Below are 72089 nucleotides of genomic sequence, written 5' to 3'. Positions count from 1 at the left end.
TTCTTCTCTTTCTACTCTTCATTGTTCTTCTCCTCCTTTACTTTTCTTCTCCCCTTTATCACTTTTATTCTACCCCTTTGATAACAATGCCAAAGGTACAAAGTGTAACATTCATCTTTTTTTGCTATTGTGTTTCTTCATCTTTGATGCTCTCCCTTAGTAGTAGCCCTTTTCTTATCAATCCACAATGAAATATTTTCAATTAGTCCATTGGATTGATGTTTCAACAACATCTTAGTTGACCTTTTGTAGGGGTATAACCCCTATCTTACCTCTAAGATACTCAAAGGTTACTTTAGGCAATGGCTTAGTGAAGATGTCAACCAACTTCTCCTTGCTTGACACATGATCCATCCTGACTTTCTTTTCCTACACTCTTTCTCTCAAATAATGATACTTCAGGTCAATATGTTTTTTTCTAGCATGCAATATAGGATTCTTCGAAATATTGATTGCACTTATATTATCACAATATATGACCACCGACTCTATCATATTCTCCTTGAATCCTTCTAATACATCTCTTATCCATATTGCTTGAGTATAGTTCATAGGTGCAACCACATACTCTTCTTCTATTGTAGACTGAGAAATGAAACTTTATCTCTTACTGGTCCAGGATACCATTCTTTCTCCTAGAAAGAATGCACCACCATTTGTTCTCTTCTGGTCATCTATATTACCTACCTAATCAGTATCTGTGAACACCTTCATAGATAATTTTCCTTTGTATGGATACCATAATCCATAATCAATAGTTCCTCTAAGATACCTAAAAATTCTCTTCACTTCCACCATATGAGTCTTTATAAGATTTTTATAAAATCTAGCCACTATACCAACTACATGAGAAATGTCCAGTCTACTATGAACAACATAGTGTATTTTACCAATCATTGATCTATGCTCAGTTTCATCCACTAGATCTGAATCATCTTCCTTGGATAATCTATAACCAATAACCATAGGGGTTCCAACCGGTTTGGAGTCTTCCATTCCAAAGGTTTTCAATATATCCTTCACATATTTGGACTGGCTGATAAAGATTCCTCCTTTCATTAGTTGGACCTACAAACCAATAAAAAAATTGATTTCACCTATCAAAGACATTTAAAATTCATTTTTCATTTCTTCTGCAAAAGTGAAACTCATATCATCATCTCCTCCAAATATGATATCATCTACAAACACTTCTACAATAAAAAATTTATCTCCTTCTGTCTTCGAGTAAATGTTGTTGTCCTCACTGGTTCTTTGAAATCCAATCTTTATCAGGTATGAATGGAGTCTCTCATACCATGCCCTTGGAGCTTGCTTTAACCCATATAAAGATTTACGAAGTTTGCACACCACGTCGTTGTCTTCAGTCAATGCAAACCCATTTGGTTGTTCAATGTACTAGAATTTCATTCAAAAATGCAGACTTTACATCCACTTGGTATACCTTAAATCCTTTGAACACAACAAATTCAAGTAGCATTATTACTCCTTCAAGTCTAGCGGCTGGTGCAAAGGTTTCTCCATAATCTTCACCTTCTTCTTGTGCACATCCTTTGCAAACTAGTCTAGCCTTGTTCCTAACCACTTAACCATCTTCATTCAATTTGTTCCTAAACACCCACTTAGTACCAATCACATTTTTATCAGCTGGTCTGGGAATAAGTGACCAAGTGTTGTTCTTCTCTATTTGATCAAGCTCCTCCTCCATAGCCTTTATCAAATCATCATCCTTGAGAGCTTCCTTCATTGTCTTAGGTTCGATTGTGGAAATCAGGCAAGCAATTTCTCCAATCTTTCTTCTTCTTTATACTCCAGCATTCTTGTCTCCAATTATCTAATCTGTAGAGTGATTCAACTTTAAGTATCTAGGTGTAACCGGTTCCAGTATAGAAGCCTCTTCTACTTCTTCTTCTTCATCTTCATCTTCCACCGGTTGAGCAATATCCTCCACACTGTTCTACTCACCATCATTTTGAACTTCGGGTTCAATGATCAATATCTTATGTTCATCTACTCCATTAGACTTGCTGGTATCATCAGATTTCTTAGTAGACTCGTCAACTTTCACATTAATACTTTCCACAATCTTCTTGGTTCTTTTGTTAAATAACTTGAATGCTTTGCTCTTAGCTAAGTAACCATGGAAAGTTCCTTCGTCACTTTTAGGATCAAACTTACCGGTATACTCATCTCTCTTTATGTAACACCTACTACCAAATACTTTGAAATGCCTAACATTAGGAGTATGACCATACCATAATTCATAGGGAGTTTAGTCATTAGCTTTCTTGACCAATACCCAGTTCATTGTGTATACTGCAGTGTTGAGTACTTCTCTCCAAAATATTTTAGGTGCATCCCCTTGTATCAAATTTGTTCTTGTTTCTTCAACTATGGTTTGGTTCCTCCTTTCTGCAATCCCATTCTGTTGTGGTGTCCTTGGTACAGATAGTTGTCTCTTGATTCCATTCTCATCATAGTATTTCACAAATTTAGTTGATGTGAATTCCCCATCCCGATTAGATCTCGGGCACTTAAGGTTCTTACCAGTGTCTTTCTCCACTAAGGCTTTGAATGCCTTAAACTTGCTAAAAGCATCAGACTTATCCTTCAAAAATGTAACCCACATCATTCTTGAATGATCATCAGTAAATATCATGAAATATTTATCACCTTCAAAACTCCTAGCCCTCATAGGACTGCATAAATTAGTGTGCACCAAATCTAAAATATTTTCTAGAGAAAATGATCTTCTTTTGAAAGACGAAGTAGTCATCTTACCCAACTGACACTCCTTACAAATCACATTGTCTAGTTTGACTAGTTGTGGCATACCTCTAATCATACTTGAATTGCTGACCTTGACCAAAATTATCAAAATTTACATGACAAAATCTTCCATGTCATAGTCAACTGTCCTCAACTTTTGCAACCAAACAACTGTTAACATTAGTGTTAAGATGAAATAAGTTACCTTTTGTCTATTTACCGGTAGCAAACAGTTCTCCTTTGCTTCCTTAAAACCTACACACTCCATTCTTGAACTCAAGATGATAACCTCTATAATTTAGCGGATCAACACTTAACAAGTTATGCTTCAATCCTTCAACCCAATACACATCATCAACATCACTTTTTCCATTTGAAGAAATTTAAACTTTACCTTTTACCAAGCATGGTGTATTGTTGCCAAATCTCACTACTCCACCATCAAATTCTTCAAGTGAGATGAACTTTTTCTTGTCACCGATCATGTGGTGTGAGCAACCATTATCAATGACCCACTCATCACTATTGTCAATATGGGACACTAAAGATTTCTTGTCAAAGAGATCTTCCTTAACCACTACAAAAACAATTTCCTCATTATCTTCATCCTCTGATTCCTCATCGATAACACCTTCATCTACTGCAACATAACATTGTTTCTTACCTTTTCCCTTAAACTTTCTAAATTTTTCTTTCTGATCACTGTTAGGACAATTACCAACAATATGTCCTATTTTGTGACATGAGAAGCACTTAAGAGGAATCTTTCCTTTGTACTTACCAATCCCTCTAGGAAGTTTCTTTGCCAATAAATCCTCAAATTCTATCAAGTTATGTTCATCATCCACTTCTCTATTACCACTGCCATGATGAATTGACCTATATTCATGGTTATGATAGATATACTTTCCTTTTCTTACCAGTGCATCAAATACTGATGCTTTGAAAGCAGATTCTTTTTCAGGTACAGTATTGTCAAAGCTATTCAATTCAAAAGAAGTAAGCTTGCCTATAAATGAATCAATGGTAACTTTATCTTTGTTTACTGACCTCAATTCTTGGATAGCAGATACTCTAATAGCATAAGTAGGCATTAAGGTTCTAAGAATTTAACTAACCACTGTGTCTTTTGCAATGGTTCCACCAGTACTTTTGATTCCTCCAACTACTTCTTTTATACTTTGTTTGTACTGGGTGATGTTCTCACCTTCCATCATCCTTATGTCATCAAACTTGCCTCATAGGCTTTCTTCTTTACCTTTTTGCACATGCTCATCTCCACCATAAATCAACTTCAACTTTTCCCAAAATTCATAAGCGGTTTCTAAACCATGAACACCAATATACTCAGAATCAGAAAGAGTACTTACAATGGCTTCCAATGCTTGAAAATTCTCCTACTGCTCCTTGAGTTGATATGCAGTCAGAGTACCGGTAGAAGGTGTTTACTTATTAACCACATGCTCCCAAAACTATCGTCGCATACATTTGATGTAGATCTTCATTTTGTCCCTCCACATTCTATAGTTATCCTTTGTGAACTTAGGATCCTCCTTCTTCATCATCTTGGATCTTTACCTAAAGAGTTTAAGCTTATTCACAAACAGGACCTAGTGCTATGATACCAATTGTTATTATGAGGATCTAGTTATTACTGAGAGGGGGGCTGAATCAGTAATAAAACAAATTTGTAACACTTCACAAAACTGTATCGGTAACTACTCAAACAATCCTTTAAGATGATTTAACAAACCATTCACTTAAGTGTTCATCAATATGCAAACATAGTAAAGATATCAAATGGACAAATCAACAATGCATCCACCATATGAACACATATATTTTTCAAGTGGAACGCCAATTGGGAAACACCATGGTGGTAATTAGCACCCATCAAATATTTGCACTCTTTTGGAATGCACCCAGTTAAAGGCCTAGCCCGGTTAAGAGCTTTACAATATGCTCGGTTAAGAGCAGACCCTGTTAGGAGTCATTCGATAAAGGAATTTTACCTCAGCCCTGTTAGGAGCTCTACCCTATTAAGAGTAACCTTGTTAGAGGATTTCAAACTCAAGTTAATGAGCCACCCGATGAAGGGATTTATAATATCAGACCTATTAGGGTCTACCCGGTTAAGGGATTTCAAACTGTTGTAACTATTAGGGAACAACAGGGTAAATGATCTGATTACAACACTTCCTTGCTTGCTAGTACAGGTCCTTTTCAACAAAACTCTGCTACACCCATGCAGAAACTTCAAACTTGTTCAACAATACCTTCTTCTCAAACCACCAACACAAAAACCATCTCAAACTAGCACTAAATACACTTTTCAGTTAGGTTGGCTACAAAACCCTAATTACATAAAAATATAATGAATTTATATTTAGCGAGGAAAAACACTCCACCAAAATATGTTATAGATCATTACAACAAATTTCTAGATAATTTCCGCTGATGAATGATCAGTGCACATCACCGCTCATCGATTTGATAAGCAATCAAACCCTTGTTTCATTCTTTTAAGCACTTTGTAGTTTCCCAAGAAATTTGATCCTTGTTCACCCTCAAATACCATCTTATCATTACACATGGATTATGGCATGTCATCACTAAGTTATGATCATGATAAGATCCATCGCCAAACCTTAAATCATTATCGGTCAAAGATCTGTTACTGGTATCCATTCTTCTTCACAGAGTTCATAATAGTCAAATATAAATGCGCTTTCTGGTTCACCAAACTTGATGAGATTTAAATTACAGACTCATGCCAATGTTATGAACATATATTATAGACCAAAACACCGAAGTCTTCTCCAATCATCCATACTAGTCTCATGATCACCACTTTGTTCATGTTTACCGGTTGACATCAACTTAGCAATTTTGTTGTCTAACTAATTCCACTACCGGTTAGGCTATACCGGCTAATCTAGATGACCTAGATGACTAAACAAACATGGTTTCCATCAATTACAACACAAATAAATTCATCAAACAACTTACTACAATCATCATCATCAAGCCAACAATCTCCATCATTTTTACCGCTCATCTTCTCATCATCATCTCCATTAGTTATGCCAACAATCCATCATCATATCCATATGCCAACAATATCCCCATCATTATCTTCATTAGTTATGCCAACACTCACACCAAAAGATCAAGAGGAAATTCTAAATTATGTTGAAGAAAGTGAAAGAAGATAAAAGTATAAGATAAGAAAGGAAACTCTTGAACATGAGGTGGGAAAAAATCTTGATGAGCTTGCCAAAGAATAGCAAACAAGAGGAGCCCTCAAAACCACCTCCATCACAACATGAAGAGCCCAAGGAACAACAAAAAAAGAAGCACCATGAAGGAGATAAAAGAGTAGGAACAAGAACTAGTAACAAAAACCTATGCAATGACTTCTCAAGTCACTCCTTAGGGTGGATAGCGAGACCCAAGTATGCCATAGTGATTGAGCTTCAATTTTGAAAGGAAAAGGAAGATTTTGTTACCAAAGGTGACTCTTTGGGATTTTGTAGCTAACAATCCCAAGAAAAGAAAAAGGGTAAAAATCATACACCACCTAACAAGGAGTGAATCAAGAGAACACATGGCCAACATAGCCACCTTGGTACACAGAAAAGAAGGTGAAGAGTAGACTCCGACCAATTATCAAGTTTCACAAGTGAACTTGGATAGACAAAATAAATGGGAGAGATAGCTACTTTGGATGCTACTACTGCTACAATAAAAAAAAGGATCAAGAAGGAACACAAGTGTAAATAGGAGATGAAGGCTCAACTAGAGCAGTATAGATATCAACTCATGGAACTATCACATCAACTTGAATCCTGACCTATAGATACACAAACCTCCTCTTCAGAAATCCCTCAATGGTTAGTTAATTATTTATATGATATGAAGAAGGAAACAACTATGGATACTTGGGCTGAGAATCAATTGAGGAAGCTGAAACTCTTCTTACAAGAAAAAAAGGAAATATGTGAGGAAAGGATGGGAGTAGTATGTAGCAGAGAAGTTCTCTTCAAAAGTCAAGTTTGATACCACAATGATGGAAATGTATATGTATCTTAGTTTTCAATCTTACCAGGCAACCCAAGTGGTAGACAACCTAGCAGACAAGATGGATGAGTTAACAAAAAATATTAGTCTCCAAGTTTTGGATTGGGTTGTCCTGAATCCACTTTAGGGCTCAATAGAATGTTTCATGAGTTTCAAGAAGAACAATGAGTAAATAAACAATGAGCAATGTGTACACTCCATTTGCTTCAAGTTAAGAAGAGCAGTCATGGTGAAACTAGTAGTACCATCAAACAAATTCTAGTTTTAAACATCACACTTAAGTAGTATACCCAACATGCAGGGCCCCATGGAATCCTAGAGGGAGAAGCTTGCGCCAAAAGGAGGAGTAAAATTGTTGACTCCCAATTAATGAAGACTTGTTTACAAGTAGTTGACATAGGCTAGGGCACAGTACCTTGCATGTAAACTGCAACTCCTCCCATTTTATAGTTGAGTCTTAGGCAAAATTCATTCCAATTTTGTAGGATTATAAGTCTATAAATGTGATTTTTTGAGTCGTTTGTTTGGGTCTCAAAATTTGATGATTTGAGGCTAGTAAGTATCAGTCATTACTAATGGTCATTTCCTAAATCAATACAAGTAATTCATCGATCACATATTTTATGAGTTTTGTCTTTGTAAATTGGTATTATTCTTATGATTTGGTACCTCATGACCACCTAGTTGCACGAGATAATCCAAACTCTGCTCAAACTATGAACCTAACAAATATTAGCCTAATGACCAACTAGTGTAGGCTTCATGACATCGTATCACACTCTGAAGTGAACCATGCATAAATGGAAAAGATTATACGGATTGCTCAAGTAGATGCACAACCTATACAATTGGTGGTTGGGCCTCAAGTTTTGCGCTACAAATACATACAAGTGGTGGACATCGTTGAGGTGTATGAGATGTTATTAAGAATGGATTGGTCTAAGACATTGGGAGGTTACTTCTCTACCCGTTTCACCTACTTTTGGCTCTCGTGGAAGGCTGTGAGCAATCAATTCAAAATTGATATTGAGCCTAGGCTTAAAAAGATGTTCACTGATTATGGCACATCCAATGAAGTGGACTACATTGACATTAATCTGAGGTTTTATGAAGTTAATGTGATTCTAACTCTCACAACAATACCCACCATGGGATCATCTTAGCCGGATGAGTCGGATCAACTCGCTAGGATGAAAAGGTTTATTGTTAGGTTACGACAAGCGATGCAATTCTTAGGATATGACCTTCAGTTCAAATACTTATTGTTGCCACAGTGGTGCATGATTAATCATTACGAACATTCAGAGGTGTCTTGCATTACTTGTAGGAATGAAATAACCAAACTAATGGGACCAGAGCTTGAGGATGATACTGACTATGATACTAACCCCCAGGAATACAAAGCTATAGTTGACTCTGAAGGAGAAATTCCCCATTCATGGAGAAAGGATACTAAGAATGATAAAGGTCTAACTACAACACAAACTTTATTTCCACTAGAGGAAACTTTCATCTCCTCTCTACCGAAAGGATCATCAATGATTCAAGATCAAGAAATTGGCAGACCTGAAACTTTTGTACCCACGACACCCAAAATGAAGAAAGAAAATCTAAAAGATGATATGTGGATTTTAGATTTTGATGGATCAAGATCAAAGTAGGGGAGTAGAGTAGGAGTGGAACTGACCAACCCTAAAGGGAAGGCATTTTTGGCCTCCTACTGACTTCAATTTTCTTGCACTAATAACATTACAGAGTATGATGCACTAATTGATGAATAATGATGAAAAATAAATACCCTAAATGGTACTGAGAGGGGGGGTGAATCAGTACAGACAAAAAATTTCCAACAACTTATCAAGCTAAAACAACACTTAACTGGTTGTCTTCATCACTGAACTTAACCATGGCAATATCGATTAAACACAGTAAGACTTCAGACAGCATAGATCGGTAAGTCTAAGCACTTCAAATACATTTAATACTTGATAACTAATTCACCCATAAACATATGCATGTGGTGTGTCAACAACACCATAACCATTAGCTCTGCATGCATAATCACTTAAACAAAGAATACTTAATCATCACATAAAAAATGCACAACTCATGACACATAGATTTTTCACGTGGAAACCCAAATGGGAAAAACCACGGTGGGGATGAATACCCACAAGATTTCTTTGAACTCTTTTGAAGCTCTCTCTGTTAGGAGCCTAGTCCAGTTAAAGACTTTACAATAAGGTTCTGCTAGGAACCGATCTTGTTAAAGATCACCTGATTAAGGGATGGCTATATACCCTGTTAAAGGTTGAAACCCTGTTAAAGGTTACCTTGCTAGAGGATTTAAAGAGCTCAATGAACTTGAGTCACCTGGTTAGAGGATTACAGTAAGCCTATTAAAGCTACCCGACAAAGGGATTTTCCTTCTATTGAAATGGCTAGAAGACAACAGGTAGAGCTTTGATTTGATAACATCACTATATGCTAAGGCATATCCTTTTGTTGGCGTTTTGTGAACCAGTATAAGGACATAATGATATTGTATGTTGTCATTGATGTCAATATGTGATATAAAGTGAACCGGCATATGTGATATGTAACAAGAGAGAACCGACATATGTGGGAACCAGTATGCCAAAGTGAAGTGGTGTATTTGCTCAAGGTGAACCGGCATGCAGTTATGGGAACCGGCACATGGAAGCATTGTATGGCTACCAGTTAGTAGGTAGTTTCCACTTCAGGATTTCTGGTTGGATTACCTCAAGCCTATGTGACTCAATCGGTGATCTTAGTGTGATGAGTTAGCAGTATAACGGAGAACAGGTCGTGTTGCCATGTAAGCTCTGTGCGCGTGAAGGATCTTGCATGAAGAAGGCTATTCCTATCTACCTTGGGAATGTGCAAAGGTTATCATCCACCATGAAATTGGTGGATAATGGATGATGGAGAATATCTTGAGTTTGATTCAATATTGTTGCATTTAATGCAGTATGATTCAACGGTTAGGATTGAATCGCTTGAATTTCTTAACCTAACAGGTTTAGGGTTTAGGGTTTTTGCTACCGACCTGTCTGTTTCCTATAAGGTTGATGTTATGTTTTTGTCTAAGGTTGTTGGAAAAAGTTGTGTATGTGTATCCAAGGGAAGTGATACGTGATTCTTTCCAGACCAAAGGAGAGAAGAGATACCTACAAAGTGAATGTGCAGAAGGTGAAAAGGAGCCAAAATGGATCTGCATTAGCATTGAGTGTTGTTACCAGATCATTATAATTCCTATTGATCTTTAACCACTTCAACAGTTGTGAAATCCCTTAATAGGGTAGCCTTAACTGGCTTGATACAAATCCCCTAACAGGGTAGCTTTAACCGGCTTGATTCAAATCCCTTAACAGGGTAACTCAAAGTTAATGAGTTCTGGGAAGCTATAGAGCTCTGGAGATCCTTTAGCTATTGATTTCTTGAAATCCTCTAACAAGGTAACCCTAACCGGGTTTAACCCTTAACTGGGTATTGTAGCCATCCCTTAACCGGGTGATCCCTAACAGGATTGGTTCCTAGCAGAACCTATTGTAATGTCTTTAACCGGACAAGGCTCCTAACAAAGCAGACTTCTAAAAAGTTCAAAAAGAAGCTTGTGGGTATTCATCCCCACTATGGTTTTTCCCAGTTGGGTTTCCATGTGAAAAATATGTGTGTCATGTGTGATGTCTTTATCTTGTGATGCTTTGTTATTACCTGTTGAGCATATGATGGTTCTATGTTTTATGCATGTCTATAAAACATATTGAACTAACTATTGTGAAGATCTGATGATAGATTACCTATTCATGCATGAGGGTGTAATGGTACTATGATATTGAGCTAAGAGGAAAGCCTAGTGAGTGACCGGTTTATGATCATTTTTGTTATTCTGGGTCTTACCAGTTGCACTCTGTTTCAACTAGTATCACTGTTTGGTATCCATTTGAAGTACTTGCTGACAAACCGGTTTTGGACTGTATTTGTGTTTGTACTGATTCACCCCCCTCTCAGTACCAGTTTGGTACTATTCGTTCATCATTGAGTTATCAATTGGTATCAGGGCCCTAGGTCCTCTATGTTGTAAGCTTAACCGCTTGAGGTAAAGATCCCAGTCAAATGATGAAGAGGGAAGGTCCAAAGTTTAACAAGGAAAATTTTGGTATATGGAAAGATAGGATGAAGATATTCATCAGAAGCATGGGTGCTCAACACTGGAGTTATGTTGAGAATATCTATGTTGTCCCTACTGATACTCTCACCGATGACCAAAAGAGAGAAATACAAAAAAATGGGCAAGTCATGGAAGCCCTCATTAGAAGTCTATTTGACATTGATTTTATTGATGTTCAGGACAAGGTAAATCCCAAAGAGTTATGGGATGCTCTTGAAAATATCTATGGTGGTGATGAACATGTAAAACACGCTAAGGAAGAAAGCTTGAGAGGAAAGTTTGAAGATATGTGGATGGTTGAAGGTGAGACCATTCAGCAGTATGGAATAAGAATCAAAAGAGTTGTTGGAGAAATCAAGAGTGCAGGTGGTAAAATAGAAGAGTCCATTGTGGTAAGCAAAGTCCTAAGATCCATGTTGCCAGTCTATGCAATAAGGGTTGCTACCATTTAGGAGTTGAGATCAATAGACAAGTCTAAAGTATTCTTGGACTCCATCATAGCCAAGCTGATAGCCTATGAGCTAAATAGTTTTGATGGCAGTGTTCAAAAGACTGAATCAACATTTAAAGCCACTGCTATACCATCCAGAAAATTAAAAGAAGCTAGCACTAGTGGTAAACCTAGTCAGAGCAGAGAAATGAATGATAAGGAGATTCTGATGGCATTTGAATCTCTCCTTGCCAGGAAGCTTCCTAAAGGACCTGGTAAATACAAAGGTAAGCTACCTTTGAAATGCTTTTCTTGTAACCAGATAGGACATATTGCTATAAACTATCCTAATGGTGATAAAAAGGACAAACCAGAAAGGTTTAGGAAATTCAAAGGACAAAACCAGAGAAACTGTTTTGTGGAAGTTGATGAAGGTGTCACAGATGAGGAATCAAAAGATGAAGATAATGAAGGCATTGTGTTTGTTGCTATAAAGGAAGATGTGGCAGACACGAAGGCTCTTGTCTCCCGGTTTGATAATTCCAATGAGTGGATCATTGACAGTGGTTGTTCTCACCATATGACAGGTGATTGGAGCAAGTTTCTATCCTTGGAGGAGTATGATGGTGGTGTGGTTCGCTTTGGCAATGATGCACCATGCATGCTCAAAGGCAGAGGGTCCATCTCTCTGAATGGAAACAACAGTGCTGACAATGTGTACTGGGTTGATGGTCTCAGACACAACCTTTTAAGTGTTGCCTAGCTAAATGACAGTGGCCTCACTCTAGAATTCAAGAATAGAGTTTGCAGAATCAAAGGAAAAGATGGTAAATTGGTGCCACCGGCATACAGACCAAAGGTAACCTATTTCATCTAAATGTAAATATAAGTACATGTCTTATGGCTAAGCTTGATTATAGCTGGATATGGCATAGGAGACTCTACCATGTAAACTTTGATAACATTGTGAAGGCTAGTAAGATCAAAGCAGTTAGAGGGTTGTCAGTGCTAAGCAAACCAGATAATACCTTGTGCAGAGAGTGTCAATTGGGGAAAATGTCTTCCTCAACCTTTAAAGGTAAATCTTTCACTGCTGACAACTTGTTTGATCTTGTGCATACTGATTTGTGTGGTCCTATGAAAACCAGAAGTGTGCAGGGTGATAGGTACTTCATGATTCTCACTGATGATTGCTCAAGAATGATATGGGTCACATTCTTGAAAGACAAGTCTGAAGCCTTTGTGAAATTCAAGGCTTTCAGAGCATTAGTGGAGAAGGAAAGCGGTAACAGAATCAAGTGTCTCAGAACCGATCAAGGAGGGGAATTCACTTCCGGTGAATTCAACAAGTACTGTGAAGAATTTGGCATCAAAAGGCAACTGTCTATCCCCCGAACTCCATAGTAGAATGGCCTAGCAAAGAGGAATAACCAGACTGTGGTTGAAGCAGCTAGAACCATGTTGATTCAAGGAAAGGTAGCTCACACCTTTTGGAGAGAAACGGTGAGCACTGCAGTCTACACTATGAACCGGGTACTCATCAAGAAAGGTAAGGACAAAACTCCTTATGAGTATTGGACTGGTAAGACACCTGTGGTCAATTACTTTAGGCTATTATGTAGCAAATGTTACATCAAGAGGAGTGAACATCAGGGAAAATTTGAAGCTAAATGTGATGAGGGAATATTCCTAGGATATTCCACCAAGAGTAAAGCTTTCAAGTGTTACAACAATAAGACTCAGAGAATTATGGAAAGTATCAATGTAAGAGTTGATGAATCCTCTAAGAAAACTGAGGAAACCAGTAGTGAGCAAGTTGTAAATGAACCGATTGCAACCTTCTGGGAACTGGTTGTCAGTCAACCAAGTACTAGTAATAGTATTCCTGAACTGGTAAATGCTGATACTGATGAAGATGAGGATGAAGAGGAAAAGAAAGAAGAACCAGTCAAGACCATTCCTCGATATGTCAAGTTGAATCATGATCCTAAGTAGATCATAGGAGATAAGGATGCAGGAATCCTTACAAGGAGAAAGATCAGAGAAAACTCATGTATGATCTCTAAATTTGAGCCTAAATCATTCAAAGAGGCTCATAAAGATGAAGACTGGATCAAGGCAATGGAAGAGGAACTTGATCAGATAGAGAAAAATGGTACATGGTCCTTGGCACCTAGACCGGTGCATAAAAATGTCATTGGCATCAAATGGGTGTTCAGAAACAAGCTAAATGAGGATGGCATAGTGATTAGGAATAAAGCCAGATTGGTGTGCAAAGGATGTGCTCAAGAAGAAGGAGAAGACTATGGAGAAACCTTTTCTCTTGTAGCCAGATTGTAAGGAGTTCGTACGCTTCTTGCATATGCAGCTTTTAAAAGGTTCAAAGTATATCAAATGGATGTAAAATCTGCATTCCTAAATGGTGTACTTGAAGAGGAGGTATATATAGAGCAACTAGATGGGTTTTCCCTATCTGAAGATAGTGATATGGTGTGCAGGCTACATAAAGCCTTATATGGTCTAAAGAAAGCACCTAGGGCATGTATGAGCACCTACATTCCCATCTTGTGAAGATTGGATTTGAGAGAACAAGTGAAGATAGCAATATCTACTTAAAGTCTGAAGGAGATCAGATCCTGATTTGTGAGGTTTTTGTTGATGAAATTATCTTTGGTGGAGATGACAAGATGAGTCATGAGTTTGCTGATGAGATGAAGAAAGAGTTTGAGATGTCACTCATAGGGGAGATTAAGCTCTTCATTGGACTGCAGATCCAGTAGATGAAAGATGGAATCTTTATCACTCAGTCCAAATATGTCAAAGAGGTGTTGAAGACTTTTGGCATGGAAGATAACAAATCGGTTGGTACATAGATGGTGACCGGTTGCAAATTGACAAAAGAGGATGATTCTGCATTGGTTGATGAGAAGGAATACTGATCAATGATTGGTAAGTTACATTATGTAGTGCATAGCAGACCGGATAATGCACATGCAGTTGGCATTACTGCAAGGTTCTAGAAAAGTCCAATGGGATCCCACTTGATTACAGTCAAGCTGATTCTTAGGTATCTGAAGGGAACAGTTGATTATGGATTGTGGTACCCATACAACAATGATTTCAATCTGAAAGTGTTCATAGATGCTGATTGGGAAGGTAATGTGGATGATCAAAAAAGCACAACCAGTGGTGCATTCTTTCTTGGTGGTAGATTGGTCTCATGGATGAGTAAAAAGAAGAGTTGTATCTCTCAGTCTACAACGAAAGCGGAGTATGTTGCAGCTTTCATGAACTGCACTCAGACAATCTGGATGAAGCATGTTTTAAATGGCTTCAAAATCCCTGTATCTGAACCAGTAAGTATATTCTATGATAACACAAGTGCTATCAATATCTCAAAGAATTTGGTTTTACATTCTAGAACCAAGCATTTTGAGCTTAAGTATCATTTCTTGAGGGAAAAGGTTTAGAATAAAGAGATTGCACTGGAACATGTTTCCAGTAAGGAGCAGTTAGCTGACATATTCACCAAGCCTCTCCCAAAGACTACATTTGTGCATTTAAGAGGTGAATTGGGGGTATTGCCCCTTCAGGAGGTGAACTAAAAGTATTTGTTACACATCAGTCAGGTATTGCATAGTCATTTTTTTTGTTGTTGATTGGTGTGTTGAAGGATGCTACTCCTCAGGGGGAGCAACTTAATGGAACAAGGATGCTTGTGCCTCCACTTTGGCATTGTTGTCAAAGGGGGGAGAAGGAGTGAAGCAGAAAAGATATCTGCAAAGTGGAAAAGATATCTGTAGAAAATGAGGGAGAAGATGTGAAGCGAAGAGATATCTTTTTATATTGCCATCAATGCCAAAGGGGGAGATTGTTGGCATTATGTGAACCGGTATAAGGACATAATGATATTGTATGTTGTCATTGATGTCAATATGTGATATGAAGTGAACCGACATATGTGATATGTAACTGGAGAGAACTGACATATGTGGGAACCGATATATATGCCAAAGTGAAGCAGTGTATTTGCTCAAGGTAAAGCGGCATACAATTATGGGAACTGGCACATGGAAGCATTGTATGGCTACCGGTAGGTAGGTAGTTTCCACTTCAAGATTTCCAATTGGAGCACCTCAAGCCTGTGTGACTCAATCGGTGATCTTAGTGTGATGAGTTAGCAGTATAATGGAGAACAGGTCATGTTGCCACGTAAGCTCTGTGCGCATGAAGGATCTTTCATGAAGAAGATTATTCCTATCTACCTCGGGAATGTACAAAGTTTGTCAAAACGGTGATAACACGTGATGGGTTATCAACCACCATGAAATTGGTGGATAATGGACGACGGAGAATGTCTTGAGTTCGATTCAAGATTGTTGCATTTAATGTAGTATGATTCAATGGTCAAGATTGAACTGCTTGAATTGCTTAACCTAACAGGTTTAGGGTTTAGGGTTTTTGCTACCGACCTATCTGTTTCCTATAAGGTCGATGTTATGTTTCTGTCTAAGGTTGTTGGCAAAATTTGTGTGTGTGTATCCAAGGGAAGTGATACGTGATTCTTTCCAGACCAAAGGAGAGAAGAGATACCTGCAAAGTGAATGTGTAGAAGGTGAAAAGGAGCCAAAACGGATCTGCATTAGCATTGAGTGTTGTTACCAGATCATTGTAATTCCTATTGATCTTTAACCACTTCAACAGTTTTGAAATCACTTAACAAGGTAGCCTTAACTGGCTTGATACAAATCCCCTAACAGGGTAGCTTTAACCAACTTGATTCAAATCCCTTAACAGGGTAACTCGAAATTAATGAGTTCTAGGAAGCTATAGAGCTCTGGAGATCCTTTAGCTATTGAGTTCTTGAAATCCTCTAACAAGGTAACCCTAACCGGGTTTAACCCTTAACCGGGTATTGTAGCCATCCCTTAACCGAGTGATCCCTAACAGGATCAGTTCCTAGCAGAACCTATTTTAATGTCTTTAACCGGACAAGGCTCCTAATAGAGTGGACTTCTAAAGAGTTCAAAAAGAATCTTGTGGGTATTCATCCCCACCATGGTTTTTCCCAGTTGGGTTTCCACGTGAAAAATATGTGTGTCATGTGTGATGCTTTTATCTTGTGATGCTTTGTTATTACCTGTTGAGCATATGATGGTTCTATGTTTTATGGCTGTCTATTAAACATATTGAACTAACTATTGTGAAGATCTGATGATAGATTACCTGTTCATGCATGAGGGTGTAATGGTACTATGATATTGAGCTAAGAGGAAAGCCTAGTGAGTGACTGGTTTATGATCATTTTTGTTATTCTGGGTCTTACCGGTTGCACTCTGTTTCAACTAGTATCACTGTTTGGTAGTCATTTGGAGTACTTGCTAACAAACCAGTTTTGGATTGTATTTGTGTTTGTACTAATTCATCCCCCTCTCTCAGTACCAGTTTGGTACTATTCATTCATCATTGAGTTATCACCTTTTCAGTTCTACTCTGCAATCACACTCTATGGTTTTCTCTTACTGGTCTGGCAAGTATCTCATCACTCAGATACAGACACAACATTTGCCAGCAACTTACAATAACAAACATCATTGACCTTATAGATAACAATTAGGTCGGCAGCATAAACCCTAAACCCTAAGAATTTTAGGTTTACAATACAAGCGGCCCAATCCTAACCTTCCAAACACTTTGCATAGAGAAATACAATTTCAAATAGATCACAAGACAATATGAATCATCCATTCTTCACCGCACATAGAAATCAGTAACTCAACATGCTTTCTTCTCATACCACTAAGAAGAATGTTCATTCCTGAGGTAGACATTTAATGCAGTCGATCTTCACATGCAAGATCCTCAAGGAAATCCTTCACATGCACAAAGTTGACATGGCATCACGATCTCATCTTCATCTCTTAGCTAACTCATCACATAATGTCATTAGTTGTATCGCACAAGTGAGATTTCCAAACCGAAAACCCTAGAGCTAAGACTACCAATTGGTAGTCACACTCAGTGAAACCCCGACACTGGTTCACTGCATCTCTTCATACCGATTCACCAACTTCTTCCAATCTACATACCAGTTCACTTGCACTTATTGACATCAATGATAACATACATTATCATTATATCAACATGCTAGTTCATCATATGCCAACAATCTCCCCCTTTGGCATTGACGGGCAATACTCTGTGTAGCATTGCAACTGTAAACATCATAGACCAGTGTATTCTACACATCAGATGTCTTCTCCCCATACATCATATATCTTCTCCCCCTTTGACAACAATGCCAAAGTGGAGGCACAAGCTTCCATTCTCCACTATACAGCTCCCCCTATGGAGTAGCATCCTTCAACACATCAATCCTGAAAGATTTGACACTGTAGTACCTGACTAATGTAGAGAACACAACTTTAGTTGACTTCATGAAGGGGCAGAACCCCTAATTCACCTCTCAAATAGGTAAAGGTAGTCTTCGGTAAGGGCTTAGTGAATATATATGCTAGCTGCTTCTTACTGGAAATATGTTATAGTACAACCTTCTTATTCTAAACTTTCTCTCTCAAGAAATGATACCTAAGCTCAATGTGCTTAGTTCTAGCATGCAATACCAGATTCTTGGAAATATTGATTGCACTAGTATTGTCACAAAATACTCTTGCCAGTTTAGATATAGGTACTTTGAAACCTTCCAATACATGTTTCATCTAGATTGCTTGAGTACATTTCATAAATGTTGCCACATATTCTGCTTCAGTTGTAGATTTAGAAGTACAACTCTTCTTCTTGCTTGTCTAGGAGACTAGTCTTCCACCAAGAAAGAATGCTCCACCGATTGTGCTCTTTCGCTCATCTATATTACCTGCCCAATCAGCATCAGTATATACTTTGAGATTAAAGTCATCGTTATATGGATACCACAATCCATAGTCAACTATTCCTTTTAGATATTTAAGAATCCTCTTGACAGCTACCAAGTGGGATTCTCTTGGACTTTTCTGAAAACAAGCTACTATGCCCACTGCATGAGCAATATCTGGTCTGTTGTCCACCACATATTGCAACTTACCAATCATTGACTGGTACTCCTTCTCATTCACCAACATTGAATCATCTTCCTTAGTCAGTTTACAGCCAATCACCATCAGTGTACAAACCGGTTTTCTCTCCTCCATGCTAAAGATCTTCAATACCTCTTTGACATACTTGGATTGGGTAATAAAGATACCCTCTTTCATTTTCTGAATATGTAAACCAATGAAGAAATTTATCTCTCCAATCAGAGACATCTCAAACTCTTTCTTCATTTCATCTGCAAAAGCATGACTCATTTTATCATCTCCTCTGAAGATTATGTCATCTAGAAATACTTCACAGATCAGAATTTGATCACCTTAAGATTTTAGGTAGATGTTGCTATCCTCACTTATTCTCTGAAATCCTATCTTCACAAGATAAGAGTGTAATTATTCATGCCATGCCCTAGGTGTTTGTTTCAATCCATACAGGGCTTTGTGTAATCTACACACCATGTTACTATCTTCTGATAAGGCAAACCCATCCGGTCGCTCAATATAGACTTCCTCTTCTAGGATTCCATTCAAGAATGCAGACTTCACATCCATATGATAAACCTTAAATACCTTGAATGTTGCAAATGCAAGTAGCATTTAGACACCTTCCAGTCTAAACACTGGAGCAAAGGTTTCTCCATAGTCTTCTCCCTCTTCTTGAGCATATCCTTTTCATACAAGTCTTGCCTTGCTCCTCACAACTATGTCTTCTTCATTTAGCTTATTCTTGAAGACCCATTTGGTACCTATGACATTCTTGTGTTCTAGTCTGGGTACCAAGGACCATGTTTCATTCTTTTCTATTTGGTCTGGCTCCTCTTCCATTTCCTTAATCCAGTCTTCATCTGTAAGTGCTTCTCTGGAAGTCTTGGGCTCCAATTCAAAAATCGTGCAAGAGTTTTCTTTCACCTTTCTTCTTGTGAGTATCCCTGCATCTTTATCTCCTATAATTTTCTTCGAATCATGATGTAGTTTCAAATACCTAGGAATGACTCTAGCTGGTTCTGCTAGTTTTTCCTCTTCTTCTCCACTTACCTCTTCTTCTTCACCTACTACAACTTCTACTGATACAAGAACACTGAGATTTTTATATGTTTCTTTCTTAACCGATTCCCAAAAAGCTATACCTGGTTCATCTTCCACTTCCTCACTGCAAGTTTCCTCAGGTTCCTCAAGGGATTCATCAACCCTGACATTGATACTGTCAACAATTTTTTGTGTTCTATTGTTGTAGCACTTGAGAGCTTTTCTCTTAGTGGAATATCCCATAAATATTCCTTCATCACATTTAGCATCAAAATTGCTCAGATCCTCACCTCTCTTGATGTAACTTTTACTACCAAACACTTTAAAATAACTCACAGTGGGATTTTTCCCGGTCCAATACTCATAAGGGGTTTTAACTCTACCTTTCTTGATGAGTACCTAGTTCATAGTATAAACTATAGTGCTCACCATTTCTCTCCAAAAAGTGTGAGCAACCTTTCCTTGGATTAGCATTGTTCTAGCCACTTCAACTACAGTCCTGTTATTCCTTTCTATTATGCCATTCTGTTGTGGTGTCCTTGGGGCAGACAACTGCCTCTTTATACTGCTATCTTCATAGTACTTTTTGAATTCATCAGAAGTGATTTCACCTCCTTGATTAGTTCTTAGGAATTTTTTCTTTTGACCACTTTCCTTCTCTACTAATTCTCTTAAGGCTTTAAACTTTCCAAACACCTCAGACTTGTCTTTCAAGAATGTGACCCACATCATTCTTGAGCAGTCATCACTAAGAATCATGAAATACCTATCTCCCTGAATACTTCTAGTTTTCATAGGACCACACAAATCAGTATGCACAAGATCAAGTAAGTTTTCTGCTAAAAAAGACTTACCTTTGAAAGTTGAGGAAGACATCTTCCCAAGTTGACATTCTCTGCACAGAGAATTCTTCGGTTTGTTTAGCAAAGACAATCCTCTTACTGCCTTGATCTTACTAGCATTTACAATATTATCAAAGTTAATATGACAAAGTCTCCTATACCATATCCAACTATCATCAAACTTCGCCATCAGACACTGACTTATCTTGGCATTCAACTAAAACAAGTTACCTCTAGTCTACTTACCGGTGGCAATAAGTTCACCAATTTTTCCAATTATACTGCAGACTCCACCTTTAAACTCCAGAACGAGTCCTTTATCATTTAGTTGAGCAACACTCAATAGGTTATTCTTAAGACCTTCTACCCAGTATACATCATTTGCACTACTCCCATTCAGTGAGATGGATCCTTTTCCTTTTACCAAGCATGGTGCATCATTGCCGAATCTGACAACACCTCCATCATATTCTTCTAGAGATAATTTTTTTTTCCGATCACCAGTCATGTGGTGAGAACAACCGCTATCAATTATCCATTCATTAGATTCGTCAATGTAAGAGACAAGCTTTCTTGTCAGACACTTCTTCCTTTACAGCTACAAAAGCTATGTCCTCATTCTCTTCATCCTCAGATTCTTCATTAGTAACACCTTCATCCACTACAACAAGACAATTTCTTCTATTTCCTCCTTTATACTTTCTAAACCTCTCCAGTTTATCCTTATTCTCATTGTTAGGACAATTAATAGCTATATGTCCTATCTTATTGTGGGAAAAACATTTTATAGGAAGCTTACCTCTGTATTTTCCAGTACCTTTTGAAAGTCTCTTGGCAAGAAGAGCTTCAAACTCCATCAGAATCTCTTCATCATCCATAGCTTTGCTTTACATGGATTCATAACTCGTACTTGCTTCTTTTCCTTTTTTGGTCAGTGCAACAGATGCTCTAAAATCTGACTCAGTCTTCTGAACACTGCCATCATAGCTATTCAACTCATATGCAGTTAACTTTGCAATGATAGAGTCTAAGGATACCTTGGTTTTGTCAATAGACCTTAGTTTCTGAATAGCAGCAACTCTGATTGCATAGACCAGTAACAATGATCTCAAGACTTTACTGACAATGGTGGCATTATCAATTGTTTCGCCAGTGCTCTTGATATCTCCAACAATCATCTTGATTCTTATACTATATTGTTGAATGGTCTCACCTTCAACCATCCTCATGGTTTCAAATTTTCCTCTAAGGTTCTCTTCCTTAGCTTGCTTTACATGCTAATCACTGCCATAAATAGTTTCCAATGTGTCTCATACATCTCTAGGAGTGTCCTTATCTTGTACATCAATGAACTCAATATCAGACAAACTGCTAATAAGGGCTTCCATGACTTGCCCATTTTCTTCAATCTCTCTTTTATGATCATCGATTAAAGTACCAGTGGGAATTATATAGACATTCTTAACATAGCTCCAGTGTTGAGCACCCAAACTCTTGATATAGATTTTCATTTCGTTCTTCCATATTTTGAAGTTATCTCTATTGAAATTAGGACCTTCCCTCTTCATCATTAAGGTAGGATCTTTTACCTCCCTCAAGCGGTTAAGCTTATATCACTGAGGACCTAGAGTAGCTCTGATACCAATTGATGAATAATGATGAATAACAAATCAAGATAAAACAACACTTAACTAGTTGTCTTCATCACTGAACTTAACCATGGCAATGCCGGTTAAACACAGTAAGACTTCAGATAGTATAGACCGATAAGTTTGAACACTTCAAATACATTTAATACTTGATAACTACTTCACCCATAAACATATGCATGTGGTGTGTCAACAACACCATAACCATTAGCTTTGCATGCATAATCACTTAAACAAAGAATACTTAATCATCACATGAAAAATACACAACTCATGACACACATATTTTTCACGTGGAAACACAAATGGGAAAAACCACGATGGGGATGAATACCCACAAGCTTGTAATTTGAACTCTTTTAAAGCTTGCTTTGTTAGGAACCTAGTCCGGTTAAAGACTTTACAATAAGGTTCTTCTAGGAACCAATCTTGTTAAAGATCACCCGGTTAAGGGATGGCTATATACCTTGTTAAAGGTTGAAACCCTGTTAAAGTTTACCTTGCTAGAGGATTTAAAGAACTCAATGAACTTGAGTCACCTGGTTAGAGGATTTACAGTAAGCTTGTTAAAGCTACCCGGCAAAGGGATTTTCCTTCTGTTGAAATGGTTAGAAGACAACAAGTAAAGCTTTGATCTGATAACAACACTATATGTTACGACAGATCCTTTTCAGTTCCTCTACTCTGCAATCACACTCTGAAGTTTTCTCTTACTAGTCTAGCAAGTATCTCATCACTCGGATACACACACAACATTTGCCAACAACTTATAGACAACAATTAGGTCAATAGTATAAACCCTAAACCCTAAGCATTTTAGGTTTACAATACAAGTGGTCCAACCCTGACTGTCCAAACACTTTGCATAGAGCAATACAATTTCAAATAGATCACAAGACAATCTGCATTATCCATTATTCACTACACATAGAAATCATTAACTCATCATGCTTTCTTCTCATACCGCTAAGAATAATGTTCATTCCTGAGCTAGACATTTAATGCAGTTGATCTTCACATACAAGATCCTCAAGGAAATCCTTCACGTGCACAAAGTTGGCATGGCATCACGATCTCATCTTCATCTCTTAGCTAACTCATCACAAAATGTCATTGGTTATATCACACAAGCAAGATTGCCAAACAAGAAACCTTAGAGCTGAGACTACCAATCTATAGTCACACTTAGTGAAACTCCGATACTAGCTTACTACATCTCTTCATACCGGTTCACCAACTTCTATCAATCTGCATATCGGTTCACTTGCACTTATTGACATCAATGACACCATACATTATCATCATATAAACATGCCGGTTCATCATATGCAAACACTAATAACATTACATAGTATGAGACCCTAATTAGAGGACTCCTCCTAACCCTTAAAAAGGGAGTCAAGTATTTAAAATTGTAAGGTGATTATGATCTAGTCATCAAACAGATAAGGATTCAGTATGCTTATCATGATAAGAGGTTAGCAACATACAAGAATTGAGTCTTGGGTCTAATAGAGGATTTTCATTCCTTTAATATTCAACTAGTACCCTAGATTAGAAACTCCACACCAAATGCACAGGTAGTGGTGGAAAGTACTCTTGAGCCAGTTAGTGAATCCCCATTGAAGAGATTCCTCATTGAGCTAGTTCCCACTCTAGTGGTACTTGATAACATCACACATTTTCAGGTCGTTGAGGATGACAGACATATTCTGGCTTTCCTTGCTAATTCAAGAGCTTTAGAGGATCAAATAATTGATGAAGATGACAAGGAAGATCTCTATGAAAAGTAAGGGCATGATGATATTTTGAATCCCCCTACAAATGTCATACCAAAGAGTATGGTAGGTTTGGAGTGACTTTTTGATTTTGACCCTAGGGTGAAAGAGAAAATAACCACAGATTTTCACAACATAAATAAGGCATTTGAAAAAGAAAATTACCCATTGTCGTCTTTGGATGAGGTATTACAAATGGTGAATGGGTCGCAGATGATGTCATTTCTTGATGGATATTCCAAGTATAATTAGGTGTTAGTTAATTATGAGGACAAAATAAAGACAACATTTAGCATAAAGTGGGGCACCTTTGCATATCAAAAGATGTCGTTCGGTTTAATAAATGTCAGGGTCACCTTTCAAAGAGCGATGGATATATCTTTTAAGGAGCTGATTAGAAAATGCATCATAATCTACATGGATCACCTCACTATATTTTCTAAGAAGCATGAAGACCATCTAAACCATTTGCCCAAGGTTTTCAAAAGGTGCCAAAAATTTGGGATTTCCCTCAATCCCAAGAAATGTATATGTGGTGTTTCGGAAGGAAAACGGTTGGGGCATGTAATATCTGAGAGGATGATATCCATTGATCCTAACAAATTAGAATCATTGTTGAAATCATAAATTCCCAACAACAAGAAAGAGATCTGGTCTTTCTTCAAGAGGATTAATTTTTTCAGGAAGTTTATCACTGGGTTTATCGAAATTGTCAAACCTTTCAATGAAATAATGAAGAAATATGCTAAATTTGAGTTGAGCTCAAAAGCTAAGGAGGCATTTAATCAAATAAAATGGTCTATTGTGGAAGCACCAATCCCTACTTGTCCTGATTACACCTTGCCATTTTACATTTACTCATTTTTTTCTTTACACTCATGTGCATCTTTTCTCACACAAACAAAAGATGGAGATGAAAAGTTGATAGCCTTCATGAGTAAATTGGGAGAACTCATGGCCAACATAGCCACCTCGGTGCTCACAAAAGAAGGTGAAGAGAAGAATCCAACCAGTTATCAATTTTCATAGGTGAACTTGGGTAGATAAAATAAATTAGGAGAGATAGCTACCTTGGATGTTGTTAATGCTATAATAAAAATAAGGATCAAGAAGGAACACAAGTCTAAACAAGAGATCAAGGCTCAACTAGACCAGTATAGACAACTGCTCATTGAACTATCATGTTAAATTGACTTGTCACCTATAGATACACAACCCTCCTCTTCAGCACTCCATCCATGAGAATTTAAGTCTTTATATGCTATGAAGAAGGTAACAACTATGGATACTTAGGTTGAGAATCAATTGGGGGAGGTAAAACACTTCTTACAAGAAAATATGGAAATATATGAGGATAATTTCCTCCTTGTGAAGGGTATGATCTCCCTTTCAACCCAATGTGAAGCCTAATCTCATAAATTTGGAAACAAAATCAGGGTGCTAAAAAAATTAAGGATCTAGGAGAAGATTGGTGTGGGAGCACCTAGCTTTTAACTAGTTTATTGATGCATTTTCAAATTTTGGAATTATTGTCTTTATTTTGGATCAATGTTTGAATAATGGATTGTTTAGAGTTTCACATGTGTGTTTGGTAGTCATTTCAAGGGTGATTTCCACCAAGGTTTATTGGTTTTCTCAAATTTGGCCAATGAGCCCTTGTAAGCCTAAAATGGCATTATTTGCATTATGATGGAAAACATCTTGTAAAGCCTCATTAGGAATTTGGTCATGTCATTTTGATGTTAGGGAATCATCCTAGGAGGTTTAGTATGAGTAGAAATGCATAAAAGGCAAAAATTCAAATTTGAGCAAAAGTTGGCATTGTTGCTTGACAAGTTTCTACAACTTTTTGAGCAACTTTGCATTTTTGAGAAAATCGGTGGTTAGGAAACCGATTAAGATTTGGTTATGAAAAAAATGGCATATAAAATTATCTTTGAATGATTGTACATGGGTTGGAAATTCCAAGAGCAAGTTTGAATCAAATTTGAAGACAATATCCAAATTTTTGTCATATATTTTGTTATTTTTGTAGCAGCAGTCCGTACCAAATGGATTGATCTTGTTACATTTATTTCATGGTAGTTTAGTGGATGATATTGTGTTTCTCAAGAAGTGTTTATATCTTTCCTTAGTCTAGGTTTTGTGTGTGTTTGCAAATTGTTTCTTACTGCACTACTCTCAGTTTGAGCAAGGGTTCAAGAAGCCCAATCATGGTTCCAACTTGAAATCACTTGATTTTTCTCAATGACCCTTAGGATTAAAGTCATGGAACCCTTGTATAGTTTATATACTCTTTGGAATGTCCTAGAGGTTATTTGGAGGCAACTTGTTATCATATCCTAGGCGAGCTCTCCCATAGCCCGACTAGGAATATGACTGTCAATTTTGTCTTTGCTTGTAGGGATGAGAAGTTGTGAATGTGACAAGTGTTTGGAATGGAAGAGTGATGTATATTAGAGTCTCAAAGAAGAGGTGGAGGTGTGACAGGGTGGAGAGAGCAACAAACCCCATTGGAGAAGACTGTTAACTCCTAAACCTTCAAAAGTGCCATTTTTGGGATCCGTACCAATACAGACAGACCAGACAACCTACCCTAGTGGATCAAAAAGTTTGTCCAAAATGTTACTCAGATCACAAAATTTTTTGGAAGGTTCTTTGAGTGTTTTCTGAGTAATTACCCAAAAACTAGCAAGGTGGGGCTAATTGGGGCTCTAGGGCTACTAGGCTTAGAAAATAGGAAGAAGATGGAGCAATGGGAAAATGGTGAAAAGACAATTAGAGAACCACTTGAATGGAGTCATAAAACCCAGTAGAAACTCCCTAAAACCCCTACAAATATATGTTGGAGGTTGGATGATCTAATGGTTGGAATTACTCTAGTGAATCCTATCTATGTTTGAAAGCAACTACAGAAAACAAATTGATAGGGAGCACTCCAAGGGAGTTTGATTGTTTTCCTTGTTAGATGGACAAGTGAAGAGTGTTGGAAGCCCACTAAAACATCCTTTACCTACCTACTTAGCAAGGTGTGACTCTCTTGAGAACCTCTCCCCATCAAAGTGGTATTAGAGAAAGCTAAGATTTGGGAAGGAACCAATTCATGTCAGAGACTGCGTTAGTAGGAGAAAATAGCCTCAGGATGGTGACCAATACAAAGTTATCCAAGAAGGTAGAAGATCAAGAGGAAGAGAATAGAATCCTTAGAGTAAGACAACAACAGCTGGAGAGCAAACTAGATGTAGTTGAAGACAATACTGAGAAGGGGACAATCAAAATCAATGAAGGGAAGGGTGATGGACATGTAAAGAACTGTGAGGGGGGGGTGAATCAATGACACCAAAAATAGTACTACTTTAAATACTGACCGATAGATAAACTTAACTAGTTTGTTAAACAATATGCATGCAATAAAAAATGATATAACATCCTCCACAATAAGTAAAATATCCACCATAACACAAGTGTTTGTACGTGGAAAACCCAAATAGGTAAAAACCATTATGAGATGGGACTCACAAGTTAACTATCTTTAGTAATAGATATCTGACCAGTTAGGGTCTACAAATGCTCTGCTAGGAGTGAATCTTGTTAAAGATCCCAAAGCTTAGTTAAAAGCTATACCCTGTAAAAGGTAGTACCCTATAAGGAGTAACCTCGGTGGAGGATTTCTAAATCCAAACTAATGGATCACCCGATTAGAGGATTTGAACAATGAAGCTTGTTAGAGCTTACCCGGTTAGGGGATTTGACTGTTGTAGTGATTAGAAAACAATAGGTGATGTGATCTAGTGATAGCACAACTTGCTTGTATACATCCTCTTTTGCACACTTAACTCCTCTTTACCAACATACTCTGTGACTTAACACTTTTTCCTTTACACATAGCATATCACTTTCATTCATATAAAAATAATTCATTGTGATGTCAATATATAGACATTTTAGTTTTCATGTCGGCCTCTAGAAATTATAACACAATTACCTAGGTGCAGTGTATCTAGTCAAGTGATCATAACTCATCACAAAAATACCACCAAATCTTGTCTGTAAGGATAACTCATCATGACTTGTGATAACTCATCACATAATCAGTGAATACCGGTTGGAACAAGCAATACCGATTGGAGTTAAACATATAAACCGTTATCCTTGATGGTCTTGCGCTAATCTCCGTTGAATCTTCATGTTGTTACCAAGTTAGGTTGATCTATTGGTTGCCTCCATGTATATATACCGGTTGTCACCAAGTACCAGTTAGAAATAAACCTCCAGTATACCGGTTGTACTATAAACAACTTTGAAGTTACACCGGTAGACAATATGAACATATGTGTTTCATCAATGAAACCATATGATGAATTCATTACAATCATCACCAAGCCAACAATCTCCCCCTTTGGCATTGATGACAACACTTATAAAATTTTAAAATAAAATTGTACACATATACACATACTCCCCCTTACTACATACATCATAAAATAATTTCAAAAACACACATACATATTTCTACTCCCCCTTTGACAACAATGCCAAATTGAAAAGCAAAATATATATATATAGAAAATTTTGTATCAAAATGTTTTACATATACAAAAACTTTGAAAAACTAAATCAAGATTCATACATTCGCAAGTCTCATGAAAATAACATTAAAGTTCCTCTTCAACTGTGATAAAGCATGTTTCCAAGTTTCCAACACGTTCTCAGTGTACTCAAGTGTAGACATAATCTATGTATGGAACTCTTCCATGGAATCAAGTGTATAGGTTTCTAGAGTAGCTAAAATAGCTTTTGCATTCTTGTAGGCTCTCTGCAGTATGTCCACTTGGAATGTGAGTAGACTCTTCAATTCCTTCAGTGACCAGAGTCTTTTTTCTTTCTCAAGATCATAGGTACCCAACCTGTTGTGCAAATCATCCACATATTTTCTAAAAGAAAAAATAGAGTCTTGAAGTGGTACATATGCATTGCATATCTTTTCTAGCTCTTGCTTTGTTTCAGTTCACCTTTTATTGATATTAGAATAAAAGAATGATACATTAGAAGTAGAAGCAAGATATTTGCCTCCTATTTCAATAGCTTTACTTAACAAATCTTTATTCAAAGATAGAGCAAGTTTCCCTGTATCAATTGTTTTCATAAGTTGCTCTCCATGCCTCTTCCTGTAACTCTTCTCAGTATAAGTTTGTGTTTCTTCTTCAAGTGACTTAATTTGGTCAGATGCATCAATAACCAATTTACCAAGTTTGCCAATAGGGGTTGTCAGATGTCCTGTAGAAGTTTCTAGTAGTAGACTTGATAAAATATCTACCACATTCTGAATTGTTTCAGCTTCCATTATTTTCTCTTTAAGTCTCTTCTTGTGTGCTCTAGATTGCATGATAGTTGCAATCTTCATCATTTTAGATGCACTCATATTATCAACAATTATAGGCCTTGATATGCCTAATGAGTCATTATCATCTTCATCAGTCAGCTGAATGACTAATGTTTTTCCCAGTTCAGAAGATGTTACCTTAACAATTTCTTTCTCTTGTCCTTTCTCCATTTCCTATTTAGAAATTTGTGTGTCAACATTTTCATTAGATTCCTTCTGAATGTTCTATGAAACTGATGGGGATTGGGGTTTCTCAAGTTGTTCCTTTGTAGGTGGAATATCCACTCTTGGTTGAGTTGTCAGTTTCTCAACTGAAGTAACCTGTAAGTCAGTGATTTCAGGTGGCTGCATATCTGGTACAATGATGTCTCTAGATAGATCAATTGTATCCTAAATATCATCAACAAATTAGATGATAATGGCATCCTTCTTCTTGACAGGATAGACCACATCAACTTGCATAATTTCTTCTTCATCCATTTCAGGTCAATCAACAGTATCTTGCTCATCCTTAGAAGAATGTATAAGATCTTCCGAGTGTTTGATATTACGAGCAATTTGATGAGTCTTAGTCTCAATAGGTTGCACTTTTCCATTGATCAGCTTCAATCTTCTTGACTTGTAATAAAAATGAACTTTATACTTATCAACAAATTCATTCAACTCATCCTTTGACAATTCAGGAAAATATTGTACAAATACATCAAGGAATTAGAGATATCTTTTTCAAGATCATGTGGTAATCTATTGTAATGACACAAATGATTGATTACCTATTGAATAATTTGCTCCTTTTCATCTTGAGTGAAAGAATCAAAATGTTCTTTGACATTGTCAAATCTATTTCTCCCTAATATCTTCACTATCCTCTCAAAGGTAGTCTCAGGCTTGTAAGTTGAAATATAAAAAGGCACAGTTGCCTTCGACACTTCCTTCACTTGCTTTTCTACTCTACTGGTTGCTTTCATCTTCTTGGGTTCTCCCTCAGTGTCAGTACCTTCATATTCTACTTGGAGAATTAGTTTCCGACCTCTTTTCTTAGATGCATTCTCCTTCTTTGCATAAAATTTAGGTGTCGGTTCCTTTTTGGTTTGGACACTTCATGTCACTCTTGTATTTTTCATCACCGGAGGTGCTTGCTCAGCCTTAATTTTCTTATCTTTACCACTCGTGGTAGGAACAATATTGGTTTCGGCTTGTGCAGTCTAATCTTCAACAATATTCAATTTTACCTTCTTTTTATCCTTGGAGATGCCAACAAGTTATTAGCATAACCAATCAGTAAGTCATAGTTGACCTCATAACTCATATCTTCGATTTCTTCTTCTCTAGGCTCAATTGCCTCCATTAAACATAAATCAGTGGTAACTGTGAAAACAATATCCTTAGCAAAATGTTTTACCACATCCTCAAGCAATCTTAATCTCATGCTCATTTTCTTCTGAAACTGATTGAAGTATTTGTTCATTGCAGCAAAAAAGGTGTTCTTCATAGCCTTGATACTGTTCTTAATCTGGGCAGATACCTATAGATCCTTAGACCATTCAAGATCACCTATTCCTGGTAGGAAATTATGGAAATAAAAGAATAGACCAATCAATAACTGTCCAAATTTAAACTTTAGACTGTTGTCCTTCTTGATAGACTAGAGATTTAACATTAATTGGATCCTTATGGCCTCACATAGGTCATAATTAGCATTTCCAGTTATCATCTTGTAAGCAGTATGCACTACTGCTAATGGAGCACTATTTAATCTTCTAGAGTAGAATACCCGATAGCCTATAACCATAGCTACCGACTTTACCGTTGAGTCCCTGATGTTATTGAAAGAAAAAGAACGCTTGTCAGATGTTGATTCGATTAGAGTGTATACTGTCTCTTTTGAAATACGCCTCAGCACACGTACTTCACCAGTTGAGTAAAAACCAGTTACAAATTGAATAGCTTCCTTGGTTATAGTATGAGTCCTTTCTAAATACACGTTTTCTTCATGAACTCGACTCAAAATAATTCGGATATGTTCTTCAAAATATTCAAGAAAGTTAGTTGCATTATGAAAACCTTTTTCATAAACCTTAATATATTATGTTTGAATCTTTTCGTTCTCATTGCAAGTGGATTTTAACTGAGAATATATCGACAATGATCCTAAATCCTCAATCTTGCAATCAATGTAGTTGGACAAATCTCCTTTCACTACAAAACCACTAGGAACTTGTGATAAAGCATTATAAGACATAATTTATTCCGCTTCAACAACTTCCATAGGTTTAGATGTAATCATTAATCTCTCTACTGGTTTAGAAGACGATGCCATTCCAAATAAACTAGATTTGAAGCAGGATTTTTCAAAGAGATACCTTATTTCATGCACGCTGCCTCTTTAACCAGTTGAATGCTCAAGTGCACACCAGCTCAGTCTTCTCCAACCTTTAAATCTACTTGATTACTCAAATCACAATGTAGCTTCAACAAATATCAACCAACAATCCTTTCTCAACTCTGCAAGCGCTCAAAAATTCTTTCTCGAATGGGTTAGGGTAAAAATAACAAAGTGAAAACTCACTTTTATCCTTTTATCTACTACATTAAGTGCTCACCCATTAGGGTTACAAACCCTAATTATGTCACTTAATGATACATAGATGTAAAACTAGTTGATAACTGATTGACAAAAAATTATCAAAATCTCATGCATTTAAATTCTCTTATCACTCATTTATCTCAAGGGGTCCAGAGGTGGTTTTAACATTAAGTTATTCTTAACCATCTTGAAAAGGCTTAATTCACCGGTGCAGGATTCTCCATATTTGGTAAAGGAACAGTTTCTTCTCCAGGTGATTCATCACTCCTCTTCTTCCATATTTGATTCATTTCTTCTCTAGTTTCTTCAACATTAACTTTCTTCTTTCCTTTCTGATCTTTAGAAGGGTTGACCAGTTTACTCTTTCCGGATCTAGAGAATTTTGCCAAGTGTCCTGATTTGTGACAGTGATAGTAGGCCATACCAGATGATTTCCAACGTCCTACATTACCTCTCCTAGTTCTTCTTCTGCAATTCATAGTGACATGACCAAAGTTGTTACAGATGGTGCAAATTACATTTGTTACCTTTTCCATCTCAAATGGACTAAACCGGTTGTCGTAGGGTTTTTTCTAGTTCATGTTGACTCGGTTGTCAAAATTTCTCATCCAGTTGCCATTTGGTCTTGAATGCATATGTGGTACAAGATTATTCGCTTTATATCTGCATTCAACTGATCTATGTCCATACATTTTACATGTGAAGCAATGACCTTCAAATTTCTTGGACACATACCTAGCATTAGTATTGTAGCTTGCATTTCTATTACGTTTGTCTTACAAACATTTGCAATGTGACCAATTTTATGGAAAACAAAACAAACAGGTTTAAAGACCTTCTTACCGGTAGGATTTTTGACCTTAGGAGCAGATTTATTCTTAAGAGTATTGCTCTTGGTACCAGAGGATTCACCTTTTTCAGATGTGTTGAAACCAAGTCCAGAGGTATCACCATTCATCCTTTGTGATTGAATTTGTTCTTCCAACAAGATAGAACTTATGTTGAACTTTTCCAATTTCCCGTTTGCTTCAGTGAGCTCTCTGGTGAGATCTTCATTATGTTTTGACAAGTTCTCTCTCAGAGATGATGTTAATTCAAGATCTAGCGATAGGTTCTCTTTTTCTTCTCTTTCTACATTCAAATGCTCATGCAAGGTAGCATTCTCTTGCTTGATCTTGGCAATCTCATGATCTCTTTCATTTGTGAGATCTTCAATAGTTCTCTTGGTTTCCAGTTCCTGACTCATGCAGATAGTAAGACCTTCTAGCTCTCTCCTCAGATTTAGCTTTTCACTATTTAGTTTTTCAACTTCCTTAGCTAAAGCATCAATATTGGCCTCATTTGAAGAACTATTATCAGATATTTCTAATAGTTGTTTAGTTAGCTCTCTTCTTTTGACTTGAGAAGCTTTCAGTTTGACCCTTAGGGTTTCAAGCTCATTCCTACTAGCCTCAAGCTCTCTATCCATCTCAAAGTAGCTCATATCCCCCATGATAGCTTTAGGGTTTTCTTCCAAGTGATTAGGCTTTAAGGAGGTTAGGATCTGATACCAATTGATGGACTTGTAAAGAACTAAGAGGGGAGGGTGAATCAGTGACACAAAAAATAGTACTACTTTAAACACTGACCTGTAGATAAACTTAACTAGTTTGTTAAACAATATGCATGCAATCAAAAATGATATAACAGCCTCCACAATAAGTAAAACATCCACCATAACACAAGTTTTTATACGTGGAAAACCAAATAGGTAAAAACCACAGTGAGATGAAACTCACAAGTTAACTATCTACAATAATAGATAATTGACCGGTTAGGGTCTACAAATGCTCTTTTAGGAGTGAATCCTATTAAAGATCTCAAAGCTTAGTTAAAAGATATACCCTGTAAAAAGTAGTACCCTATAAGGAGTAACCTCGGTGGAGGATTTCTAAATCCAAACTAATGGATCACCCGGTTAGAGGATTTGAACAATGAAGCTTGTTAGAGCTTACCCGGTTAGGGGATTTGACTGTTGTAGTCATTAGAAAATAACATGTGATGTGATTTCTTGATAGAAAAACTTGCTTGTATAGATCCTATTCTATGCACTTAACTCCTCTTTACCAACATACTTTGCAACTTAACACTTCTACCTTTACACATAGCATATCACTTCTGCTCATACAAAAATAATTTACTGTGATGTCAATATATAGACATTTTAGTTTTCATGTAGGCCTCTAGAAGTCATAACACAATTACCTAGGTGTAGTGTATCTGGTCAAGTGATCATAACTCATCACAAAAATACCGCCAAATCTTATCGGTAAGGATAACTCATCATGACTTGTGATAAATCATCACATAATCAGTGAATACCGGTTGGAACAATCAATACTAGTTGGACTTAAACATATAAACCACTTGTTGGACTTAAACATGTAAACCATTATCCTGGATGCTCCTGTGATAATCTTCACTAAATCTTCATGTTGTTGTCGAGTTATGTCGATCCACCGGTTTTCTCCATGTATATATACCAGTTGTCACCAAGTACCGGTTAGAAATAAACCTCTAGTATATCAGTTGTACTATAAACAACTTTGAAGTTACACCGGTAGACAATATGAACATGTGTGTGTATGTGTTTCATCAATGACAACATATGATGAATTCATTACAATCACCATCAAGACAACAAAGGGTAAAGAAGTAGTAGAATAGGATGGCACAGCTGAACCAGATCCTATACTACCTGAAGAACCTTTCCTTAGAGCCATCAAAGCCTTAGGAGGGAAGTCCCTAGAAGGACTGCCACTTTTTTGTGGAAAAATGGAACCAGAAGTAGTCATGGAATGGATTGAAGGATTGGAGAAACACTTTGAATGTGATGGGATTAGTTAATCACAAAAGGTGAAGGTAGCCAAATCTAGATTGAGAGGATTAGCCTTGACTTGGTCGAAGTTCATCCAAGTGGAGCTATAGAGGAAGGGGATCTAGCAACTCTAGTAGAGGAAGGTCTAGTGGATCAAGAAGAGGGTCCTATTTCGCCACAATGAGGTGCTACAATTGCCATCAACTTGGACACTTGGCCTATAGATGTCCTGAGAAGTATTCTTTATCCGAAGGAGGTGAGAGGAGAGTAAGTTATATTCAAGAAGATGCAACAAATATGAAGGCATTAGAAGTGAGTTTAGATTTTGAGGTTGGAGAGACTATCGTGGTGAGAAGAGTCTTGATCAAAGAACCGGTTAAGGAGGAACCTAGCCAAAGAAGATCCTTGTTTAGGATAGAATGCAAGATTATGGGTAAAGTATGTAGAGTGGTGGTGGATTCAAATTCCACTAATAACATAGTGTCAGAAGAAGCAGTAAGTAAGCTCAACCTACAAATAATCCCACATAGTGATCCTTATAGGGTTACTTGGCTCAACAAGGGGCAGCATGTTCTAGCGAATGAACAAACTTGGGTGGAGTTCACTATAGGAGGCTATAAGGACAAAATATTGTGTGACATCTTGCCAATGGATGCATGCCACCTACTCCTAGGTAGGCCTTGGCAATTTGACAGGAAAGCAATACACCATGGGGAAAAGAATTCTTATACTTTTCAAAAAGATGGGATTACCTATAAAATTCAGTCCATAGGAGACCAAGAAGAGGGAAAATCTAAAGGTTCCAATGTGTTTCTAGTTGGAGAGAAGGAGTTCCTTAACACTCTCAAGGAAGCAGAAGGAGTGGGGTTTGCACTTGTAGTAAAACCAAAAGAAGAAATCAAGGATAATAAAGTATGTATCCCCAATGAAGTGTAGAAGATTCTGAATCAGTTTAATGACATTATCAGTGATGGAGCACCTGCAACCTTGCCTCCTCAACATGCCATGAGTCACCAAATTAATTTCATAACTGGAGCCTCATTACCTAATAAGGAAGTTTATAAAATGGCACTAGAGAAGAATAAAGAGGTTGTTGGCAAATGCACACTCCAATGAGAAATTGTAGGTGATTGAAGGTTTTGTCATTGATGGCAACCTTGCAATCATATGATACCGGCAAGACAAATATACTGGCACCGGCAACGACAGACTCTACACCGACACACCAAACACCGACAATGAAAGGAAGGATATCGGCACCCAGGCCGACAGGAATTTTGTTTATAATGTATTTTAATTAATTGTAAAATCATTGTAAGCCGACATGGCGAGTTGTAAAATGACTCATATATGTATGAGATCATTGTAGAACATTTAAAAAACAAGGTGATAGGCCTAATTATGCAGACCTAATATGTGAATTATAGGTTAAGGGTTTATGTATGTAGCAGAGCTTAAACAGGTACTGGATTTGGCATAATAGATGCTGACCTGAAGCAGTACAAGACATTGGATTAATATAATCCATTTTGTAAGTCAGTGTGACTTCTTTTGTAATTGAGGAGTGAGCTCTAGGCACTTGGCCTTCCTACATGTGCAGGCCCCTATTATATAAGTAATATTACCTTATTGGCCAGTAAGTGAATATTGTGGGTCACAAATCCCACCAAGGTTTTTCCCACACCGGGTTTCCTCATTAAAATACCATGTTATGGTGTGCTTCTCATGTGGTTGTTGTTATTCATGTTTACTACATTATTTCTAGTTTACTGGTACATAGTTTTAATATGCTTTTCATGTTTTAAGTTAAGTAAATTTATTCACCGGTTAGATATTGATTCAACCCCCCCTCTCAGTATCTTTGGGAATCCTAACAATTGGTATCAGAGCCTAGTCCTCTATTTTCAGAAGCCTAACAGCTTGAGGAAGATCTTGTCACCGGTAGAGATGGAAAACTTGAGAAAGCAATTAGAAACAGCTCTTTCTGACTATGATGGAGAAAAGGTGAAGAATATCAAACTTGAAGATGATCTAAAGGCTGCTTAGGATATCATTCTGTTAGAAAATGCACACTCCAATGAGACATTGTAGGTGATTGAAGGTTTTGTCATTGATGGCAACCTTACAATCCTATGACACCGGCAAGGCAATCCGCCAGCACTAGCAAGATCAGATTCTACACCGCCACACAGACCACTGGCACCGACAGTGAAAGGAATCATATCGACACAGAAGCCGACGAGAATTTTGTTGATAATATATTTTGTTTATTATTGTGAAATCATTGTAAGACGACTTGGAAAGTTGTAAAATGACTCTGATATAAGAGAGTTCAATGTAGAACATTGCAATAATAATTATGTAAGCATGGAAGAATGTATTTAGGCAAAATAAGGCAGACCTATTATGCGAATTATAGGCTAAGGGTTTATGTAAGAAGCAGAGCTATAAACCGGTACTGGATCTGGCATAGTAGATGTTATTTTGAAGCAGTACATCACATTGGATTTGTATAATCTATTTTGTAAGTCAGTGAGACTTCCCATTTTGTAATTGAGCACTGAGCTCTAGGCACTTGGCCTTCCTGCATGTGCAGGCCCCTCTTGTAGCAGTAATATTCTTGTATTGGCCAGTAAGTGAATATTGTGGGTTACAAATCCCACTGAGGTTTTTCCCACACCGGGTTTCCTCATTAAACTACTATGTTATTGTGTGTTTTTCATGTGGTTGCTTTTGTCTCTATTTATTGCATTACTTTTTGTTTACCGGTACACAGTTTTAATTTGTTCTACATGTTTTAAGTTAAGAAATTCATTTAACCAGTTAGATACTGATTCACCCCCCCCCCCTCTCAGTATCTGTGGGAATCCTATCAATTGGTATCAGAGCTTGGTCCTCTATTTTCAGAAGCCTAATAGCTTGAGGAAGATCCTGACACCGGTAGAGATGGAAAATTTGATGAAGATATTAGAAGCAGCTCTCTCAGACTATGATATAGAAAAATTAAAAAATATCAAACTTGAAGATGATCTAAAGGCAGCTCAGGATATTATTCAAGAACTTCAAGAAAATTTTACCATTGCAAGAAATAAGAGAAGAGAACTTTGTGAAAAGATGCAAAATGAGAATGATGAAAAGGAAACTCTTAATGATCAGATAAACAAACTGAAACAAGAAAACATGACAATAAAGAATGAGATGCAGGATGTGACTATGAGATTTTGTAAGGAAATTGAAGATAGAAAGAAGAATGAAGAAGATTTGACTAGAAGACTAAGTGATGCAGCAAATGAGAACACAAGACTTAGCTATGAAAATGATTTGTTGAAGACAAATCTGATGCATACACGGAATGACTCCAATGAACTTATGAGGCACAAAGAGATCTTAGAAAGAGAACTGGATACTGCAAATCAGCACAAAGAGAAATTCAAGAAAAGCTCAAAAGAACTTGGTGACTTGTTGAAGAATCAGAAACCTAATGGTGACACTTGTGGACTTGGCTTTGAAGTTGGTGAAAGCTCTGGTATTGCAAACACACAAGATCATAGCAAACCGGTAAGACAACCTACTACTTATAAATTCAATGGAAAATGCTTTAACTATAACAAGTATGGTCATAGAGTAAATCAATGTAGATCTAGAAATTATCATAATACCAATACACCCACCGGTCAATGTTCAAAATGCAACAAAGTTGGCCATAATTCTAAAAATTGCAGAATGAATGTGAGATGTTATATTTGTGGAAGATTTGGACACTTATCTAATCAATGCAAAACACAAACCGGCATAGGATATGGAAAGGCTATTCAGAAAAATAATGTGACTTGTTATGCATGTAACAAAATTTGACATATTGCTAAATTTTGTAGAAGCAAGTCCTCACCAGTAAACAACAAAGGTCCTAGTTTGAAAGGAAAAGAAAAAGTTGAAGAAGTTAAGCATGAATTTTCAAAACAATGGATCAGGAAATTAGAACTGAATGTTGACAGGAATACTCCTCCACCAGCAGAACAGAGTAGTACTCCACCGACAGGAGTCTCTTCATCTAATTGAAGAAAATTCCTTTGAGGGTTTGGCAATCAAATGTGAAATATGCTATTATTCCCTCAGTTGATGGTAAGAAGTTGAAATTACTTCTATACCGACAGATAAAGTTAAGTGATTACTTAACCGACATGCATTAAATGTGGTAGTTGGCAAATTAACATTATAAATCGATGTTTTTGGCTCTGTTTTACTTCACCGATCATTCAAACATTCAAAGAGTGTGAAATTTCCAGAGCTAAGGCATTTTCGAGCAAGAAGCAAAGCAATTCAGCAATCAATCTTTCCAAAGGAAGAAAAAGGTATTTATAATCATGGCATCTTCTTCTGTACCTGAATTTATAGCAAACCCTACTGTAGTGGAAGTAATCAAGCACCCTAGGCCCGTATTTTAGTTAGTTCCCAAAATAGCAAAGAAGGATGATAATGTTGGTGCATTTTCTCAAATCCCCAAGGAAGTAGTTTTTGCAGAAGACCCTAGAATGTATATTCATTGCCACATAGAAGAATTAGGTGATGAAGAAATTAAGAACATGTACAAGACTATCATATGTGATGATTCCGGTAATGTGAAACCTGAACACAAAATAATTTAAACCCTAGGATTCACTAAATTCTTAGCATTCTGAATTTCCCTAAGGAAGTTATAAGGATAGTATTAAGCAGGGTACATGGTGCATTCTTTTGGCTAGATTCGGTTCACAAAATAACTAAGGCTGTAAAAGTTGTAACAGGGTTACCCTCCACCAGTAACAGACTTGACAAGACAAAGAAGGTCTCAAATGACCTAGTAATGAACCTAACAGGTGTAACATCCGAAAAAAGGTCTTTAAGGGTGAATGATATAACCGACATCAATGTGAGATTCATTAGCATGATTCTAGGCTACAAAACAACACATGCAAATAGGCTAAATTCAGTTTCTAGCTTATGCATAAAGAGTGCTTATGATATGATTAAGGATAATGTGAAAATTGATGTGTGTGAATGGTTGAAGGATGAACTTATTGACAATCTGGGAAAGATTAAGAAGGACAAAAAGGGGACATTTAGATTTGGTAATTTACTTGTCTTTTTAATGCTACATATAACAAAACAGGTGCCCAATATAGGTAACAAAAATCTTGGTTTTGACATACCGATAGGCAAACAAATGTCTGACTTATTGAACAACATGGGTGAAAACAAAGAAAAGAATATTAATGAGTACTTTCAAGCATTGAAGGCCCAGATGAACACTAGAATCAGACTATCACAAGAAATTGTAAATAAATATAAGGATGAAATATGTTTTGTCATTAAGAAGGATGAGATCTGGATGGAGGCAGTTATCCCAAGAACAATTTAGGTTACTGAGATGGGTTATAAAACAAATGATCACATAATTGAAACATATGCAAAAGCCCTTCTGGAAGCACCTAAGGAACCTAAGGAAGAGGTATTTGGCAGTGCTGAAACTATTGAAAATCAAATCCAATCTAAGAAAAGAGTAAAGAAGGTAGAAGCAACAGTGAGAAGAGGATCAAGGTAGGCTAAGGCTATCAAAGAAGATGTACTCAAACAAACTGGTATCACTGAAGATGAGTTAGAAGCACTACAACCTGAAACTCACCTTTCACTGGTAGCAACTTCTTTAGAGAGTGATATGCCAGCCGCATTTAAAAGAGTTGTGAGGAAAAGAGAACCTTCACCGGTAACTACACCTTCGCCTAGAAGAACCAGACAAAAACAACAGGTAGTGAGGCCCCCGGCTAAGAAAATAACTCCTAAGAAGAAAAAGTTAACACCAAATAAAAGGACAGACTGTTGGATGAAATAACAGAGGAAGGAAAGCTTAAGAACATCAACAAATTATATGATTCACTATCAGTTGATGACAAAGAAAAAGTTGAAAACAATGTAATTCTACATTTGGATATCTACAAGAAATTCTTGATGCAAGTTGTGGATAAATTACCAGCTGAACTATTTAAAAGACTTGAAGCAAGAAGGCAAGTTGTTGTAGAGCTTGACAAGAAAATAAAAGTGGAAAAAATATTTGTTGTTTACCCAGTAAAATCACCAAAGGAAATAGATGATCTGATTGTAGAGGCTAACCAGTCAGTATTCTCCACTGCACACTGGCATATTGCACTGATGGTTGGTAGAGTAAATGAGGTTGTAGAGGAAACTGCAAATGCATGGGACATATTCCTTGTTGAGAAGGATAAGCGAGAAGAATACAAAAACCCCAAACCAATCAAAGTATATTAGAAAGACAAGGATAAGGGAAAAGGCAAGATTGGTGGACCTCTGAGCATTAAAATAACAAATAATCTACCCCCACCGCCTCTAGATACTCCATCGGTAGCAATAGTTGAAGATCAACTGGCTGATGAGAGTATGGATATACCATAAGAGGATACAAATCCTAATTCTGAGGTATTATACACATTGATATTGATACTCAGAAAGTTAACATTGTGGTAGATAAGGACACAACTAGTAAGACAGATATGACTAGTGAGCCACCGGTAACAAATAACACAGAAGGAAAACCGGCAAATGATATCACAGAACAATAAGAAGAGCAACAGGTTGATCAACAAACAGAGCAACAAGCATAGCAATAGGCTCCAGCACAGCAACAGGTTAATACAGAGTCAGTGCCACCAGCAATAGCTGAGCAAGACAAACCATTGCTTAAGGAAATGGAAACACAGACTGACCTACCAGAGGTCACAACAAGCAAGGATACTGCTCCCACCGGCGGAATTCAGAGTGTTGTCTCTTCAACAGCAGGATTCAAATCAACAAATGTAAATGAAGTTCTTTTAGACTCCATAAAGAAAATAACAGATTGTAGCTCACAGGCATACAAAGCTATAGATGATACAATTCCAATTTTGAAGATGATAGCTCCAAAATGTAATGTAGATAATAAGGAATCTTTGAGTCAACTTGACACTTTGTCTAAGTATATTACTGACAACACTGTGACAGTTGAACAAATCAAAGAGGAGGCATTCAATGAGAGGATAGAAAAAGAAAAACAGAAATTCTTTGAGGAACAAATAAAGAAGTGTACAAGGCAGTTTGACACACTTCTACCTAAACTGTGTAGCACATTAAAGGAATTCAAAACTTTGTATAGAGACACTTGTAAGACTAACTTTTTGACAGTTGACATAGATAGGAAAATGAGCAAGATACAGGAAGAAATTAATAAACTAGTTGACAATTTCATTAATTCATCTGATTCATTATCAGTTTTTGAGTAGAAGATAACATGTTTTGAGGAAGAACTACTAAAACTGGAAAAAGAAAAGGAGAGAATAAAAAGTAAGGCTAAGGATCTTAAATGGAGACTAAGTCCAAAACTGGACTACCTCACATCCTTAAGGAAAGAAATATCTAATGCATTGGTACAAGGACAGAAAACACCGACAGAGCAAATGCAACACCTCACCGGTACAATTCAGAGGACAGAGGCAGCAATAAAAGATAGCAAAAAGTTTCTTAAAATCCTGAATTTAGTTTTGGCAGATCTTTTTTAAATTGTAACCAACCAGTTACAAGGTTGAGACAGGAAACCACACTCTATTGACACCTTGACAACCTCTGTCATTGATGCCAAAGGGGGAGTAGTGGTATGAGAAAAATAATCAGCAAAAGACTCATCTGCTCAAGGGGAGTTCACATATTCTTTTGGTACACATTTTTGGTAAAATTTTTGGACTTCAATTTTTGGTTACACTTTTTGGATTTTTCTCATGAGTGTTACCATCAATGCCAAAGGGGGAGATTGTTGGCAAATGCACGCTCCAATGAGACATTGTAGGTGATTGAAGGTTTGGTCATTGATGGCAACCTTACAATCCTATGACACTAGCAAGGCAATCCACCGGCACTAGCAAGATCAGATTCTACACCGACACACAGACCACCGACACCGGTAGTGAAAGGAAGCATACCAGCACAGAAGCCGACAAGAATTTTGTTGATAATATATTTTGTTTATTATTGTAAAATCATTGTAAGCCGACTTGGCAAGTTGTAAAATGACTCTTATATAAGAGAATTCATTGTAGAACATTGCAAGAATAATGATGTAAGCATGGAAGAATGTAATTAGGTGAAATAAGGCAGACCTATTATGTGAATTATAGGTTAAGGGTTTATGTAAGAAGCAAAGCTATAAACCGGTACTGGATCTGGCATAGTAGATGCTATTTTGAAGCAGTGCATCACATTGGATTTGTATAATCCATTTTGTAAGTTAGTGAGACTTCCCATTTTGTAATTAAGCAGTGAGCTCTAGGCACTTGGCCTTCCTGCATGTGCAGGCCCCTCTTGTAGTAGTAATATTCTCTTATTGGCTAGTAAGTGAATATTATGGGTCACAAATCCCACCAAGGTTTTTCCCACACTGGGTTTCCTCGTTAAACTACTGTGTTATGGTGTGTTTTTCATGTGGTTGCTTTTGTCTCTGTTTATTGCATTACTTTTTGTTTACCAGTACACAGTTTTAATTTGTTCTACATGTTTTAAGTTAAGAAATTCATTTAACCGGTTAGATACTGATTCACCCCCCCCCCCCCCCCCCCCCCGCTCTCAGTATCTATGGGAATCCTTTCACATTCAAGCACTTCAAGAAAATCTTACCATTGCAAGAAATGAGAGAAGAGAACTTTGTGAAAAGATGCAGAATGAGAATGATGAAAAGGAAACTCTTAATGATCTGGTAAACAAGCTAAGACAAGAGATCAATACAACACAGAATGAGATGTAGGATATGACTATGAGATTTTGTAAAGAAATTGAAGATAGAAAGAAGAATGAAGAAGACTTGGTTAGAAGACTAAATGATGCTAGAAATAAAAATACAAGACTTAGTCATGAAAATGATATGTTGAAGACAGATCTAATGCACACATAAAATGACAAGACTGAACTCATAAGACAGAAAGGAATCTTGGAGAATGAACTAGCTGCTACAAATCATCACAAGGAGAAATTCAAAAAAACTTCAGAAGAACTTGGTGACATGCTGAAAAATTAGAAACCTAATGGTGATACAAATGGCCTTGGCTTTGAAGTTGGTGAAAGCTCCAGTACTGCAAACAATCATGATCAGAACACTAATACACCCATCGATCAATGTTCTAAATGCAACAAGTTGGTCACAATTCAGAAAATTGCAGAATGAATGTGAGATGTTATGTTTGTGGAAGATTTGGACACTTATCTAATCAATGCAGAACACATACCGGCATAGGATATGGAAAAGCTATTCAGAAGAACAATGTGACTTGTTATGCCTGCAGCAAGATTGGACATATTGCTAAATTTTGTAGAAGCAAGCCCTCACTGGCAAATAACAAAGGTCCTAGTTTGAAAGGTAAAGAAAAAGTTGAAGATGTAAAGCAAGAATTCTCAAAACAATGGATAGAAGGTCAGATCAAAATGTTGATATGAATACTCCTCCACCAGCAGAACGTAGTAACACTCCATCGGCAGGAGACTCTTCATCTACCTGAACAAAACTCTTTTGGGGGTTTAGCAACTAAATGAAAAACATGTTATTATTCCCTCGGTTGATGGTGAGAAGTTGAAATTACTTCTATACCGGCAGATGAGTTAAGTAATGACTTAACCGAAAAGCATTAAATGTGGTAGTTGGCAAAAATAACATTATAAAGCAAGTGTTTTGGCTCCTTTTTCATTCACCAAACATTCAAATCTTCGAGAGCGCGAAAATTCCTGAGCGAAGGCATTCCAAGAAAGAAGTGAATCAATCTATCAAATCATTCATCCTTAAGGCAGATTGAGGTATTTATAGCTATGGCATCTTTGTCCACTCTTGAATTTATCGCAAACCCTACTGTTGTTGAAGTTGTTAAGCAACCTAGACCCATTTTTCAGCTAGTTCCCGAAATTGCTAAGAAAGATGATAGCATAGGTGCATTCTCTCAAATCCCTAAAGGATTAGTATATGTTGAAGACCCTAGAATGTATATACATTGTCATATTGATGAACTAGGTGATGATGAAATTAAAAATATGTATAAGATTGTAATCTGTGATGAATCCGGAAATATCAAACCTGAACATAAGATAGTAGAAACCCTAGGTTTCACTGAAATTCTTAGCATCCCAGATTTCCCCAAGGATATCATAAGGATTATGCTAAGAAGAGTACATGATGAATTCTTCTAGTTAGACTCTATTCACAAAATCACAAAAGAAGCAGTAAAAGCAGTAACAGGGTTACCCTCCACTGACAATAGACCTGACAAAACTAAGAAGGTCTCAAATGACTTAGTGACAAACCTAACCGGTGCAACATTTGATAAGAGATCTCTAAGGGTAAACAATGTGAAGGATGTAAATATCAGATTTATCAATATGATCTTAGGTTATAAGGCTACACATGCAAATAGGTTAAACTTAGTTTCTAGCCTATGTATTAAGAGTGCCTATGATATGGAAAATGATAATGCAAGGATAGACATATGTGAATGGCTCAAAGATGAGTTGATAGACAATCTGGGTAAGATCAAGAGAGACAAGAAAGGAACATTCAGATTTGGAAACTTACTTGTTTGTCTGATGTTGTACATAACCAAACAAGTACCCGGTATTGATGCTAGAGATCTTGGATTTGATATACCGGTAGGAAATCAAATATCAGAACTTTTGAACAATATGGGTGAGAACAGGGAGAAAAACATAAATGAGCATTTTCAAACTCTAAAGGCTCGAATGAAAAATGGAGTAAGGTTATCACAAGCTATTGTGGATAAGTATCAAAAACAAATCTATTTTGTGATAAAGAAATATGAAATTTGGATGGAGGCAGTTATCCCTAGAACCATTTGGGTAACTAAAATGGGCTATGAGATAGATGATAACATCATATAAACCTATGCAAAATCCCTCCTTGAAGCTCCTAAGGAACCAGAAGAGAAGGTATTTGGTAGTGCAGAAACAATTGAGAGCACTATACAATCAAGGAAAAGAGTTAAGAAAGTAGAAGCAAAGGTTCAAAAAGGAACTCGGCAGGCAAAGGCAATCAAGGAAGATATGCTAAAATAAAATGGTATAACTGAGAGTGAGTTGGAAGCACTTCAACCGGAAACTCACCTTTCACCGGTTGGAACTTCTTCAAAAAGTGACATACCTGTTGTATTCAAGAGAGTTGAGAGGAAAAGAAAACCTTCACCGACACCTTCTCTTACACCTAGAAGGACAAGACAGAAGCAACAGGTAGTAAGGCCTCCGGCAAAGAAGTTGACTCCTAAGAAGAAGGTGAAACAAACTTTTGCTCTTATTGAGAAACTTCTTAGTGAAATTATAGAGGATGGTAAGCTGAAGAATATCAACAAATTGTACAGTACACTATCAACTGATGATAAGGAAAGTATAGAGAACAGTGTAATCTTACACTTAGACATATACAAGAAATTCTTAATGAAAGTTGTTGATGAAATTCCAAGTGACTTGTATAGGAGGTTAGAAGCTAGAAGACTATGTTAGGTCCAACTAGGAAAGCTAATGTACTGAGAGGGGAGGGGTGAATCAGTACTTTAAAACTTTTCTCCAAAAACAATCTTACTAATAAACATAAATTGTAAACTGTTGATCTCATAATATAAAGATAACACATAATTATAGAAATAAAATTCATACACATTTCACTCCATGACACAAATATTTTGGTTACGTAGAAACTCTTTGTTAGAGAGAAAAATTGTGGTGGGGATGGCACCCACAAATTCACTACTACAATAATAAAGGTTGCTCAGTTAGAGCTACATGTTTAGCTATTTCTGATAGCTTACCTTGTTAGGAGTATCAAGATCTTTAGATCTACCTTGCTAAAGGATTTTACAACACTTATAAAAAATGTTGCACCTGGTTAAAGGCTTTACAATTTATAGACTTTGTTAGAGTCTTTTACCCTGTTAAAGGTTTCTATTACAACTCAAATGATTTAATAAAATCTTTACAAATATCTACAACTTTACATCTGAAATGTTATAGCAGATTCTATGTGCTCAATATAAGATTACCTTGCTCATAGCATACCTCGGTAATTGATAAAACAACTCGGTAAACCCTTCTGTTTACTCTATCCCTTAAACTGTTCTCTGAAGACTCTCTCGATGACCTCTGAATATATCTGTCAGTCGTAACAGTCACAATTCAATGTGTCCTCTTATGATTTTCCTTTTTAACTTTTCTATCACACATGTCTCTCATGTTTGATTCTCAAATCACTCTGTATAAATAGATCTCTGGGACGGTGAACGGTTCATGCTTTGATCTCACAAAACAAGATTCATTAAATGAATAATCATAGAACTTATTCTATTGGATAAACTTCCTCAAAATCATACAAAATCTTGAAGTGCAATTTCCCATGTGATAACGGTTCCCTGTTCCTCGATTCTTGTAACACGTTTCCACATATGTGTCCAGGTTCATTGAATATGGTAACACGTTTCTACTCAGTTCAGATTACTTAGTATACCTTCTTTACTGCTTGGTAGACATAGAACGTTACTCAATAGACAACTCGGTGTATACATAACTTTGTGACTCCTTTCTTCTGTAACCGACTGCATTAGTGCTTACCGACTGAATATTTCGGTAGTAATAACCGACTAGAATATATAGGATGAATTTGGACATAAAACTAATGACAACTTCGTAAATAATAACAATCTCCCCTTTTGACATTAGTTTGGTATGTTTGAAAAAACTCCTTTCAAAGTCATAACTCAAAATCTATATACTTACAAAATTTGACTAAAATGACAGTATATGCAATTGTCAATACATAGTAACATACTCAAATATATATATACACCCCTTATCAATATATTGTACATAACTTTAGTTTGTATGCACTTGTGATCAATTGCTCGGTGATCACAGCATGCTCCCCCTGTCAAATTCAACTGTTCATTTGGTTACTCTGTTCTGCTTGGTACACTCCCTCTTATACTCGGTACACTGCCCCTTTTTGACAAACATCAAAACTAATTGCCATTAGGTGGAGGTAATTGGTCAAAAATAGATTTATATTTTGTACTGGCATCGGTGAGAGCAGTGGAGAGTGCATCCTTGACACTGTCCATTAGGAATTCTAAGCTGTAATATCAGCTAATAGTGAAATCAAACTATCTAAAGTGCTTCCCTCTGGCTGAGTGGATAGGTGGGTAGCCCGGTTGATCTGCTCTTGCACTGATGATAAGTGGGGAATAAATAAGGTCTAAAGAGTCATGATATCCATCCTTATTTTGTGCTCTTCATTCCGAAGTTCTAACTGTTGAGCCATAAGAATTTGTAGTTTGGTATAGAAATTCTGAACAGAATTTGGCTCGGTGGTCAATTTATTGGAGAGATTGGTAATCTCTTGTTCAATGACTTCGGTCATATGTTTGATATCCTTAATAAATAATGAAAATGTACAGAGTTTCTAAAATAGATAAAGAATATGTTTGAGTTGAGGGGACAACTCAACAATGACTCCAACAAGCTTGACTTTACTTATAGCAATGGCTTTCTGCACTTCTTCAATCATTTTGGCAGTTAGCTCTTTGTCCTTCAACTTGCTAAGATATTCGGATGCATCTACTCCTGATGCTTCTAATTTAGTGAGTAGTTCATCTAGTTGTATATGGATGGCAACATCTTCATTCACGGTAGCTTCAGGTAGCATGTCTGTTAATAATGCTTTAACCTTCTGAAGTACTCGGTTCTTCTTGTGAATAGCCATTTGTCTTTCTTGTTCTATTTTGGCTTTACATAGTTCTCTGAATTCAATAAGTGCTTGCCCTTTTACTTTTGGGATATCAACATTTGGTAACACAATAGGCTTTGACAGATCTACCTTGAAACTATGCTTCTTCACTTTCTTTTCTTTGGATGATGAGGCTTTCACCGGTTGAATGAGGACAATGTCTTGGAGGCTTGATCACCCTCAGTAGGTTTCTCAGTAGAGGCAACACTTTTGTCAGTTCCCTTAGCCTCTGATGTGTCCTTCGATGATTCGTTGCTTGGGGTCTCAATGGCAATAGTTTCAGTGCATGTCAGTGCTTGAGAAGTCTGTTCCCTGGTGGCCTGAGAAGTAGATTCTTTTTTGTAGACTATTGGCCCTCTTTGCCTTGATTAGTGTCCTGAGGTTTCTCGAGTGAAACTTGCTGAGTTACTGGAGGATAGGACTTGACTTGTTCCAAAATTGATTCACTTGATACCAGTTTGGCATAGGCATTTCCTTCTATCATCTCTTGTTCCTGTGCCTCAACGTCCATGACATTCTCATCAAGTTGAATGGTTGAAGTAGGATCTTGCTCGGTAATGTCAACTATTTCAACTTCATCTTCATGCTCAGCATTCCTGATTCGGAATATTTCTTGCCATTTGACTTTGGTTTCATTCTCAACTTCAAGATAAAGACCATTCATCATTTTCAAGGCCCTTTGCTTTACTTGAAAGTTAGTTTTGTAATTCTTCAGATGTTTTCTTATGTCTTCTACCGACATATCTGGAAAGAGATGTACCAAAACTCTTTCTCTGACCTGTTTCTCTGAGTTCATTGCATATTGCCACCTAGTGTCAATGTGTGAATACAATGTTTTAGGAAGAAATTCAGTTACTTCCAGAGGAACTACTCAGAATTTAAGAAGTGTACAAACTACTGATTCTTCTATTTGCCTCTTCTCATCTTCAGTTCTGGAGTCATATTTAACATACCTGAATGACCCAAATCCACCATATTGTTTCAGATTTGTGCAAAAATTGTCCACACTGTGTACATCATCCTTGGTGCTTTTAACAATCTGAAATTTGCTTGCATCTTCAGATTTTGTGTCACTTGACTCTTTATTCAAAATGAGTCTCCTGTTTGACTTCTTATAAGTTCTTGTTACCTTAGGTATTTCAACATTTTTTTGCTTCTTACCGGGAGACACTGCAGATGATCTAGTGTAGGGGCACTTCACTAGAGGAGTCGATGATACCTTTGTTGTATCATGTTTCTTCCTTTTCAAAATTTTGCCTTTTGGCAACTCAGTGCTCAGAGTAATTGCTGCTTCCTGAGCCTCAGATTCTTCCTCCTTTGCAAGTTGATCACTCTTGCTAGGAGTGGAGGTAGAACCTTCTCCAAATTTCTCAGTGAGCACTTTGATCATTTTAGTGGCTTTTCTTATAGCCTTCGGTACGACTATGCTCATTTTCACTTTTTCTTTAACCTCTTCATAGGTACCATACCTGATCTCGATAGCATGTCTTGGAAGTGTCAAGAGGGCATCTATCTGTTGTTGAGAAATATCAAAATCCATCTCATAACCCATGGCCGGTAGAGATTGAGTTCTAGGCTCTACTGCATTGACATAACAGTAGTCGGTGTCCACTTCAAAACATATATCATCCTTATATTTTTCCACTAACTGGGGTGGAATTCTGTACCTGTTATGCATCTTTTCTTGAAATTTGCTAAATTAATCATCCATAATCTCATTGAAATTATCACCTAACTGATTGATAAAGTCATTTATTTGATGGGTGATTGGTCGGTGTAATTCCCAAGCTATGTTACCGACTAATGGGAAGGATTTTTGAAAATAGAAAAACATGCACACTATGAGTGACCCAAACTTTAGTGTGTTTGTCGAGTTATTCTTCTTAGGTTTTCTTATAGTGTTGAGATTTTCAAATAGGTTTTTCAACAATACTTCGCATAGATCAATCTTCATCCCCTTTTTCACAATCTTGTAGGCCAAACTACAGCTGCACATGGTACACTGTTTTCTCTTGCCAATTTAAAGAAACAATAACCTATGACTCTAATTGCAAATTTTAGCTCTGCATCTGTAACATTATTCAATTTAAGACCTCTACAGTCAGAGTCAACTCCAGTTAAAGATATCAATTCCTTCTGTGAAATCATTTTTTGTGCTCGGGCATGGTCGTATATAGGGTATCCAGTTAGAATGTGAATGATCTCCTTGTTGATTTTGAACGATTGCTCCTCTAACCACATAAAGTCATCATGAACTCTGCTCAAAACAAATTTAACCCATTGGGGTTTGAAAACTCGGGGGTAGGTTAGGGCTTCGGTCAATCCCTTGACTTTGATATGTTCATACTTGTTGTCTAGGATTCCATCAGTAAATAACTCATCATAAATGTCCTTGATCTCAGTATGACCTAGCTCTTCAACACAACACTTAGAGTAGAATCTGACATCTTCAACCAATAGAACCCTATCCAGAATAAGAGAAAATGCAATTTTCTCATCAGGTTCAGATGCAACTTTGGGAGGTAAGGAATATTTCAATGAGGGGTTCTCAATAATCTCAACTACAACAGGTTTCTGCACCTTAGGAGCCATTACAAACTTGGATTTCTACTAACGAAAGAGCTTAGGGTTTTAACTAACCAGAAAATGCTTTCAACTTAGTAAATATAATGCAGATGTTCACAACTGATATTGACCGTTAACTATCTTGCAAATGCGTTGAGAATGTTGTATAAATACCTTGAAATTTTCTTGGGAGATGTTTGATTGCCTTTGAATCGCTTAGCTCTGTTCTTTGATAACTGGTAAGTGTAAAATGACAGCGCGAAGAACTTTAAGTACACATTTTACCTTATCGGGCTTTGTGCAGTTAGGTAAGAAAACATTAAATGCACTCGGTTCCACTAAACCGATTAACTTCCTTTTATGCTTTTATGGACTAGATAGGCTTCCTGCACTTACCGACTTCTCTAGTACTCCAAAAGACTAGATATAATTTCAAACTTGCTAATGCATCTTAGCTATGCGAATTTTGACATTAAGTGCATGATAAAATAGGAATTGTTAGGTTCTAACCTTGAGATAATGCAGTCCCTTCATACCTTTACTGATTAATTCGAAGTAGATGCACCTAACTCGGTAGGTAAGGTGATTTCTTCATTTTCTTCATTTTTTGACTCAATTTCCTTTCTTTTCCAAATTTTCTATAATTTGATTTTTATCTCCTCATTATCTCCTCTTGGTTGATCTCTGAAGTTCTCAGCCAAGTGTCCAGCTTTATGACAATGAAAGCATGCCATACCTGGATTTCTCCATGATCTTCGGTTGTTCATACCAAACCTTATCATGCAGTTGGCACTTATATGTCCATATCTTCCACAGCATTCACACCATATCCTTGTATTGTAATCCCATGGTATTGCAGTATACTGTCGGTTAAGATCTATGTGAGTTCGGTAGCTTCTAGTATTTGCTCGGTGTGAAGACCTCATATAGTTTTTCTGCTTAAACCAACACTTCTCGGTATTGTGTCCATATCTATTGCAGTTTTTCAAAACCCCTTGAATTTTGCCTTCTGAAAGTTGCTAGTAGACTTTGTCCTACATTGTTTAGATGTGTGACCATACTTATTGCAATTGTAACAGTAACCATCAGACCTAGTGACATTCAGTTGCTTACCTTTTCTGATTTGGCACATGTTGGCAGTATGTCCTTGTTTTCCACAGTAGTTACAGATAGGCTTCTTTCCTTTGATGTTCTCCTTGTTTCTAGCTTGTTGTGATGATTCCCCTCTCTCGGTGGTGTTGTTCCCTTTCTCGGTAAGGTGTTTTTCTTTGTAACCGAGTCCTGCATCTTTGTTGGGTCTTCTTATATTTAGTTGCTCATCCAACATCCTTGATGCTTCATAATTTTTCTTCAGTGTTTCTTTTGATTTCTTCTCTACTTCAAGTTCATTGGTCAATCTTGATACTTCAAGTTTCAATGCTTGATTCTCATTTTCTTTTAGATTTGCTTCACGATGTGCATAACCCAATTGATCAGAAATATTATGTTGTATTCCAATCATTCTTGTGATTTCATCATTCTTTTCAGACACCAATGCTTCTAGCTTTTGTTTTTCCCTTTGCATGTCTCTTATGTTATCCTCAATTGTTCTTAATTCATCAAGATTTTCAATCATCTGTGTGCTAAAATGCTCATGTTCTCTTTTCATTGTTTTTAGTTGTTCAGTCAGTGCTTTGTTCTTTTCTTTCAATTCTTCAATCATTTCTTCAGTCTCTCCTAATATACTATTCTCAGATGATATCTCAATTTATTCCACCAACTCTGGTGAGTCCTGTAAATCATCAGACAACCTTCTTCTAACTTTCAGTGATCTTTGCATTTGTCTCTGCATATCTGCAATCACTTGATTATCATGATCCAATTCTTCTTGAAGATTCACAATTCTCTAAGATTGTTTATAGCCTTCCATTGATAAGATCTTTCTCTTTAGGTTGTTAAACCCTTTTCCAAGATTGAAGCTCTAATATCAATTGTTAGGTCCAACTAGGAAAGCTAATGTACTGAGAGGGGAGGGGTGAATCAGTACTTTAAAACTTTTCTCCAAAAACAATCTTACGGATAAACATAAATTGTAAACTGTTGATCTCATAATATAAAGCTAACACATATTTATAGAAATGACATTCATACACATTTCACTCCATGACAAATATTTTGGTTATGCAGAAACTCTTTGTTAGAGAGAAAAACTGCGGTGGGGATGGCACCCACAACTTCACTACTGCAATAATAAAGGTTGCTCAGTTAGAGCTACATCTTTAGCTATTTCTGATAGCTTACCTTGTTAGGAGTATCAAGATCTTTAGATCTACCTTGCTAAAGGATTTTACAACACTTATACAAAATGTTGCACCTGGTTAAAGGCTTTACAATTTATAAAATGTGTTAGAGTCTTTTACCCTGTTAAAGGTTTCTATTACAACTTAGATGATTTAATAAAGTCTTTAGAAATATCTGCAACTTTACATCTGAAATGTTATAGTAGATTCTATGTGCTCAATATAAGATTACCTTGCTCATAGCATACCTCGGTAATTGATAAAAATAACTCGGCCAACCCTTCTATTTACTCTGTCCCTTAAACTGTTCTCTGAAGACTCTCTCAGCGACCTCTGAATATCTCTATCAGTCGTAATAGTCACAACTCAATGTGTCCTCTTATGATTTTCCTTTTTTACTCTTATGTCACACATGTCTCTCATGTTTGATTCTCAAATCACTCTGTATAAATAGATCTCTGGGATGGTGATCGATTCATGCTTCGATCTCACAAAACAAGATTCATTAAATGAATAATCATAGAACTTATTCTATTGGATAAACTTCCTCAAAATCATACAAAATCTTGAAGTGCATTTTCCCATGTGATAACAGTTCCCTGTTCATCGATTCTTGTAACACGTTTCCACATATGTGTCCAGGTTCATTGAATCTAGTAACATGTTTCTACTCGATTCAGATTATTCAGTATACCTTCTTTACTGCTCGGTAGACATAGAACGTTACTCAGTAGATAGCTCGGTGTATACATAACTTTGTGACTCCTTTCTTCTATAACCAACTGCATTAGTGCTTACCGACTGAATATTTCAGTAGTAATAACCGACTAGAATGTATAGGATGACTTTGGATAGAAAACTAATGACAACTTAGTAAATAATAACAGACTATCTATTGTTGAACTAGATAAAAAGATCAAGATTGAAAAATTACTCGCAGTGCATCCAATTAACTCACCTGATGAAATAGACAAACTAATCAATGAGGCTACCCGGATAGTATTTTCTACTGCTCTTCGGCATGTAGCACTTATGGCAAGGAGAGTAAAGGAAGTTTCTGAGGAAACTATTGATGGATGGGATATTTTCTTTGTGGAAAAAGAAAAAGAGGAATAATTGCTCAGACCTAAAACCATCAAAGTATATCAAAAGGACAGGGACAAGGGTAAAGGTAAGGTAGGTGGTCCACCAAGTTTAAAAATAACTGACAATATGCCCCCACCTCCTTCAGATACTCCACCTGTAGATACCACTGAAAATCATCTGACCATTGAGAGTATGGAGACTCCGGTAGAAGACATAAACCCTGAATCAGAAATTTTGTATACAGTAAATGTAGATACTCAAGAAGTTAATGTCGTGGTTGATAGGGAGACCACTGAGGATAAAGAGAAAGATGTGTCTACTGAATCATTGGCTATAAAAGTTGAGTTAAACAAAGAAAAACCTACACAAGAAGAGCAACCGATAGAGGATACCATTAAGAAACTGGTAGATACAACAAAAAAAACATCTGAAGAACTGGCTAAGGAAAGTTCAGAGGCACAGACTGAAAAACCGGCAACTGAAAACTCAGAGAAACCTTTTGAAACACAAATGGAGAAACCCAAACAGGTACTAGTTGAAGCACATGTACAAACAAAGACAATGCCACCGATACAAACTGAAAATCTTAAAAATTTGTTTGTGGAAATGCAAACTCAGACTGACCTACCAGAGGTTGAACCAAGCAAGGAAATAACCACCACCGGTAGCATGGCTATTGTAAAAACTATTGGACAAACATCTGGAACAGTTATGATAGAATTCAAACCTACTAATGTAACTAAGGTCTTATTAGATTCAATAAAGAAGATCACCGAATGCAATGCACAAGCCTACAAGGCTATTGATGATACCATACCAATTCTTAAATTGATAGCACCAAAGTGCAGTGTTGAGAATAAAGATTCTTTAGGTCAACTAGACACATTGTCTAAGTTTATCACCGGCAATCTAGTAATTGTTGATCAATTGAATGAGGATACATTTAAGGAGAGATTGATAAAGGAAAAAGAGAAATTCTTTGAGGATATTGTTAAGAAGAATAAGGAAGAAATGGACACCCTTTTACCAGAACTTGGAGAAATAATCTATGACTTCAAGAAACTGTACAGGGATACCTGCAAAACAAATGTCCTAACAGAGGATCTTGACAAGGAGATCAGAAAAATACAAGAAAAGATAAATAATATTGCTGGCAATCTGATTGGAGCATCAGATTCATTTTTGGAGTTAGAGAAGAAATTGCAGAGCAGGAAGAGAAAATAAGGAAATTGGAAAATGAAAAACAAGGAATAAAGGACAAGGCAAAGGACTTAAAATGCAGACTTAGTCCAAGACTAGAGTATCTTATTTCTTTGAGAGAAGAAATATCTGAGGCTCTAGTTCCCGGACTGAAGACACCGGAAGAGAAAATGCACATACTCACCAGTACAGTGCAGAGAACACAAGAAGCCATAAAAGACTACAAAACATTCAACAATGGGATAAATCTAGTTTTGATAGACATTTTTCAGATTGTAACCCACCGGTTACAAGAATCCAGGTAGGACTCCACTAACAACAAATGACAACCTTTGTCATTGATGTCAAAGGGGGAGTAGTGGAATGAGAAAAATGGTTCATTTTCTCAGGGGGAGCACACAGTTTTGAGCATACAGTTTTGGTAACACAATTTTGGCAGACTATTTTTGGATATCATTTTTTGAACACTTTTTGATTTTTCTCATGAGTGTTGCCATCAATGCCAAAGGGGGAGATTGTTGGCAAATGCACACTCCAATGAGAAATTGTAGGTGATCAAAGGTTTTGTCATTGATGGAAACCTTGCAATCATATGATACTGGCAAGACAAATATACTGGCAATGACAGACTCTACAACGACACACCAAACACTGGCAATGAAAGGAAGGATACTGGCACCCAGGCCGACAAGAATTTTGTTTATAATGTATTTTGTAATTAATTGTAAAATCATTGTAAGCCGACATGGCGAGTTGTAAAATGACTCATATATGTATGAGATCATTGTAGAACATTTAAAAAACAAGGTGATAGGTGAAATTATGCAGACCTAATATGCAAATTATAGGTTAAGGGTTTATGTATGTAGCAGAGCTTAAACCGGTACTGGATCTGGCATAGCAGATGCTAATCTGACACAGTACAAGACATTGGATTAATATAATCCATTTTGTAAGTCAGTGTGACTTCTTTTGTAATTGAGCAGTGAGCTCTAGGCACTTGGCCTTCCTGCATGTGCAGGCCCCTTTTGTATAAGTAATATTCCCTTATTGGCCAGTAAGTGAATATTGTGGGTCACAAATCCCACCGAGGTTTTTCCCACACCGGGTTTCCTCGTTAAAATATTGTGTTATGGTGTGCTTCTCATGTGGTTGTTGTTATTCTTGTTTACTGCATTATTTCTAGTTTACCGATACACAATTTTAATATGCTTTTCATGTTTTAAGTTAAGTAAATTTATTCACTAGTTAGATACCGATTCACCCCCCCCCCCCCTCCCCCTCAGTATCTTTGGGAATCCTAACATATGACATCTTGATTTTTATCAAGTTTAAAGATTATATTTATAAAATTGTTGTTGTTTATTTAGATGACATCTTGATTTTTATCAAGTTTAAAGATGAACATCTTAAGCATATAGAGATTGTATTGAAGCGATTATGTGATGAGCAAGTAACTATCAATTTGGAGAAATCTGAGTTCATGAAATAGGAGCTGATATATCTTGGGTTTGTAATCTCAAGTGGTGATTTGAAGATGGATACCTCTAAGGTAGAAGTCGTAATCAGTAGGCCTACACCTAAGACAAGTGAAGTGAGGATTTTTCATGGCTTAGCACAATTTTATGGGAAGTTCATCAAAGGGTTCAGTAAGATATGTGCACCTATGCTTGACACAATCAAAGGAGGTGTGAAGACTAAGTGTCAATGGACAAAAGAAGCACAAAGAGGATTTGATCTCTTAAAGACAAAGGTGGCTACTCAACTGGTACTAGTTCTCCCAAGCTTTGACAATCTCTTCACCATAGAATGTGATGCAAGCAACATGGCAGTTGGAGTAGTCTAAAGTCACGACAATAGATCGGTTACATTTTTCAATGAAAAGCTCAATGATGCTAAGAAAAGGTATTCTTCTTATGATTTGGAGTTATATTCACTTGTTCAATCACTTAGGAAATGGAGGCATTATTTGGTGCCTAAAGAATTTGTGGTTTATATTGATAACCAAGCTCTTAGTTTCCTCAATTCACAAGAAAAGTTGAATCATAGGCATATCAAATGGGTAGAGTATTTGCAGTCATATACTTTTACCATTAAACATAAGAAAGGTCAATGTAATAGAGTTGTTGATGCATTAAGTAGAAGGTTGCTAACAGTTCAAGAACTGCAGCTCAAGAGCATTGGAGTGGATAGTTTCAAGGGGTTATACCAAGATGAAGACTTTGCTACCATCTACAAGGTTTGTCGAGAGTTTATAAATCATTTTCATGGTAAATAAACAGATTTTACTTTACAAGATGGTCTTTTGTTTAAAGGAGGACAGCTCTATGTACCTAAAGGGTCCATGAGAGAAAATTTGATGCAAGAGAAGCACAATGGTTTCTTAAGTGGACATTTTGGATTGAATAAGACTTCAGAACTTGTCCAAAGATTCTACTATTGGCCAAAGATGCAAAGGGATATCAGAAAATATGTGGAGCAATGTGTGGTTTGTCAAAGAGCCAAGGGTACTTCTTCTAATGCCGGTCTTTATTAGCCTTTGGCTATCCCTAATAGGCCATGGGAGTGTGTAAGTATGGATTTTGTTGTTGGTTTGCCCAAGACCAAATCAGGATTTGATAGCATCTATGTTGTGGTAGATATATTTAGCAAAATGGCACATTTTATTCCATGTAAGGTGACTCATGATGCTAGTCATATTGCTCACTTATTTTTCAAGGAAGTAATTAGGATTCATGGCTTACCTATCAGTATAGTATCAGATAGAGATGCAACATTTATTGATCATTTTTGGAAGACTTTATAACAAAGATTGGGTACTAACTTGTCTTTCAGTTCATCCTACCATCCCCAAATGGATGGCCAAATAGAGGTGTTCAATAGAACACTTGGAAACCTTCTTAGGTGTTTGACAAAGGAGTATGGACAAGCTTGGGATCAGATCATCCATCAAGCTGAGTTTTCTTACAATGACAGTGTGAATAGATCAACTGGTAAGAGCCCTTTTGAGGTAATTTATGGCCTTCATCTCAAAGGTGTGTTGGATATAAGATATTTTGGGAAGATGGGACAAAAGAGTGGACATGCTATGGACATGGCTCAATCCATGCAAGAGATTCATGAGCAAGTTAGGAAAGCATTACTAGACACCTCTCAAAGGATCAAAGATAAAGTAGATGAAAGGAGAAGGGATGTACAATTTGCTGTTGGGGACTTGGTCATGGTTAATTTGAACAAAGCAAGGCTTCAAAAAGGTATCCCTAGTAAACTTCAGATGAGGAGGATTGGACCTTGTAAGGTCTTGGCTAAGTATGGAAATAATGCCTACAAACTTGACCTACCCAGAGACATGGATTTATCTCCTATATTTAATGTTACAAACTTGGTGTAGTACAAGGGCACATTTCCAAAGGAATGTAGTAGAGTCTCAAAGGTTTCTCAAGCGCTTTAAGACCTACCCTTACCACCTGCAACCATGCCACAAGCTGAGAAGGTATTGTATTCAAGAATTCTTAAGAAGTCAAGGCACACCGCCTATATGGAATATTTAGTCAAATGGCAGAAACTTCTAGCATCTGAGGCTACTTGGGTACCTAAATAAGACTTCTCTAAGCTTGGAATTCACCTCTATTTGTTTCCTACAGGAGTCACTTGACTTCTTTCTCATTGGGGGAGTATGGTGCAGGAGCACCTAGCTTTTAACCAGTTTGTTGATGAATTTTCAAATTTTGGAGTGATCGTCCTTATTTTGGATCGATGTTTGAATAATGGATTGTTTAGAGGTCCAAATGTGTGTTTGGCAATCATTTCAAGGGTTATTTTCAACAAGGTTTGTTGGTTTTCTCAAACTTGGCCAATGAGCTCTTATAAGCCTAAAATTGCATAAATTTGCATTATGTTGGAAAACATCTTGTAAAGCCTCATTAGGAATTTGGTCATGTCATTTTTATGTTAGGGAATCATCCTAGGAGGTTTAGTATGAGTAGAAATGCATAAAAGGCAAAAATCCAAATTTGAGAAAAAGTTGTCATTGTTGCTTGACAACTTTTTGCAACTTTTTTAGCAACTTTGCATTTTTGAGAAAATCGGTGGTTAGGAAACTGATGAAGAGTTGGTTATGAAAAAAATGGAATATAAAATTCTCTTTGAATGATTGTACATAGGTTGGAAAATCTAAGAGCGAGTTTGAATCAAATTTGAAGACAATTTCCAGATTTTTGCCATATATTTTATTATTTTTGTAGCAGCAGTCTGTACCAAATGGATTGATCTTGTTAGTGTTATTTCATGGTAGTTTAGTGGATGATATTTTGTTTCTTAGGAATTTTTTGTATCTTTCCTTAGTGTAGGTTTGGTGTGTGTTTGGAAATTGTTCTTACTGCACTGCTCTTAGTTTGAGCAAGGGTTCAAGAAGCCCAACCATGGTTCCAACTTGAAATCCCTTGAGTTTGCTCAATGACCCTTGGGATTAAAGTAATGGAACCCTTGTATAGTGTATATACTCTTTGGAATGTCTTGGAGGTTGTTTGGAGGCAACTTGTTATCATATCCTAGGCGAGCTCTACCATAGCCCGACCAGGAATATGACTATCAATTTTGTCTTTGCTTGCAGGGATGAGAAGTTGTGAATGTGCCAAGTGTTTGGCATGGAAGAGTGTTGTATATCAGATTCTTAGAGAATATTTGGAGGTGTGATAGGGTGGAGAGAGAAACAAACCCCATTGGAGAAGACTGTTAACTCCTAAACCCTCAAAAGTGTCATTTTTAGGATTCGTACCAGTACAGACAGACCAGACAACCTACCCTAGTGGATCCAAAAGTTTGTCCAAAAGGGTACTTAGATCACAAAAGGTGTTGGAAGTTTCTTTGAGTGTTTTTTGAGTAATTGCCTAAAAATCAGTAAGCTAGGGCTAATTTGGGCTCTAAGGCTACTAGGCCTAGAAAATAGGAAGAAGAGGGAGCGATGGGAAAATATTAAAAATCCAATTAAATAACCACTTGAATGGAGTTTAAAATCCCATAAGACACCCCCTAAAACCCCTGCAAGTATATGTTGGAGGTTGGATGATCTAATGGTTGGATTTACTCTAGTGAATCCTAGCTATGTTTGAGAGCAACTGTAGAAAACAAATTGATAGGGAGAACTCCAAGGGAGTTTGATTGTTTGACTTGTTATATGGACAAGTGAAGAGCTTTGGAAGCCCACTAAAACATCCTTTACCTACCTACTTATCAAGGTGTGACTCTATTGAGAACCTCTCCTAATCAAAGATGTAATCAAACGGGAGGACCTCTTAGGAGGTGAGGATCTAAAAACCTTGTAGGATTGCATTGATAGGCTGTAATTTAAGAGAGATATTGTTGATCAATATAGGACTAAAGTGTTGAAAGGGAATCCCTCTTTCATGGAGTTATTAAAGGAATATGAAGAATATGTAGTCAAGGTATTGGGAAAACATGTTCTTATAGCTACTCAACAAGGTTTACTTGATCAAGAGTTAGAGCTTAAAGGATGGGAGCAGTATGTACTAGAGAAATTATCTTCAGAAATCAAGTTTGATAACACAATGATGGAAATGTATATTTATCTTATTTTTCAATCTTACCAAACAACCCAAGTGGTAGACAACTTGGAAAACAAGATGGATGAGTTAGGAGAAAATATCAAACTCTCTAAGTTTCAAAATGGGTATATCTCGGATCTGCCTTATGCCTTAACATAATTTTATCTGGAAAACTATCGGAGTTTCAAGAAGAACAATGAGTAAATAAACAGTGATCTCCATGTACATCTCCTATTGCTTCAAGTCAAAAAGAGCAATCACTATGCAACTAGAAATATCACTGATTGTAGTATTCTAAGTCTATAAATGTAATTTCCTGAGTCATTTGTAGGGGTCCAAAAAATTGATGATTTGAGGCCAGTAGTTAGTAATTTTATTTTCAATTTCTTTATAGATAGTTTAACATCTACAATATCACTGATTGTTGATGCTCGTTTCCTAAATCAATACAATTAATTCATGGATCACATGTTTCATGAGCCGTGTCTTTCGAAATTGGTATTCTTCTTATGATTTGGTATCTTCTATCATTCCAGATAGTAGCAAAGCATTTTAAGCATCATTGTTTAATAAATCATATTGATCATATGAATGTTGTATGAGGATTAAATGGTGTTGTGAAAAGTTTCTTCAAGAATCTTTCTCTATTTGCATGTAGATTATAGATCTTGCATGTTAATGGACACTTGTTGCTATCTGGTATGTTATTGATAATATTAACTTAAAGGTGTTATTTGCTTCATAGTGCATATTTTGCTTTCTCATTTCAACTTTCCTTCTTGCAACCCTATCTTTTTAATTTTATTTACATAAGTAAAAACTCATTTTAAGAACTCTAGCTTGCAACCGGTATACACCTTGATGAAACAAGTCACATCAACACTAAGTCTCTTATGCACCATTGTGACCCAACAATAGAGACCTTGGGAGGTTAGGAGTCTCACTATTTAAACCTTTTTTAGGAGAAGATAATTTTCACTTATCTTTTATTAGGTATGTCAAAATTCCCATCAACACTACCATGGGATATCCACCTCATTTTACCTTTGTTTGGGTTCTCATTGGAGAGGGACCAGGGTGTGGAGCACCCTAGTTTGGACCATGGCACCCCAAAATGCCATGGTCCCTCCTAACCTGGCTCTAATTTAAAATGGGGTAGGTGCTATATCTCCTTGGTAAGATTTGATTCCCATGGCTCCGCATGACCATTGGAAGTCGACCTAATCGGTAATTTACCTAGATACCCCTATATAAAGGTATTTTATCAATGTATTTCCCCCTCAACAATCTAAGAAAACAATTATTATCACTTGTGCATCTGTGAAGCATTTATTATCAAGCATTTTCAGAGATCTGCAAGGATGCATATTCATCATTTAGTATTATGGAGAAAAGTCATGTCAATTTCCTATGCAATCATGTGTGTGTGATTAGTGTTTTATCATGTTCATTCAATTTCATACAACATATGTGATTACATTCAAGAAAAAACCATCATCACCAACAATTACAAATCTAAAGTATATTTCCTTAAGTAATTATTTCAATGTTTGTACTATTTCATTCAAGGTTGATTCCAAACTGAAGTTTGACTTAGTCAAACCCCTATTCCAAATAATTCCCCCCTTCTTTATTTGTGCAATAAATATGTATGGAGTTGCATTCAAGTGGATTGACAAGATTCGTAGAGACAAATAGGTTCACCTTTTGAAGGCAATAAATTCAGAGTACCAGCCAAATTGGAGTAGTATGGTCCAAAAAAATCAGGCCAAACTTCTGGGAATAGATCCAAAACATCCTCTTTTACATAGATCCTATAATCAACAATCAAGAAGGAAGACTGAGAGAGGGGGTGAATCAGTCTTCACCAGATAAACAAACTTAATCACCAAAACAAATATAAGAAACTGCAACAATAAGATAGATAAGCAAGTTAAAAACACAACACACAACACCAAGATTTTTGACATGAAAAACCCAGTTAAGGGAAAAACCACGGTGGTAACCTACCCACAGTAAGATAATACTCTGCAGTAGTATGTGGAAATATTGCAATGGGGAATGCACATGCATTCAGGTACACTACCTAGAGCTCACTTCTCAAATATAATGGCTCGGAAGGCTACAACTCTCAGGGAAGTCTCACTGACTTACAATAAGATTCAGACTATAATCCAGAAAAAATGAACTAAAAGAATAGCATCTCCAAATGCATGATTACACTTTTGGTTAAGCACAAATGTCTAACCTACAACACCAATCTCACCTCAATCTTGTCACCAAAGGATAAATCACTTGTTCGTACATACACCTCTCTTTGATAATGCAGACACGACATTGACACCTAAACTACATGAATATATCACCTATATATACAATTCATCAACCTTGATAACATGGTCGGCTAAACCCTTAACCCTTAATTACATAATTACATCACACAACACAAAGATCAATCACCAGACCAATACAATGATTTACATAGCATAGCATGGACCTAATTCAAATTCCCAAATGCTCAAATCCACCGGAAATCACTCCAAGATCAACCACAACACACAACACCACTAGAAATACCGCCACCAAAAAATTGCACAACAATCAATGCGGATCACCAAAACAAATAGGAAATGACTAGGAAACACCAGCAAGCATGTTAGAATCATCAGAAACAGCTAAGCCAACATCACTTTTCAAATCTTCATTGGTCAACGTTTGAAAGGTTAAGAACACAACCAATCGACAACTATCACAAAGAAAGATAAATTTTGGAGCACCAAATCATGAACCATCTGAAATGAAGATAGACAAGACCATCCCAAAAACTTGGCATAAGATGTTATCACGCAAGAATATACTAGAGGATATACCGAACTCTGCAAAACAGTGATCAACAAAATAAAACAACAAAACCGGATCATAAGATCTTCCCAAAAATACTGGAGCAAATCACAGGAATATGTTGACATCAATGACAACAACATATCCTAGCAGTAGCCATGACCAATAGTATCCAACAAATCCAGGTTGGTGTCTCTATACAATGACAATCTCACTGTTTATGCCCGGTCTCTTCAATAATAACCTATTTTAGCTTAATTTTAGCATTTTCACGATTCAACTTAGAAAGAGGGCACCAAACCCTAATAGAGGTGAATCTAATATATATTTTAGACCTCTTTCCTTAGAGGTATTAATCCTAGATCTATTATGTCCCTCCCTCTTTCAATGTAGTGGTCTTTTAAGCAAAATTAGTGGTTTTGTTACCTTAATTGATGAAACCCTAATTTTCACCACATTACATTTTGGTGAACCTAACTTCTTACACCCTAATTTATTATTTGTGTTCTTAGATCTGATTTGTATGCATTTTAATTTTCAATTTGGCACTCATAGATTATATTTTTAATAAAAAATACATAAATTTAGAGGTTAATTCATAAAAACCCTAATTTATTTTGCTAAATTTGATTTGTGGCTAGCATAATTTTCCACTTGTGTTTTCAGATCTGATTTTGCATAATTTCATTACATACATTGAGTGAACATTGCTTTGGTTATTGGATAAATGGATTTATTATCTTTCTTTTCTAAATCAATTTCAAGTTTAATTCAAGATCTCCATGATAATGTTCCCTTTTGTGCATATGATGATAGCTCATGTTTTTCTTTCATGCATAATTATGATTTTCCCTCCTTTAAGGATTCTCTTGTTCATAAGGACACATAAGTGCAACATGAGATTATTAACACTTCTTTTAAAACTCTAGACTCTCCTCAGGGTGATGTTTTGATGAATGATGTTGATCTTTCTCCTAAAAAGTCCTCTAATAAGGAGATCCTAGAAGAAGAGTATGATATCATAAACACCTTCCTTAATGTTACCTTACCCTCCATACATCGCATTACACTTAAAGGTGAAGCATTAATGAGTTTTGTACCCCTCCTAAAAATTCTTATTATTCATGAGGAAAGAGTCAATACTCATATCAATGATCTCTCTAATAGAGAGAAAGCATTAAAGAGAAACATAACACAATCCTCTTCTAATAAGGATACTTTAGCACAAGGTGGGTAAGACCAAAATGTTGATTTATCAGTCCCTTTAGATTCTCCTCATTCTCCTAAAACTTATCATAGTCATCACAATATTTGTAGAGAATATTTTGATCTATTTTCTCACATAACATTAAGAAAAAATGAAGCCTTAGATGATAAGGACCTTCCTTTCCAACAAATCAAAGAAAACATGAATAATGATGATATAAAGGGAAATTTCCCTGCAAAGGATATTCCTTCTTCATCTATTTATCCCCTTGACCCTTCAAAATATCACAAAGATCTTACTACATCTATTGCCGACATTTCATTACAAAAAGATGATATTTTGAATGATGTCCTTAAAGCTAATCTAATTACTCTAACTTTGAAAATTCAAAGAAAGAATTGTAAGAAACATCTGGAAAACCCTTCTTTTTGCAAGTATCATCAAATACATGGTAATTCTACCAATGAGTGTAATGACTTGGAAAATAGTATTCAACAACTTTTTATAGGTCATATCATTCAAGTATTTGATGACGAAGGGGTAATCCCTCGTCTTATTTCATCTTTATAACATTTATTCACCCTCCATGTTTCTCCTCACCCTATGACACTAGTAATTGACTCTATTGGGGGCTCTTTTTCATAAGAGGTGATGATTTTTCAATAACAATCATCTTGGGGTAGAAACATAATTCATTCTTGCCTCTATGCTTAGGGGGCAAGAATATTATCTTATCTCCTCTCTATCTAAGGTTTCACTATTCCCTATAGGAGTTGCATTTTTTTTTCATACTTTAATGTCCTTTCTTGCATGGAATGGTACATCTCTTTTCAATAATCTCTCCTTAGGGGGGTCTATGATCATTCATGTTAATCTTTCCTTCTTTGAAGATTACATCTTCTTTAAAGTTGCGTTTTGCATATCATAATGTATTTTCTTGCATTGAATATTCCTTCATGTGAATACACGTGTGTTCCTAGTTTAGGACATTTATTTGCTTGGAATAATTCATTTTCCTATGTATAATGTTTCCTTAGAGTTTATGTAATCCTTCTCTTTTTCCCTACACTTGGGAGTAAATGATTTCTCTCTTATCCTCTGTAAGGATCTGATTTTCCAATGTTCAATGGTATTTGCTTATGATTTGATGTCATTCCTTCTGTGAAGTTATTGTTTGCTCAAGGATTCTCTCTTATGTAAGAGGTGTATATCCTTGATTACAACCTCATCTACACTTGACAATGTATATCTATTATAAAAAAAACCCTTCGCTTTGGTCAAAAGTGTGTCATCCTTCATCAAGAATCCCTTTACCTAGCACTAGGAGGAAGGTATGCATTCTTGTTTTCCTTCCCTTCTTTTTGGTAGAAGATGTTATGTTTGGTCAAGAAACTCCTCTTGGGGTTAGATGTATTTGAGAAAAGATCTCTTCTCCTCCAAAGATCATCTTTACACTTGTTGCAAGATACCTATTTTTCAACTATTGTATCCTTGCTCGTAAGAGTATCACCTCTTTAGCTTGGATTTATAAACATTTTTGCCTAAAAGGATATCTCCTTGGTGTTAAAAGTGGGTATCCTTGTTTCTAGTTTCCTTAAGACATCAAAATAGGCCTATGTTGACATCTTAAGGGGGGTGAAAAGCATATCACCCTCTTTGTAGTATATATTGCACTATATTTTTGAATATCTTAAATGGGTGTTCATTCTCAAAACCAAAGAAAAAAAACTCTTACACGAGATGTTGCATGCCCGAAACTGGGCTCAAGATTTATGTGTTAAACGAGGTGCACATTCTTGAAACAAGAGAAAACAAATTCTTACATGAAATTTCCATGAAACTAGGCATATATTCATCTTATATGGGGTTGCACATTCTCAAAACCAAAGCAAACAAACTCTTACATGAGATGTTCCCAATACCAGATGCACATTTGCATTTTCATTTCACGTCTTACACAAGTTGTTGCATGCTCGAAAATAGAGAAAACAAACTCTTATATGAGATGCTTCATACCTAAAACCAGACACCAATTGCACACACAACAGGATGAGTGGAATTAGCAGAACACGACTAGACTATTCCTACTCCCCTCCCCAATATGGATCACCTAGAAAAACACAACTAGAATGTGTATCCATGTCTTCTCTCACTCTTCTCCTCATGGATCACCTAGAAAAACACAACTAGAATGTGTATCCATGTCTTATCTCTTTTCTTTTCCTCGTGAACTCATAACTTTGTTATTTTTAGTTCATGGATGATGTGTGTTATTTTTATTTTTATGTGATCACTTGTGTTCTTGAGATGGCATTTTCAAGAATCATATTAGTTGTTGAGACATTTTGATATCGAGGTCTCTTTGGCTAGTTGACTTGAAGTTTTGTTTTTAGTTTTTAGCCTTGGTGTTGTGTTTTTTTTGCATTTGTTTGTCTTTGTTTGCCTTTTTGTTTTTGTTTTTGTCTTATTTTGTGTTCCCTTGCATGTGATTGTGAGTTAAGATCCTAAGATTGGGGGTTTAGTTCCTTGAGATTAGTGATGTCTTATATTCCTTGTGATTGTGCTCCTAATTGCTCATCTCTCTCTCTTTCATATACTTTACTGCAAGTATTTTCATAGGCTCATATTCTCGTTAAAGTGGGACCTAAATGTAGCATCGTAAATTTTCATCAGACCAATTTAAACCTCATATTTGTGCCCCTACTTTAGCGTGTCCTATCCTCATCACCTTTCTAGGTCTATTTTGTGCCTATTCTCCAACTATGAGGCCATCAACAACCTTTTGTGGGTGCTACCATGGGATATCAACCTCATTTTACCTTTGTTTGGGCTCTAATTGGAGAGGGACCAAGACGTGGAGCACCTTGTCTAGACCATGGTGCCCCAAAACACCATGACCCCTCCTAATTTGGCCCCAAATTAAAATAGGGTAGATGTTATATCTCCCTGGTAAAATTTGATCCTCGTGGCTCTGCATGATCATTAGAGGTCAGCCTAATCAATAATTTACCTAAATAACCCTATATAAAGACATTTTGCCAACTTATTCCCCCCCCCCCCCCCAACAATCTAAGCAATCAATTCTTATCACTTGTGCATCCATGAAGTATTTTTTATCAAGTATTTTCAAAGATCTTCAAGGCTACATATTTATCATTTAGCAGTGTTGAACAAATTCATGTCAATTTCCTATGAAAGCATATGTGTGTGATTAGGATTTTGTCATGTTCATGCAATTTCATACAGCATATGTGGTTACATTCAAAGAATAAAGCATTGTCATCAACAATTGTAGATCTGAGGTATATTTCTTTGAGTAATTATTCTGGTATTTGCATTATTTCATTCAAGGTTGATTCCAAATCAAGGTTTGACCTAGGCAAACCCCTATTCCCAACAATTTCCCCCTTCTTTCTATGTGCAGGAAACAGGTATAGAGCTATGTTTGGGAGGATCGACGAGATTCACAGAGACAAATAGGTTCACATTTTGACGACATGAAATTCGAAGGACGACAGGAAATTGGAGTAGCACAATCCCAAAAAATCAAGTTGAACTTCTAGGAATAGATCTAAAACATCCTCTTTTTCCCATATCCAAGTTGGTGTCTCCATATAACGGTTGTAGCTCACTGTTTATGCTCAATCTCTTCAATAATCACCTATTTTACCCTAATTTCAACATTTTCACAATTCAACTTAAAAAGAGGGAACTAAACCCTAACAAAGGTGAACCTAATTAGTATTTCAGATATTTTTCCTTAGAGGGATTAAGCCTAGATCTATTAGGTCCCTCCCTCTTTCAATGTAATGCTCTTTTAAGAAAAAATAGTCATTTTGTTACCTTAATTGGTGAAACCCTAATTTTCACCACATTACACAAGTTATTAGACATATAAGGTTCTTTTGATGTAGATTGGACATTTAGACGTTTGTTAGTGGTTGTGTGTTTTCTCTATTTGGTGATGCTATCAAATGGACACCTCATGACTAGTCTAACCAATGTCAAAGAAGATTATATGATTGCTGCAAATTCTTAGAAAGAAGTATGGTCACATATATTATGTTCAAGTGCTTATTTTTTATTGTAGGGGGCACATTTTGGATATGATGGTCAAAGCCAATTGTTTGGTTGAAACTATCACATAGTATACTTATGACAAGCATGTTGACTTGTAGTATTACTTTGTTTGTTAGATGGTGGAGAATGGTAAGGTTAGTTTACAAAAGGTTTACATAGGCCTTGCATATTGCTCTCTCTCTCTCTCTCTCTCTCTCTCTCTCTCTCTCTCTCTCTCTCTCTCTCTCTCTCTCTCTCTCTCTCTCTCTCTCTCTCTCTCTCTTGTCTATCGATATGTTTGTATGTTTCTCTCTTTATCTATTTATCTATATATATGAAAATAAGGGATGCTTTATTATAATTTGAGAATGCACTTATTATACATGTTCATGCGAAATGTTGTATGACTTGTTTTACACTAGAAGAAATTTAGCATGTAATTTATGGTTATTTTGTGGTTTTTTTAAATAGACAAATAAATGTGTCATGACATCTTTCATTATTCCCTTCACCAAAACCTTATTGGATCTCATGTCTTGGAGATTTTTCTAGATAAACTTTATATGCATTAATCGTGGCAAATGACAATCGTAGCTAAGGATAACTTCAACACATCTTCTCTAAGATACAATAATATTTCAAGATTGAAATTTTATTTTATTCCCCAATTTTAGTCCAATTTATTATAATTATGTTATTATATTAATGTTAGAATAGATTATATTAATTGGTTTTGGTTAGATTATAAAATTGATTTATTTTCATTAGCATTGAACACTTCTCAACATATTTAAACTTTAAATTATTTATTGTTAACCTTCGATATCAAAGGTTAAGGTTGGTTTCATTCAATATCACATACCTCACACTATTTGCAATCAAAAAATATATTGCTATTACTTTGTAATTACATTTATTTCTAAGTTTGAAAACATTCATAAGAGGTTCAAGGGAGACTCTTTTATGGCCTTTTTCCCTCGTACTCCATATAAAACATCAAAATCACTAGATAGCGTTATATTTATTTTTTCTTAAACAAATATGATTTGGGTGTTGTTTTAAGTAATATCTAGCTTGCACTATCATTCCAAACTACCTATTGGAGGTTTGGTAAAGGACAAATTTTTGACAATATCTTTATACTTCCTATTAGATAGCAACAACCAATTTAGGTTCATATCATTTGATTATTAGTGTTTTATTTTACAACATCCTAATCATAATTCTATGATTTCCAAATGGTTGAGAAAGTTACAAGTAGATTAAACAAAATTTAGCTATTTATTTGTTTCTTTCTTGCTTACAAAAACTACTTAGTAATTATATGTTTAAGAGATTAATATTTTTAACATTTTATATTTTTTTCAATTTCAATAAAAAGTAGACTAAAATTGTTGATTTCTTAAACATTTCTATAATTATAGAACCTTTATATTATGTAGAATCAGAAATATCACCCTCATCACCTTTAGTGGCAATTGTGATATGTGGTGCCTCCCCCATGTTTCTTGGAAGACAGGTTCGGCAACTTGTCCTTTTGTCCACCAAAGAAGTCCATGTTAGCTTCCCCAGAGACATTACCAATTATGTCGATCGGACAGATTCACAGACGTAGGCACAACACAGAGACGTTCGCGCAGTGTGCTACCATCCCGCCAACTTGCCAACCAGCAGGTGGTCATTGGGACGTTCCGACCTGTGCCATGAATGAATCATAATGCCTCCCTGCATGACCACTGATATTCAGACTCGTCCCTTAGCCTATATCCTTGGTTTTGGGACATTTCCAAAGGATCTTTTAGCAGATTAGAGACTTACTCTTGGAGATTGAATCTCTAGGAGACACCACCACCATTGTTGCAGCATCATCAAGCTACCAAGTTTACCAAGCATATACCAACACTTATCAAGCACTAGGGGAGTAATCTAACTCTATCTTGCATTTCCAATATCTTGTTTATTTTCCAACTACCAAATAGCATAGAATTGTCTTTGTATTTGCCTTTGCATTCTTCTTTATCATCTTCTTCATCATCTTCCTTTCTCGTGGCTTTTTGGGTTGTTCGTGGAGGTGGAAACACCAAAACGGGGGTTTGACTTAGGCAAACTCCAAAACACAACCCCAACATTTTCTCTCTTGAATGTGTGTAGGCATAACTTCGTGAAGAGGGGATTATCTTGTAGGAGGCTTCACAGCATGGACCGGTTGTGATATTTCTTTATTCTCTACTACTTTCCTTATTTTGTTTCGTAATCCATGTTTTTCATAGTTTTCAGTATCATTTAGCTATTTCGTAAGTTCCGTCAACACATCCAGAACTTTCTATCTGAACTCTACACTATGTTCGTACAGGAGGACAACACGTCACATTGGTGTCACATTTTTTGTGTGGTCGTCCTATAGGCAAAGGCTCCATAGAGCTGTCCAGAGACGTTTCTCGGGTGGTTGATGCTTCTTGTGTAAATTTGTTATCCCCTGGCTCATCTTAGTGCTATTTTGCAGAGGTAATTGGAAGGACAATTTGTCCTTGAGGATTCATCAGCCTTGAGGTGAAAAATTCCCCCCATTACATTTTGGTGAACCTAACGTGAAAGGGGATTCATGTGTGATTGTTTCTTCTAGTATAGCTTAGTTGCTTTATTTCATTTCCTTTTCCAAGGTTAGCATAGTTGTTTTACTTTTCATCTCACTCACTTAAAAACTTAAAAATAAAAAATAAAAACACAACAAACATCTTTTTCCCTTTCACATTTTTATCTTAAACAC

This window comes from Cryptomeria japonica, chromosome 5 (assembly GCF_030272615.1).
Source record: "Cryptomeria japonica chromosome 5, Sugi_1.0, whole genome shotgun sequence".
Classification (NCBI taxonomy): domain Eukaryota; kingdom Viridiplantae; phylum Streptophyta; class Pinopsida; order Cupressales; family Cupressaceae; genus Cryptomeria; species Cryptomeria japonica.
The sequence above is the reverse complement of the archived record's forward strand: the minus strand, read 5'-3'. Positions refer to the sequence as shown.